Source organism: Chionomys nivalis, chromosome 7 (genome assembly GCF_950005125.1).
Source record: "Chionomys nivalis chromosome 7, mChiNiv1.1, whole genome shotgun sequence".
Lineage (NCBI taxonomy): Eukaryota > Metazoa > Chordata > Mammalia > Rodentia > Cricetidae > Chionomys > Chionomys nivalis.
In genome coordinates this window covers 92,640,643-92,712,731 of record NC_080092.1, presented here as the reverse complement: position 1 = coordinate 92,712,731, position 72,089 = coordinate 92,640,643, and positions in this window count along the sequence as shown.

The window sequence follows — 72,089 nt, the reverse complement described above, 5'->3', positions numbered from 1 at the left end:
TGGCAGTGTGCCTCCACACCAACTTTTTCTGGCAGAGGTGGAGAGCACACAGCTCATTTTTCAAAAACTTCAGAGTCTGTTTTCTACCTTGACCTGTTCCAAGAGTTACCTCTCTCCTGCAGCCTCTCAAGATTTTCATAATTGTCTGTTCCCCAATTTTCATAATTTGTAAACACTGTGAAATGGCTGCCAGACATGCACCATAGGAAAAGTGGAGAAAGGGCGGGGGTGGGGAGCACCAGCTTCCTTAAACCATTTTTACATTTGACTTGGGAAGAAAGCTGGGCCAGTGCCCACAGCAGTTAAAGGTTCAGGCGCGGGACTCAAAGTGATTTCTCTTAAGGTGTCACCGCCACACACAGCCACCACGTGTTCTTTCTTGGCTCTAGCTCCGCTAAGCTGCCTAACTTTGGAAGGTTGTATCTTTCCATGGTTGGCATCCATCTTTCTCTGCCAAGATGAGGGCAGCACAAGCTGCACGTTTTCCTGTCTTCCTCTCTCCAAGCTAATCACCTTGGATGAGACCTCTAACATCTCAGCGAGTCTAGGGATGTTGCCTGAAGTAGGGCCAGGATGGCTACGGCACTCAGAGCCACGCACAGTGGAAAACAAGCCTTCATGCTAACAGGAGTTGAAACTGCCAGGAGCGGGTACCTCTCTGCTCATGTCCCTAGGCCAAGCTGCTTGTGGTCCGACTGACAAGTGGAGCCAGCATAAGAAAGGTGAAAAAAATTACTAAGGTTCGTTAATATTCTTTGGGCCAAGTAGAGTGAAAAAAAAAGCGGGGAGATAGAAATTCTGTAGCTAGGTAGCAGAGAAAATATAGAATTTCAGAGTATTTTGTTGTTTGTTGAATACACTTAGTTTTCTTTGGTTTGGTTTGGGTTTGGTTTTATGATAGCATCTAATCTAGCCCAGGTTAGTTTTTTTTTTTTGTTTGTTTGTTTTTTGTTTTTTTGAGACAGGGTTTCTCTGTGGTTTTGGAGCCTGTCCTGGAACTAGCTCTGTAGACCAGGCTGGTCTCGAACTCACAGAGATCCGCCTGCCTCTGCCTCCCGAGTGCTGGGATTACAGGCGTGCGCCACCACCACCCAGCCCCAGGTTAGTTTTTTGATAGCGTCTAATCTAGCCCAGGTTGGCCACTAGGCCTGTGCCACCAGGCCCAGGCTCTTTCACTTATTTTTAATGGTTAATATGGCTGTCTACTTGGCTGAAACTGCAAAGAAAATATCTTATAAGGTAGGTAATTGTTTCAAAACTTCAGTCAACTAACTGTATGTTAAAGCATCAGGATTAGTTTAGTTAAGAGACACCTCTGATTTTTCTCAGATCTGTGGCCATCTGCTTTGTCCTCTGCCTCCTCACTGTCTGGGTCTGCCGTTTGAAAGCAGAGCTGCCTAGATTGAACTGTGACATTAGGCAGAGGACAGCAGCCACTACTTTCCCAGTTTCCTTTTCTGCTGTCCTTCTAGATGTGGCTAGTGTCTCGTAGAGACTAACTACCATGCAAACCTGAGGACTAAAAAGCCTGTGAAGTAGCCGTCCTGCATCCCAGGCTGCTGAGGACACGAGGAGGAGGGGAGAGAGGGTTCAGGACTCATGCTGACCATGACTGGCACAGAAGTCAGGCCCTTCTTCCCCGGTGAGACATGTGTTCCCATGTAAATTCCATGCTGTCTGAGCTCAGTAGTACTTAGCTACTTACCTATTTGGCCTTGCTTTTTAATGCTATATGCATTTCACACATACTCCTTATTTTTTCCTTTGTTTCTTTGGATGACACAGAGTACATTTCTCTATTATTTGTTTTGATAGTTTTTAACATGTACACATAACCATTTTTCCCCTTAAAATTATTGGCAACCGATTTTTAGCTGGTATCTCAAATATGTCCCCAGCCTCAGCAGAGTTTAGCAGGACTTTTGACACTGACTCAAGAGGGCAGCCCGAGGACATCTTGTCTTTCAGTGTTAACCTGTTTCCCATCTCACTGTAATTGCCTTCTAATTGGTTTGCCTGAAATATATTTGAATGATAACGTTTTGCTCATGTAATTTTCCTTGGGAGTTTTTAGAAGCTCAAGGTGTACTTTGAATTAACAGCAATGATACCCACGTTCCACTGTATACCTTTAAACCTTGCTTATTTTGTTTCTGGGATTGTTAACTTCTGGACAAAATTCTGGCTGACTTTACTGGTCTATTGAAACATCAGGCCCCTATCTCCAATATCCTTGACAGTTTTCCACAGCGTAATTGCAGCCTGCCTAACAAGCACCCACACGTCCACATATAAATAATAGCTTAATGATTATTTATATTTTATCACACATTGAATGTTGTTAGTTTTTGTTTCTTATCTTGACTCATTCCTTGAATTTTATTTTAATTTTGATCAAAAGCATAATGTGGTAACTCAGAGAAACCTTTAGGGCATGGTCCTCTGATGGCACCCTTGGTTTTAAATTCCATTCTTGACAATACCTTGGCCCACAGCTCCTTTGGGAGGAATCTGCTGTTTTTTTTTTTTTTTTTTCCTCTTTTCTGCTGTCTTGATCCTCTTTCTCCCCGTCTCACTGTTGGTATGATATGTCTAACACAGGCATTTGTTTGTCTTCATCTGAAACTAGTGTTTGCATTTAGTCTGGAGCGTTCTTCTATTTATTTTTCTGATTCTGGAGAATTCTTTCTATTGTTTCTATAGGAACATTATCTCCAGGAGCTTCTCTACGTTTTGTTTCAGGTCATCTCCTTTAACTTTCCTTGCGGATTAGCTTCTTTCATACATTTTAAACACATAAATGTGACACCCAATGTTTATTTCTGCTCATATCAGTTTTATATTAATTATTATACAAAGTGATAGGTTTAATTATAGCATTTTTATACAGAGGTGCCAATTTATTTTGCTCTTGTTTGCCCCCTCCCCCACTGCCTTCTTCTTACCCTTCCCCCACTGCCTTCTCCTTACCCCTCCCCCACTGTCCTTCTCCATCTCCCTTCCCCATTGTCATTCTCCATCTCTTTACCCCCTACGACCCTTTCTCTCATCTCTTTTTGCCTCCCTTCCTCCTGCTGAATAGCCCCTTTCTGCTTTCACATCCAATGTACTCTAGTTACCTCTACAAAAATTAAGTACCACTCCCTACCGATCATTCTAGTCAATAAACTGGCTAATTAGGTGATTAGAAAGTTCTCAAAGGAAGAAATACAAATAGCCCACAAATCTTTGAAAAAAAATGTTCCCTATCCATAGCTATCATAGAAACGTTGATTTAAACTGCTTTGAGCTTCTATCTCATCCCATATGGAAGGCCTAGAGTCAGGAAAGCAAACTGTAATGAGTGCTGGCTGGAGTTTGGGGAAACGGGAGCCCTCATAGGCTGCGGGTGGGAACGTGGACTGGAACAGCCACTGTGGAATTCAGTGTAGGGGTTCCTAAAAAGTCAACGGCAGATGATATGCTTACTATCATAGCCATCACAGACCAGCTCCATAAACCTTGCACTTCTAGCTCCGCGCACAATTACATACTATACTCTAAGTGCTATAGAGCTATGTAATAATTATAATGTCAAAAATATATTAATATAATGTCAGTTACAAACTTCTGGCAAGAGTTCCCAGTGATTCAGGTAATATTCTAAGTGTCTGGCATTATTTTTAATGCTCATTTAATCTTTAAAACAAATAGTGTTTATCCTCATAGAACCACTGAAATCCTGCTGACTGTGTGCGCTGAAACACATCTATATTCCCAACACTTGGGAGGTAGAGGCAGAACCATCAACTACTCAGTGCTAGACTTTGCCATGTAACGAATTTGAGGCAATTCTGGGCTACATGAGATTCTGTCTTTAAAAAACAAAGAACCCTCGTACCCAACAGTCTAGTTCAGTGAAACCAAAGGTCAATTGGAATTACTAGAAGGACTCCTGAAAGCAGGGGGTGGAGGGACAGGGCCCACCTGCCATAGCTCATTTAGTAGATCAGGTGTGATCTGGTTAATTTGCATTTTTATCCTACCTTCAAGGTGCTGGCAGCACTGCTTCTGTGGAGACTCAACTTTGAATACCAGATCAATGGACTTGAAGTGGTGGAAATTAAGATGTGGCCATTGCTACCCATCCCACATGCTTCATAATGTTGTATGTTACTCTTTTTTCTTCTTCATTAGCTCAGTTCCTTTTCTATGCAAACCCAGACTCTTGATCTTACTCAGTGTTCTCCTCTGTATCTGTTGCTTTCTGGGTACTATATGACTCCTGACATCTATAGACCAATGTGGCTGCAATTACTCCCACTATGTCTTGCAGGAGGCCCAGATTTCACTGTGTATGAAAGGAATTAAAAAAAAAAATGGGTATTGCATTTCCCAAGCTTTGATGCTCTAAAGTTCAGTCTTTCTGAGTAAAGTCATACACAGCCCTAAAACCTTGCTTTCATGCAGTTGAGCCAACTAGTCAATTGGGGATATGGATATTTCTTTTTAAAAAGGAGTTACTGGCTTTACTGCATGTGTGTGGTTTTTGGCCTACTCATCTGTGTCTACACTATGTGTGTTCAGGACCCTCAGAGGACAGGAGAGAGAACTGGATTCCCTTGGAACTGTTGTTATGAACAGTGGTGAGTCACTGCATGGGTGCCTGTAAAGGCTGGGTTTTTTTTCTTTTTCCTTTTCGTCAGCTTGACAAAAGTTAGAGTCATCTGAGAAGAGGGAGCCTCCACTGAAAGAATGCCTCCATAAGACCCCGCTAAAGGAAACTCTGTAGGATGTTTTCTTAGTTTGTGACTTATGGAGGAGGACTCAACCCATTGTGGGCAGTGCCATCCCTAGGCTGGTGGTTCTCCTAGGTTCTATAAGAAAGCACACTGAGTGAGCTTTGGAGAACAGGCCAGTAAGCAGCACTCCTCCAAGGTCTCTGCCAACAGTGACTGACTCCAGGTTCCTGCCCCGCGTGAGTTCCTGTCCTGACTTCTTTTGATGACGTGAAAGCATACGATGAACAAACTCTTTCCTCCCCAAGTTTCTTGTGGTTCTAGTGTTTCATCACAGCAACAGAAACCCTAACTTAGGAACTGCTAGAAACAAAATCCAGGTCCTCTGCAAGAAAAAAACGACTGCTCTTAGTTGCTTAGCCATCTTTCTAACTTAGGAGAATGAAGTATTTCTGAAAAGAAAAAAAAAAAGAATTTCTGCATTCAGGCAGTAATGATAAATTATGGAATGCATTTCATTTGTGTAGTGTTTCCAGTCCTATAAATATGTATTTGCTATCTGTAAGCAAGTCACACGTGTAAGAGAGTACTTGTTCTCCATGAAGTTAGGCCTCCTTAGCTACCATGCTCTTACAGGTGACATTTCCATCCTCCTGCAGGTGACATACGTATGCTCATAGACCTTGCATGTAGAAGCCTCCTATTATCAAAATGTCAGAGCACCGTATGACAGCTACGTTTGCTTGGGCACTGTCAAAATGGCAGTTGTAGAAGGAGCTGCGGGCTGTGTTCCTACCACCCAGCTCCCGGCCACCTGGTTAGCTTATGCCCCAAAATAACAATACATAAACTGTATGCTTTTAAACACTACTTGGCCCATTATTTCTAGCCCCTTACTGGCTAATTTTCACATCTTGCTAACCCATTTCTAATAATCTGTGTAGCACCACGAGGTGGTGTCTTACCAGGAAGATTCTAGCGTATGTCCATCTTAGGCTGGAGCTTCTTCATGTCTGACCGGGAGAGGAGCGGCATGGCGATTGCCTCACTTCCTCCCAGCATTCTATTCTGTTTACTCCGCCTACCTAATTTTCTGTCCTATCAAGGGCCAAGGCAGTTTCTTTATTAACCAATGAAATAAACTCAAAACAGAAGACTCTTCCACTTCAGGCAGTGATTGTATACGTGTATATATGTATATGTTTATATATGTTCACATGTGCACCCATGTGCCGAGGTCAGAGGACAATCTTAGGTGTTTTCTTTGGGTATCTTCCATCTTTGCTTTGAAACATGTTTTTCTATGGCTTGGTACTTTCCAAGTAAGCTCTACTAGCTAGCCAGAGACCTTCCAGGGATGTGCCTGGTGCCTTCTTTTATCTCACCATCACTAGGCTTGCCAGTATGTGTCACCCATGCTGTTTGTTATTTATTAATATAAATTTTCAGGACACGAACTCATCCTTTCAAAGCTGTACACAGCATCTCTCCATCTCCTGTAATAACATTCAAAATACCTGGATTCACCAGTTTCTAAACTGTGTTTTTAATGTTTCCTGCTTGATGCTTTAAAAAGATACATCTAAGAAGAAGAAGAGGAAGAAGAAAAAAAAAAAAAAAAAAAAAAACCACTGGCAACTGTCTGCCTAAGAGCATGTTACCAGACACTCCGTCTTGCTTCTTTACCCCTGATGGGAAATAAATGACGGGCTATGAGTCACCCATTGCCGTTCACCATCTTCAGCTCCACTATCAAACACTGGCTTGAAGGCTGGAGAGGCATGTGGTGTAGAAGGGTCTGTCAGAAAAGCCCTGAGATGAAGGGTACCTGCAGGTCAGTGCATTCCTTCCCCTTGGTCACTAAGCCGGGGCTTCCTCTTTGAGGGGGGCTGCGATTTCTGCCTCCTCCCTGAGCCGCTTAGTGGAAACAACAGGAACATTCCGTTTATTTCCCAGTCGGCGTTTGCTGTGGCAGGGATGGTTTTAATATACTGAGGCTTTTGGCTTTGGTTTTCTGCCTTCAAACTCCAGCATGTCTTGAACTGTTTGTTGCATCCCTGTTGAGAAACAACGCAGAGCTGAAGCTAACAACTGGCAAACATCCCAACCTTTGTGTCATGATGGTCATTAATTAGGCCAAAGGGAGTGTGGGGAAAGCTGCCTGATTGGAATCTCTAGTTTGCTGATCCCCCTCCACCCCTTGAGGGAGGTGCTACCACATGGAGTTCTGTTTTTCTGCAGGTAAAGATTGAGGGGAGGGAGAAGCGATGCATTCTGGGTACATATTTTGTTTCAACTGGCAAATTATCAAAGAAGAATAAATGTAGCTTTATCTCGATTAGGATTTCCACCTCCAAATTTCATTGTGCCAACCAGAAAAATGTCCAGTGTGAGGAAGCGTAAGTGAAATAAACCTGCTATATTTCAGACTCTCTGACGTAGCTGGAGGCTAATGCCGCCTCTCACCTGGCAGGAGAAATACTTTCTGACAGGCTTGACTGGTAGCAGGAGGATAGGACCCTGCTGCTCCTGCTGCTCCTGCTGTGAGTCTGGAGGCTATGTATGAATCTGGGACACTTGGGTTGAGATTGACATGTTTTTCTTATATTCTTTTATACTTTAAAATTGACAGACTGTTCAAAGGTCTCCCGTTTCAGTGTGGTAACACATACACACATACACACACACACACACTACACACACACACACACACACACGCACGCACGCACACTCGCACATGCGCATGAACACACAGCTGCCAAGTGAGAGGCTTGAAGATCTCCTTTATTTTGTTTGACAAGCTCCCGCTTCCACGTCTCTGGCCACACACTCACAACCTTGGTTAGTTCTCATAAGTCATGCTACTCTGTGTAACAGATCTGCATGGAAACCCCAGGATATTTCTTTTTAATTGAAAATACTAATACAGGCAGGGTGTGGTGGTGCTGTCTAACGTGTCCTCATGACAATGGTGTGTGTAGGAGTGATGTATGGCAGGATCCCACAGGGCATCTCTCCTCAGCTCCTTCAAGTGCCAGCTCAGCTCGCCACACCCGATCTTGGTTTGGAAAGTCTTCACAGAGCAAGATAATCTCAGGCCAAGGCCTGAGTAAGTCCCCTTCTCTAAATGAAAAAATATATATGTGAAACCCAATCCAATCCCACGTTGAGAATCTGGCCAGCTGGTTCGTAGACAGTTGGTTCAGACTCCAACACGAAGTTAGTTTTCTGTGTAGATGGGATTGGGTGGTCCAGAGTTAGCACAGGAAGGAAGATTGGAAGCCTTGTGTCTGGCAGGGCGTGCAGACACTCTGTTTTCCAGCAATAGCTTGGAAATTACTCCCTGACTTCTAGTGGTGTCACGGTGTTTTCCAGCTATATTTACAGTTATGATTAAAATTTACGGGTCATATTAACTTGTCAGCAATTCAGCTCTATCCACAGAAATTGTCAAGAACATTCTATGATAGTTCAATAAATGAATAAGCATGTGTATGTGTGTATGCACGAGAACATGCATATGTAGAGAAAGAACAATAAGAGACAGACATGCACACATACATGAGCTTGTGTGAATGCACACACACATGCACAGAGAATGATTATTTGATACATATAGAATCTTTAGGAAAAATAGTTAATTATCTAACAGAAGCAAAAATTATAAAACTGTTCTCTTTATTGTCCTTTTCTCTTCTCCAATTATTGCCTAAAGTCTGGTCTGTTACAGATGTTTCTATTAGTTTCATACATATAAGCCAAGTATATGCTTTTTAAAAAGGCATACTATTCAAAATCAGCTAAAAACAGAATTATTGAGTTTCCAGGATAATGACCTAGGATTGTCCCAGGCCTGTATTTTTTTTTTTTCTAAACCAGATTGGCCAATTTACTAATGGCATGATGGTAAGGCAATTAAGAAGATACTATGAGGGTGAATTTTCTGCTAGAGTTTTTGTGTTGCTGCTGAAGGCAGCTGCTTCCTCCCCTACACACACGGTCTCTCCAGAATTTATTTCTTTGTCAGATTCACTTCATATTTATTTACATCTCAAATTATTGTTAGGTAATATCATTCTTTCTTTGTTTCACCTTAAGAAATGCTTTTTCAGGTTCCATAGTTGAAGAGAGCAATTTGGCCATTCTTCCTTCTAAACTCTAGTCTATAAGAATTCTACCTTATTTGGTAATTGTTAATAGACCAATATTCACTTACATATAGTACTGTAGTCATGAAAATGATGGTCACATCAGACGCAAATAATATATTGTCGTTACTTTTTCCCTTATACTGTTTGTTTATAATTGTTTTTCTTTTATTAGTATTTATTGTTGATTCTTGGCAACTTTCGTGTAATATAATTTGATCGTAGCCAGCCCCCAACTCCTCTCAGATCCACCCCTACCTCCCAACCTATTCACCATCATGATCTCTGTGTCCCTGTCTCAACTCATCAAGTCCAGTTTGTGTTGGCCAACTACTCTTAGGTATTGGACCTGCCTTGGGGTGTGGTTGATATAACAAATGTCACACCATTAATCATCATCATCATCTTCATCATCATCATCATCTGACTCTCCCTCTCTCAACAGCTAACACTAGCCAATAACTCCTCAATTAGGGATGGAATTTCGTGCCAATCTCCTCTACCAATGCCGAGATACTGTTTTGTTTGAGCTTGTGAAGGTCTTAGGCATACTGTCATACTTACTGTGAGTTCATATATGTATCGGTTTTATTGTGTCTGGAAAATATGGTTTCCTTGGAGACATCCACCATCTCACATCAACATTAATCTTTGTCTCAGCTCCTTCCATATTTTGTCTTATTGGTGTCTTCCAGTATGTCTAGTGATATTTTGTTTCTACCATCACACTGAGTTGAGAATTTTATAAGAAATGCAATATTTACATTGTAATCACTTTTTTCCTAAATATTTTAAGAGCTTGACATACATCACTCTTCTTGTGGTTCTTACAGAATACCTGACAGTACCATCTTCATGGTCAGCTTTACTTCAGCTCCTGGTATCAGAGAACGCAGTCAATTACATAGAGAAATCATGGTACTGCTGTTTTATCCAAGGTGATGGGAGCTTGTGGTTGGTTGACGTCATAACTGATAATAAAGCAGAAATGACACCAGAAGCAGAGTCAGGCAATCACCCTCAAATCCCACCCTTACTGGCTACAACAGTTGTTTTCATTGCTCTGATAGATTACCATAACTGAAAGTGACTTAGGAAAGTATTTATTTCAGCTTATAGTTCGAGAGAGAGAGAGAGAGAGAGAGAGAGAGAGAGAGAGAGAGAAAGAGAGTTCATCAGAAAACCAAGAGATGACATCTTCAAAGCCTACTAGGGAGTAGAAAGAGTGGACAGGAATTGATGAGAGATTGTAAACCTCCACCCTCCATGATATATGTCCTTCATCAGACTCCACCTCCTACAGGTACCATAACCTCTTCAAACAGTGCCACCAACTGGGGACCAAGTATTCAAATACCTGAACCTATTCTTCCTTCAATCCTCCACAGTAGCCCACATCTACTAACAAGGTCCACATCCAGAAGATTCCTCATTCCCCACCCCCTATACCAACACCAACATCTAGAAAAGAAGTCTTTAAACATATGAACCTGCTGAACATGTTCTACATTCAAAAATCATGACAAAACTTCTTTAATCACTTATTCAGTGGAATGCCCTAACAAAAATATCTATATGCTAGAGTATAGGATATTTAGATAAACTCCCGTTTTTCTCAATACAAAACTGTGAAATTTTTTGTTACCTTGGAGGGTTAAAATTTCCCATGGTGCATCATTCTTCTCCTCAACCTTATTTTATTGCTCCTTACAGTCTAAAATGAAAACCTAAATAACTACCTTCTCAGAGTTTCAGTTCACAGCATGGCCATGCTCAGAGATGGCTACTGGCCATCCACTGACCCTAAGTCTAGGATTATGGTCAAACTTGATTTATAACATTCAAAATCATACAAAAGCAGCCATCTAAGTTGGTATAAGCACAGCAGAAACAGACTATTAAACACTCAATATAAGTGGATAACATCATCTTCCTAATCATAGCTGAGAAAAAAACAGGCTGCATTTGTGTAGCAAGAGAAAAAAATTAAAACCGCAATTGTGCAGGAACTCAGGTATTCAAGTATGTAACAGATACTTATGTAAAAACCGAGGAGATGTCTAATTCATTGCATACATTTTAAACTTTGAGCTAGATAAATGGTGAGGAAAAATATAGAGATGACTCGTTATCCTGGGAGAGGCTGTTGGCATTTGTCTTCCTGAGTCGTTAGGCCTTAGATTTGAGGATCAGTCCTTGCGGTGTGCATGTCAGTGCTGACAGTGTAGTTTCCGGTGTCCACAAGGGTTGGTATTTGTTACCAATGACACGATGACAAGCCTGTGGGCCAGTGAACACACTCTGCTGATGGCCCTTGTGTAAACACACTCTGCTGATGGCCCTGGTGTAAAAACCCCCCTTGTGACCCATTTCAAGATAGCAGTTCTTTTGTGATAAAGCGGCAAACTTCTGGATTTGTCAAATGCAAACACCCTAACTGGTAAGGCAAGATAGCATAAACCCTTCAGCTGTCCCTTCAGGAACTTTGTTGGGGCAACAAAGAGAGTAACCAATTCATTCTGGAAAGTAACGTGATAAAAAAGAATAGCATTTCTCTCTTCGATGATGGCTTAATTCCCCTTTCTGTTGCTGTGATGTACTGCCCTGATACAGATGGTTTCGTGGAGCAAGGATATATGCTAGCTCACACATCCACGTTATGGTCCATTGTGAGGAAGTGACATCTAGTCAAGGGCGCAGAGGAATGGCTGCATGCCTCTTATTAGTAACCAGCTTACTCTCTTCTTTTCATTCAGTGCTGGGGGTCAATTGTGAAAATGGCTCAGCCCATGGAGGGAGGGTGGGTATTCCCATCCCAATTAACACAGTCAGGAGAATCCATCCACAGACATGCCCACAGCCCAATCTGGTCCAGCCAGTTCTTCAGTGGAAGCCTGAGTGATTCTCCGTTGTGTCAAGCTGACAATCAAGATTAACCATCACTTGGGCCCAGAGAGATGGCTCAGTGGTTAAGAGCACTGGCTGCTCTTGCAGAGGACCCAGGTTCAGTTCCCAGCATCCACATCGAAATTCACAGCCATCTATAACTCCAGTCCCAGGCGATCCACCACCCTTTCCCGGCCTCTGCAGTGGCTATATGTATGTGGTGTAGGCAAACACTCATACACATAAAAATAACTCAATCTTCAAAACAACCAAAGCAAACCTTCACTAATAAATTGATCAGAGTAGCAGCAAAGGGGCTAGGATGTGTGGGTGTAAATCCATTGAGAATCTAAGAATATGAGAATATAATACCCTACTTTTTAAAAGCCCCTCATTTTAGTGCTTGGCTCTTATTAAATGTGGGAGAAAATGCTTGTGAGAGAAAAGAATTAATCTGATAATTGTTCCCAGAAGACTTGTGTTTTAATTCCTCAGCAAATTCCTTTCCTAGAATTTGAGTCATTTTTTATTAGGGGGAGAGTAACAACATAGATTAGTTACTTTAAAGAGGTACAATTCAGCGGCATTTAGTGCCTTCATATCATTGTACAATCCCTGCCTCTCTGTGAGGACTTTTTCTTAGAATTTAACTCAGCATACATGTTGAATTCTGTAAACTGTTTTGATGTCTATAAACGCAAGACAAAATCATGAATCCAACTGGAAATATTCTGGAGTTTTTCTGCAGCCCTCAGGTCAGCTGCATCGAACTGCATTAGCCGATTGAGTGTATCTGGGTACTGCCAGGATGCTTTGCTCCTGGAAAATGAAAAAAAAACATTCAGGAGTCAAGGCAATCTTGTTGAAGATTGGAAGCTCCCTGGTTTTGCAAACTATATCACTCCTATTAGCCCAGTTACTATTTAACACTTCCCCAGCTTGTCATTCTGCTTTGTCCACTCAGGGTGTTTGCTGATGGCCTGGGAGGCCAGGAAGAAGGTTTCACTCATCTATCTTCAGCATGGCCAGGAGCTAACCACAGCACTTCAATTTCACCTCACTCTCCGTCCTTGAGCTGAGACAGGGAAACTCATCGAGAGGTGGTTGTGAGCTTTCAGGTGGACATTGGAAATTGTAGACACCTGGACTGTTATAGTACTCATGGGCTCGTTTTATGGCATGATTGATGTCAGACGAAGGTTGCTTGGGCAGGCTGGAGCACTTACTCATGGGAGCATTTATAGCAGCGTTCTGATAAGAGGAGTGCCATCGGGTAACTTGCAGCTGGGCTCAGAAAGTTCATCCACCAGAGATGGCTATGGGCAGCAGACATCTGTTTGCTTCCTTGACCTCAGGATGGCTCATCATTCCCAGATGTGTGCACACTGAGGCTGGGGAAAGAAAATTGGGCTATGGGTCTTCTTGTTTTATAACTAGTCTGTGCCTTTTGGTGTCTTTATAATCAATGTTTACTTTTCTGGGGCCAGGCACGTCTATATTATCAGACTGTTTAATAATGGTATGTCCAATAATGTTTTGAGGAAAGAAAAGCAAAAGGAGTAAAGAGGAGGTCTTTTATATAAGCTTCCTCCCAGGCCTTGCACCTGTTCCCTTTAAAATTCTTTCTACAGCAATGAGGAAAATGGTTTTATTATATTGTGACCTTCAAGCTGAATCTCCCTTTATGGAGTGATGGCATTGAACAGTGTGACTCCAAATATTATAGATACCATTCGTACAACTAAAACACATCTCAAGGAACAATGGCCGTTTTATAGGAGGAGAATATATCCCTAGTTAAATAATACCCTGAAAACATAGATATTACAATCAGCAAAATGTTAAAGTTAATCAGAAAGTCACCGACACGATGACTCTGCATCAGAAGAGCAAATTCTAACCTGGTATTTGCTAAGTTCTGTCACTTTTTATTTTCCCGTATCAGACTTCAAAAATCAGGATATCCAATTCAAACAAGCCCCAGAAGCAGAGAGGCCCAATGTCATGTTTACAGTGTGACTCAGCAGCTGCAGCCCATTTAAGGCAGATGGACCATTCTAATAACTCACTCTAATTAACTCCCTTCTCTGATAATGGCTCCTCCTGGGGTTATCCACTGAAGAGAGCTTTGAAGGGAGCTCAAGTTACCAAGAAGAATGCAGATAACACATTTCGATGCTTCTCAGAAGTCTCTGTCCCCAGATACCCATCTTTCTGAGATTCCTATGGTTATTGTCTCCTTTTGACATTTTCTTGGAAAGCTTCTCATCAGATACCAACGCCAAAATGCTTATAAGCCACGAAGCTGCCCACACAGACAAGTACTGCAAGCTCATCTCTCCTGCTATTCTAGTAATATCTACAGGACTGCCTTTAACCTGGACAAATAATCAACCATGATACCCACCCACTGGTGAAGAGAAGTATTGACCTGTTCTTGTCTACTGCTAAAACAGTCTAAACAGAAATGAGTCAAGAAATGCTTATCAGAAAAAGAGAAGGGAGTCCCAGAAGGTCAACATGCTCTTCAGATGGCTTTGCATTCTAACTGGACTTGACTTCAAGCATCCCCATGCAAAGGTCACATGGTTCCGCAAGCCTTTGCTGTTTCATCGTGAACTCTGCAGTAATACCACCCAGCATGAGTTCTGAAAGCTTTCATGCTAACCATGGAAACAGCGAGCTCTGAGGCTATTTAATTGTTATCCTTCTGTGTTGTAACTCGTCACCAGTGGAGGCGGGAGGCAGGGTGGGGAGGAACAGTGGCTGTTATCATTAAGTATAGCATTTCAAACCTCCCTGGGCCAGTAGAAACAGTCCCCTTCAAAAGTGCATGGAAATGCTTTGATGTCACAGCATTTTAGTCCTCTGGAAGTCACTCATCACTGGGGAGACAGTTAATGTCTCTCCCTAGTTCTGTGTTTCTTCCTGTTTGTGCCATTCTTCAAATACCTACCTTTCGTCACCAGTTTTGGGAGACCATATTCTACAGGTTTGAAGAGCTATAATGGAAAGCTCTGGAGGGAATAGAATCATATCTATCTGAAAATCACATCTATCAGGCTGACCATCCTGGGAGGACATGTGAAAGTCCTGCATTCAAAGCATTTTCTTGAACAGTTTAGTTGCTTAGAAAGAAGAACTTATCTCTAAAAAGAAAGTGCTAGAGTACACAGGTCGGGCTTAAGGTCAAAGATTTAATTTTAAAAAAATGATGCAAAATCGGAGGTGTTTATAGACTTTTGTAGCAGGCAGGCATCAAGGTTAATATATGAGGGGGCTGGAGAGATGGCTCAGCAGTCGAGAGGACACTGTTTTGGTGCCCAGCACCTGCCTGGTGATTCACAACAGCCTGTAATTCCAACCTCAACCTCAAGGGCTTCTATGCCCTCTTGTGGCTTTGGGCAGTACCAAGCATGCATGTAGTAAATATATACATATGTGTGCACACACACACACACACACATATATACATATATGTATATATATATATATATATGTAGGCAAACACTCATGCATATATCTTTTTTAATCTTTATACTAGCATATGAAATAAGCCAATGGGCAGAAAGACTGGACAATCCCACCAACAGGGCAGCATGTCAGGGACAGAGCAAGTCCAAGAAATGTTTGTGAAATATAAATGTAGGAAAAGCTGCACCCTTTCTTAATGACTCCTAAAGGCTCATATTTGATGTGGAATATCCTTCTGTATATATATTACTTTTATTGGTTGATGAATAAAGCTGTTTCAGTCAATGGCTTAGCAGAGCAAAGCCAGGTGAGAAGCCCAAACAGAGACATACAGAGAGAGTAGGCAGAGTCAAAGAGATGCCATGATGCCATGTAGTTGCCGAAGAAGAAAGATGCTAAAACATAACCAGTAAGCTGCAGCCTAGTGACGAGACATAGATAACTAGAAATTGGTTAATTTTAGATGTAAGAGCTATCTAGGAATACACCTGAGCCATTGATCAAGAACTGTTGTAATCAATACAGTGTCTGTGTGATTATTTGGGTCTGGGCAGCCAGAAAACAAAAGCAGAGTCTCTGCGTGTGTGTGTGTGTGTGTGTGTGTGTGTGTGCGCGCGCGCGCGCGCAGGAACTTTTTCTACCATGTAGATACCAGGGATCCAACTCAGGTTTTCAGGCTTGATGACAAACTCTGCTTACCACTCAGCTGTCTCTGGGTCTTAGTCTTTATTCATATGGGGAACTAATCTCATTCATGAAGACTCCATTCTTATGTAGTGGTCATCTCCCAAAAACCTCACCTCCTTAACACCAACATGCTGAGTGCCTTCATGGGTGAGAGGACAGTACTATCTACATCCACACATACAGGCTTCATGTAAAGCTCTGCTACCCACTCAGCCATGACTTACTTTTGTCTTAGGTGTTGCAGGTCAGGATTTTGACCTGTGAAATTTTTTTTCAGTTCACATCAGGGAATAATAAATAATTTCATGCTTGTTTGCTTTTTTTTGTTTTTAAAACAATGGTGAACAAGCTGTTGAGATTAATCTCTACCTACAACTGAACCCTGGGACTCCTGAAAAATGGAAGCTATTGCAGCAATAACAGAAGTGAAGCTGCAGAGATCTCTGCATTGTTTCCAGTGCCCCAGGGTAGAGCGCAAATTGGCATTGAGATCATTTTGCCTTCTTTATCTTTGGTATGGGGACCTGAAGAATCTGTGCAATGTAGGCAGGCAGAGGAGGTTTCAGTAGCCAGACCAGCTTTTATATGTGTGGCAACCTAGGGGTAGGAACCCAGGAGATGACTAGCTTTAGAAGCAAAACAAAATAGCAACAGTAAAAGCTTGCTCTCCAGTAGCCTAGATGAAGGCACAATAGCCAATAAGAAGACAGCAACTTGGGTCCCAGGAAAACTTATAGCAATACTGAGAATAGAAGAACTCTCCTTATGATCCAAAGGCACAGAGGAAGCGCAGAAATGTGTCTTGCAACCTTAGGTGGGTCCATGGGACTGGCATTCAGGAGTACAGCAAAGATGGCCATGAGGATGACATGTGTAGCATACATGACACATTGTCTAGACTGTTCTGGGTTAGAGGGACTATTTGGGAAAGGGAAATAAAATACTTCTATCCCAGCTATTCTGCATAGGATGTCTCAAACACAAAAGAGTCATGGATACATCTGTATTGGCTATTTTTCCTCATTCTGTGCTAAAGCATGTTAAAAGTCACCTAGGGGAGAAAGGGTTCACCTTGTCCCATGGTTTGAAGGGGTAAAGTTCATTCTGACAGAGAAGACTTGACGACAGGAGAGAGAAACACCTGCTTATGTTCTGTCTTCACCTGGGAAGCAAGGAAAGATAATCGTTGGTGCTTAGCTGGCTTTTTGCTTTTTAATTTTATTCCTGCGATCTCAGCCCATGGGATGGTGCCACCACCTTCAAAGGAAATCTTCTCTTGCCAGTAAACCTCTTTGGAAACATCATTACAGGCATGTACAAATGTGAATCTCCTAGGTGATTCCAAATTTGGTTAAGTTGATAATGCAGATTAACCATTATATGCATCTTAGGTCTTCAAGTTATACATCTTAAAAGCATATAGACTATGTCCCCCCAAAATGGAGAGAATATATGTGCTATGATATTATCTCCAGATATTTTGTAGAGAGGTCCAAATAGGTAGCTGAATTCTACATGCATGAATATATGGTGGTTAAGTTACTATTGCTTTGAGATAACTATGCCCAAAGCAATATGGGAAGGAAAGGGTTCATTCTGATCACAGTTCCATATAACAGTTCATCATCAAAAATAATGAGAGCAGGAACTCTTGAAGGATGGGAATCTACAGGCAGGAACTGATGCAGAGGCCATGGAGGAGTGCTCCTAACTGGCTTGCTCCCCATGGCTTGCTCATCCCACATTTTACAAAACCCAGGACCATCAGTTTAGGGATGGCCCCACCCACAATGGCCTGGGCCCTCTCACATCAATCACTAATTAAGAAAATGTGTTACGGGTCTGGTCTAGGACCCAATCTATTGTTTCTCAATTGAGCTTCCCTCCTCTCAGGTGACTTTAGCTTGTGCCAAGTTGGCATAAAACTATCCAGCACAGCTACCAAGCCTGATATTCTGAGTTCCAGAATTGCATAGTGGGAGAAACCCACCTCACTTGGTGTCTTGGCACACATACCCTCCATACTATCAATAAGAAAAAGCAATATAAAAAAATGAAAAAATGATCCTCATATATTAGTGTCCACCTGCTGCTGAACTAAGTACCGTAACAATCTTTAGCAATTTAAAACAATGGGAATAACATATCTTAGACTTCTGAGAACCCAACATTCTACATTCAAGATGTCCCCAAGCTCTATTCTTCCAGGAAGTTCTAGGGAGAAGCCACTTCCTTCCATAAACTTCCCCAAGCCACTAGTTCTATGGGTTTGTGGCTTTTCCCTATCCCTTCAACTTTTTCTTTACTCTTAATGCTCCTCCCCTCACTCGGACCCTTGGGCCAACTCTCTATATGCCATAGAGCATCCCTAGTTTAATACATATGTAAGTACTTCTGCTAGTGTGTAAGGTGTTTTGACCATGTACCAGGACAGGATTCTGTACGGAAATAGTGTTCTACTCCGGTTTAGAGCCTCAAGATTCCAACAGCCACACGTGCTATGCTTTTTCAGTTTCTAAAATCTCAGCATGTGAAACATGGGACAGGGGACGTGGAGGCTCAGAAACTTAACCAAGGTCGTTCTCAGTTGCATAGTGAGCTGGGGATCAGCCTGGGCTACATAAAACCCAACTCAACAAACCAAGACCAACCCGAACCCTGTTACTGTCCCAATGTAATCTTTGAAATTGGACGGATAGTATGGACTAACACTATTCACAAAAACATAGTTCTGTCCTTGGATATCTAAAAAGGAAAATTTTACCCTGTCTCTGCTGTCTATCAGTTCCTGAAAGAGTCCATGGTTGTAGAGTGAAGAAAAAAATAATCAATTTATATTTTCCTATATTTTTGGCCTAGATCATGGGGCGTGTTAGGCACCTGGTTTTAATGATTATTTTAATGGCATTATAAGCCATGGCTTAGATTGCTCTCCACTCGTGCCAACTCTTATATGTATTCTAGGTCTTAGGAGCCTCATTTTACAAAGCCCACTGGCCAGCACATGCTTCTTTCCCTTGTGAGCTGAACAGTGCCAAGCATACTATTGACCTCAGCAGATAGTGACAGTGTCAGGGCGATGACAAGAAACGAAAACCAAGTTATCAGGCCCTTGCTTCCCTGGTGGATTTGAGGCCCACACCTGTGTCTAGGTCCTTTGGAAACTTGATGCTCTCTGAAGGATACATCCTTCATTTTTCTAACAATGAAAGAAGCAGCTGTTTGTTAATGGGACATACATTGAAGATGCTCTGAGTGGTGACACACACTCAGGAGACAGAGGCAGGCAGATCTCTGTGAGTTCAAGGCTAACTTGAGACTACATAATATGTTCTAAACCCTCCAGAGGAACTTGGGAAGACCCTATGTCAAAATATCATCATCATACCCATTATTATTATTATAGAAATCACTGCAATAAAAGACTACACCATATACAGTTCTGACACTTTGGTCTCAGGGTGCTCAAGAAAGTGATGCATGATTCGTTTGAATGTCTGTATCCAGGCATGCATATATACCTAAGTGTGTACCTCTGTGTCTAAGTGAATGCAGTTGCCACAGGCCTATGCCATATTTAGAGGGTAAGTGCAATGTGTGCTTATGGTAACTTTTCAAATAAAGGGAATAATTTAAGTTTTGATAATATTTTAAATTTAGTCTTTGAAATTTCCTAATACATACAGCATATCTTAGTGGTATCTTCCTCTACACCCTCCAACTCCAGCCCCCTCCATTGGAGGATTATTGTAGAACTAAATTTAATTTCAGCTTGAGAGTTTTTCTTTTTAGCATTTGTGACACTTCTTGAGATCATCAAGTTTCTTAGTGGACACAAGGGATTCTTCAGGTCACTTACTTTCAAACATGTTTCCTCCCTTAAGCACCTAATGACAAATGTTCTTTCTGTTCTAGAATCATTGCTTATTCTTGCAATTTTCATCACATATTAGGGGAAGATGAGAAAAGAGGAGAAACTCCCACTTACTGTGTGTATCTGTGAGTGTGTTGTGTGAGTGCACTGTGTGTGTGCTTGTTTGTGTGCATGCATGTGTGTGTCCTGTGTGTGTATACATATGTATTTTTGTATGTATACGTGTGTCTATGTACATGTGTGTGTGCATGTGTGTTTATGTATATATGCATCTTGTGTTTGAGTGTGTTTGTATATGTCTGTGTACCTGCACGTTTATGTATGTCTATGTGCATGCACATGTATTTGTGTTATGGTAGATACAGTTATGCAAGTGGTTTCCAAAGGCATTTTATGGCAATCTATTCACCTTAGGTTTACCTGCTGAGCAACACAAGGAGGTGGAAATCTAAGAAAATAGCTCGTGTCACGTACTCTGGGGACTGCTAGGCCACATGTGACTCTGCGGGGAAAGATGATATGAAAGAGAATCCTCTCTCTGTTCATTCTTCCCCAGAGCGTGGGCTCTGGACCACACTCCCACCCCATAATAATCCAGCTGAAGGTTGCTTGCTGACACCTCACTGGTTTTCGGTTGCTTTGATGTAGGTATAGCTATTGATTTGGAACTTGTTTAGTTAACATAATCGTACTCCCTGGAAAACCCCACTTCTCTCTTTCTCCTTGAAGCAAGCCCAGAATGGTTGCAACAATTCACTCTGACAATTAAAATAAATAACTACCCCCTAACAAACCATGTCAAACCCCTGTCACTGGTAACAATGTCTTAGCGATATTACTTTGATGCAGTCCCCTTACTGTAGGCTTCTTGCTCAATGAATGAAATCTTTCAAGAGTACTGTGTGTGTGTGTGTGTGTGTGTGTGTAGTGTTGTGGAATAAGAAGTAAACAAATAAGCGTATTAGTAATTCATAGTGCATGTGGATATATAGCACAGATACACAGTACACTTTCACGTTGACAAATATAAAATAAAGATTCACGAGGAAGCAATGTCTACCTGTACCTTGAAGGACAAACTCAGAATTATCAAGGGTTCCGATATTTCTATACATTTCTGTTCCATAAGCAAAACAAAAATGCTAGGCATGATGAAAGCTCAGTGACAAGGTCATGTCCAGGAGTGGACATGTCTCCATGGTGATGTATGAGGAAGAGAGAGTTACAAATAGGTGTCTTTCCTTTTAGGTGTAAAGACATAGTGGTGTCCCAGGAAACTAGGACATTGAAGAATGATGGCGAGATGCTAGAGGGAAGGGTTAGGGACAGGATGTGGAAATATATCTGTCTAGGGAGAAAAAGCAAGTCGAAAGGGAGGTCTAAGGTATAGCTCTGGATGGTCTCAAATCCCTTTAATTGTAGACCATACTGACTTTGAACTCACAGAGTTCAAAAGGCCTATCTATGCTTCTTAGAGCTGGAATTAAAGGCATGTATTACCATGCTTGAATCTTTTTTTTTTTTTTTGGAAGAACTGCGTCAGTGACATATTTTCAAGCCCAGCTTCATCCATCCATTTAATCAGCTAGCATTTATGATACAGCTATTATCAGCAGCTACATGGAAACACAAAAGAAGGTTAATTATAAACTTGAACAGGAGATCCAGGAGCTATGGTCTTCACTGGGGGAAAAGATCCATACAAAAAGACTAGGAAATAACATTGTAAGATGAGTCAACGTAAAATTTATGTACATGTGCTGTAGAGATACTGGCAATGGAAAGACAAGAGGCAGGAAAGGAAGAAAGAAGAAAGCCCACACTGTGCTATTAGCTTCCATTCTGCTGAATCCCTCCAGTAACAAAACTAAACCTACGGCAATTGATTCGGAGAGAAATATCTGTACTGTGGTCAAGGAAACTCTTTAGTTGGAGAGTGTATCTCTATTTTGTGGTAAATAGGAGCTCAATTCCCAATTCCATCACCCCTTGAGCATCCTGGATAGAACTGACCCAATGCTTTCTTTTTCGAGATGATCAAATCCCCCTTTTAAAGTATCAGAAAAGATTTATAGCATACCTTCTTAGTGCTCATACAACACTGAGAGGCCAAGAGGGGTCCCATAAATGATGCAGAGGGAGATAGGGAGCTGTCAGGCTGAGTCTGTGACTCCAGACTGGTGTGCTTCATTCGAAAAAGCCTCATAAATGTCCTACTGGCTCAGGCCATAAAGTCCCTGATTGTGATTTTTTTCCCTGTTTACTGTAATATTGAATATCTGTGTCTAAAGCCCAGGATACTGATTTCGGTAGAAATTACCCAATCTTACTGCTAAATTATAGGATGCTACACGGCCCCAAAGTGCTTCAATAAACTTAACAGCAAAGTTACTCCCGGGCCAGGGAGGCTTTGATCTTGAGGTATCACAAAGCCAAGGTCAGTGAGATGATTTCTGAGAGTTTTCTGAATAAGGATTAGGGAAACCTGTAAGGACACGGGAAAAAAGCAACATAAAGATTTCCTGTTTACCTTTCTGTTCATGAATGCTTATTTATGTTACAAAGGGCAGTTCTATCAGACATAGTTATAGGAATATGAACCTTTTCTCTTTGTCTCTTTTTCTCTCAGTAGAAGAAAAAATAAGCATTTTATTAGGCCATATTTAGTGTACCAAGTGTTAGGTTGCGTAAAAATTTGATTTTTCTTCAAGTATGTCTTGTACTTTGATCGTATTTACTCCATTACCCCTCCTGTCTCCTTACCCCTCCACTTCCTCTTTAAAAGTAGCTCCTTTTCTATTCCCATGTCTGTGTCTCCTAGGTTCTACACATAAGATAATGAGATAGGTAACTTTTCTTGGTCTGGCTTATTTAGCTTAACACGATGAACTTTGTTCATCACTCGTGCTCTTTGATGTCAGACTAAATGCAGGCTCTATGCTCTGTGATCACCATGGCTCTTTCCAGCCAGTCTGGGAGCCCAATGCTTACCCTTACAACCAGAAACTTTTTTTAACTTCAATAAGTGTATTTTTAGAAGTAATGATGATTGTGAAGATATTACCTACATGGAGCAGAATGGACTGAACCAGCAGGATTTAGAAAGCAAATGTCTCAAAAGATTGAGTTTTCATAGATTCATAATGAAATGAATTGCTTTCTAATTTTGACAGAACACAGGCACGCTTAAATGACATATCTAGGTTGCATTTTTGAATCCCGGTAGAAGTGCTTTTTAGTTAAGTTTCCTTGCAGAGCTGTATTAATTTCTCCAACTGTGAGGGACCATAATGGCACATCCCTCTGAACTACAGGGACTCTGATTGTCTGCCGTCTAACTACCACTTTGAAAACACTTAGCAGGTTAACAGATGAATCAAATGGGTCTTGAACCTGAAGACCAGGATGAGTCGCTTTCTTGTGAAAAGCCTAGGACCTGGGTAATATAGTGTCTGGTTTCTCTTTCTGTGGAAACATAGGCAAGAAAACTGATTGAATTCCTTAGATATTGAATACAATGATAACTACCTGCCAGTACATTTCAAAAAGGCTGTCTTTACCCAGTGCTTCTGCAACTCTGTAGGACCAAAGTTTCAGGGATTTTCCAGATACTAAAAAGTGCTAGTGGGACATTTGTGATCCATCTTACAGTCCCATCAGTTACCCAGACTCATGCCCATGTCAGGAGAAAATAGAGAAAAGCAAAACAAAAGTCCACGGATATTGTACAGAATTTATTTTATGGAAATAAGCCAATCACATGCTCCATTAAGCTTATAGCAGTGTAATTATGACAGACCAGAAGACTGCTGGTCACTGCAAAGAACCCTAGGGGTAAAAATACTACACACACACATGCACACATATGCACGCTCACATATACATGTATGTGCCCATGCACACACATACAGATACACACACTCACACAATTTTAAAACATGATTCGGGGAAGAAACAAAGGTATGATCTTGTCATAGATACAGAATACCAAGACCTAAACTCAGATTTCTGCAATGTACATGAGAAGGAGAGGTGTAGTTCTGATTAAATTGTGCTGTTTGAGTCCTTCATTTCAATAATGATCTGTGATAACTTGGCAAAAGTCAAGCAAGTGAGCAAATATCTTAGCTAGTTCTTGCTTCCACCTGGGTCATTTGAAAAGCTGTCTGTCCTGTGCCTTTGAGCACTCACCGTTTCCTATACAATTCTCGGCATGCTGGATTTGCTACACTCTCCATCTTTGTCAGTGGAACATAGACAAGAAACTTTTCAAATGCTTAATAGGTCCCCCCTTCTCCTACTGTTTTTGCCTTTCTATGACTCTGTGTTGGGCCTCCCCCTCACTGTTTGTACTTGCGGCACTGTATATCTTTTATGCTGTTTCTCTGACATCAGTTATGATTCTTCCAAAGCAAGAGGCAAACCTTGATTTCCTTTCTTTTAATGCAGGGCTCAAACCAGGTGAGACCCGAAATAAATATGAGTGAAAAAAAATAAGTTAATGACATTACAGAGTTTAAAGCTTTAGAAATACCACCAGGGAATTTACTGAATATATTACTTTCTTCCAAGGAATTCACAGTGTAACAGTAGGAGATTGAAAGGGAAATATTTTTAAAATACAAGAAAGAAAACGTAAGGCATATAGACCAGGAAGAGGTTTGTTGATTGATTTGAGAGGAAGGAAGGAGACAAGCCCAAGCCAAAGATGAAATAAAATACAACTGGATACAATTCAGGTTTCGTCCCAAAGTGCTCGAAGAGATGATTTGAATGTATACAATAGTCATGCTCACCATCTTTTGTTTAAAACCATTTCTATATATAGTAAGATTTTATACTTTAGCGAAGATAACAGGGAAGGATATGACATAGGCTAGTTTCTAAAGAATTTTTAAGAGATTCATTTTGTTATTTTTGTTATTTATGTGTTTTAGTTATATCTGTGCACTATGTGTGTGGGTGCAAATGGAGTCCGGAAGAGAATATCATATCCGGTATTAGTGTTGGAGTTGCAAATGGTTGTGAACTCCCCAACCTGGAGGCTGGGATTTGAACCCAGGTCCTCTGCAAGCCTAGTACAGGCTCTTAACCACAGAACCATCTCCCCATCCTGGGAAGACAGACTTCTTACAATGGGATGAAGTCTTTACTGTGCACATGGTTTTTAGTAGTCTCTTCCCAGACTATGAGTGGATTCTATTCTTGTTCGTGTGGAATTGCATTTACTCTGCAGAGTGTGTGCAGAGACTGCACTTCTGCATGACAGCTTTGACTTAGATACAGTCTCCTGCATGGGTAATGCTGGAAGCCCATGGTGTACAGCTTCCTGGAACCCGCAGCCCATGAAATGAGGATCCCAATAAGTCATGTCTCCATGCAGCATGGAAGAGGAGAAGAAAAGACCCTTTTGTGTGTGTGTGTGTGGGGGGGGTTTACCCACTCAGTGCTGGAATTATTAATTTTTGGAAAATAACCTTAGGGTTAGTTCTTCGAGACCTTCATGTGATGTATTTTGGCCATATTGACTCCCTCCCCAATCCCTTTCAAATGCCTCCTCCTTTTTTACCCTCTCAACTTCATGTTCCTTTCTTTATTCTTGACTAATATAGGGCACTATTCATATGATTTGAAAGATTTCTGCCCTCTGACATGTGACGGTTGATGAATTTACTCATGACTGAATTTCAAATGGATTTGATTCTACTGAAAATAAAAATACACCTTTTATGATATATATTTTAAATATTTATGTCAATATTGCATTGGTTATATTATTTTATCTTTTGTGAATTTGTTTACTATATTAATATAATTTAAATATATATGATAATATAAAAATTTAAATCCTTTGCTTTTATAATTTCTGAGTGAGAAGTTGAGGAGAAAAAGCAGGAATGTTTTTGTGAGTGAATAAGAAACAACATCAGAAACTCTCTCAAGCAGCTGGGTGGGTTCACTCAGCTACTGCCTTTGTCTCTTTCATCCTCTTCCTAGAGTTGGGCTGCGGGCCACAGATGTTCTTTTGGATTACACCTGGACTACAGAGGCAGTGACTGGACTTGGAGAAGCTCAATTATAATCATTGTCTTTGACCTGAGATCCCAACATGTGCGTTTCTAATATTGAGTAACTAGGGCCAGGAACAACTGTCTCTGTAGCCCATACTTGTAATACATTACTCAGGATTCTCTAAAGAAACAGAACTAATAGAATGATATATATACATACATATACACACACACACACACACATACACACATACACACACACACATATATATATATACATATGCACTGTGTGTATGTATATGTATACATATGGTCTTTATCAGACTAGATTATAGACTGTGGTCTGGGTAGTCTAAAATTGGCTGCCTGATGATAAAGGACAAGAATCTGATAGTAGTTCAGTTTCTGAGGCTGGATGTCTCTCAGCAGTCCCAATCAGGTTGTAGAGTCCTAGAGGATTCTGGGAAACTGTTGGTCTTCAGTCTATGTTAGAATCTTGAAAAATTTTGCTTTAAGACTACAAAAGGATAGAGGAACTTGCCAGTGATAGTGAGGACAAGCAGTCAAAAAGGAAAAAAAAAGCCTTTCTACTTCTCTGTCTTTCTATGTGAGCTGAACATAGAAGGTGTGGTATAGCAACCTTCACTGATCTGATCAAGAATATCTCTCAAAGGCATGCCCAGAAATTTAGGTTTTAGTTTTTTCCAGATGAAGTCAGGTTGACAACTAAGGTTAGCCGCCACAGGTGGATTATGGGATGCTGTTTTCTTTATTCAACAACCAAAAGATTAAGAACATCTCCAATAGCTTAAACTGGAGCCCAGGTGTGAGAGATTTCCACTCTTTCTGGGTTTTGCCCATAATCAGATCCTTTCTGTTTCATTAGTTGACTTTTCTGCGTGGCTCCTGATTGAAGAGCTGACTATGGTATAGGAACGACTTGGGATGGAAGTGGGGGAAAACAAAACACAGAGCCATTTCTAAGTGATGTCATGTTGCCCATGGTCATAATGGCACTCGGCTTTAATCCCACATAATTGACCATGGAAAATGATTAATATTGTAATATTACGAGTGGGTGGAAAATAGTGGAAAGCACACTGTGTAAATCATGGAACCAATTAAATGTGTGCATGTGTGTGTGCTTGATGGTTTGTTCACAAGGGAAGGTGTTTATATTATTTTTTTCCTTTTATCTCATATTAAACAGTAGAAGTGGACAATATTGAATCTTTTTTTTAAAACATCTTATTAAAATGACAATAAACTGAAGTTTCCTGTGTGTTAATGTTATAATAAGTTTTAGACCTATTTTTTCCACTAATACACTGATGGAGGAGTTAATTTCATTGGTTAATATAGAAACTGCCTTGGCCCATTTGATAGGCCAGTCCTTAGGTGGGTGGAGTAGACAGAGCAGAATGCTGGGAGAAAGAAGCTGAGTCAGTGAGTTGCCATGATTCTCCCACTCCAGACAGACGCAGGTTAAGATCTTTCCTGGTAAGCCAGCTCATGGTGCTACACAGAATATTAGAAATGGGTTAGATCAATATGTAAGAGCTAGCCAATAAGAGGTTAAAACTAATGGGCCAAGCAGTGTTTAAAAGAATACAGTTTCTGTGTAATTATTTCGGGGCATAAGCTAGCCAGGAGGCTGGGAGCTGGGGTGGCAGGAATGCAGCCCGCCCGCTGCTCCTATTCCAACAATACACAAATGAAGCGCCTTGTTAGGAGGTGCATAACTTTTTTATGAGACAAAGGATCTACCATCGTTCTGAAATCAGCAAGATGGCTCAGTAGGCAAAGTGTCTTGTCTTTGATTGACAACCTCAGAGTCATCCCTGGAGCCAAAGTAAAGGTGGAAAGAGAGAACTGACTCTACAAATATGCTTTTAGCTCCCTTTAAGATTTGTGGTGTGACACCTATATACCATAGTATGAGTTTACATTCCCCTATAACAATAAAAAATAAATTCATAAAAATACATCATTTCTAAATTTCTGTAACTAACAATAAAACAGCTCAGCATTTTTGTGAATGTACTTTACCAAAATATATATCATGGAAAATTCCAGAAATCAATAATTCATACATTTTAAATTATTTTACTCTAAGACATTGCTATTAATTATTCTGGTTTTCTATAATATATCACTATGCCTAATTTGTATATTAAACTTTATTATAGGTAAGTGTGTATAGGAAAAAATGTATTATAGGTGATTTGAGTTATTATCTGGAGTGTTGTAGTAGATTCCTCTTGCAACAATAAAGGATACTTACTATGGAATGACGGGGAATTCTAAGTGTTTTGTGCAAAGAACAAGTGCAATATTGAATCATTTATCATTTGCATGGTTGTTGCATCAATAGAGAGAGTCAGGATGCTGAGGCCAGACCCTTGCTGGTCAGTAAGGAAGCAGTGGTAGAGCTGGGATGGTTCTGTGATAGAAGGAGCATGGCTTTAAACCCGTGGAGAAATATAGAAAACTCAAAATACCCACAATGAATATGCTAGAGAAGAAAGGTGGAACTGTCACACGAATCCACCAGGAAAGACTGTTAAATCCTAGGACACAATGTCAGTTAGAACATCATATAAGAGCTGTGACTGGGGAAAGCTGAATGACAGATCATCAGGGGCCATCAAGGACAGGTCAAGCTGGAATGCCATGCCGGCGGTAAATACAGCCAGAGGTCTCTCGAGTTTTCCCAGCCGTCTTTGCCAGCACACATCTTTGCCTTGTGGACTTCTGCATGAAAGAAGTAGAAGGGGTCTGGATTTCAGGGGGGCCAGAGAGTGCAGTGAATGGTAGAATGTGGGCTTCAGGCAAGTCAGGAGATGTGGCAACAAAACAAGTAAACACTAAACCTTAGAAAAGCAGAAATAGGTGGTCCAGGATTCGAAGTTACAGTAGGAACAGAATACAGGCAAGGTTGTCTGGTCTGAGATAGTGAGCTGACTCAGAAGGTAGAGTCAGATGATATCAGCTTAGCAGGTAGAACACACATAGTGAAATTAAATGTCAGAACTGACTCCTGCAAGCCACTCTCTGACCTCTTCACATGCAGCGTGTGTGTTCAGCTCTGGGATACACTAAATTCACGTTAAAAATTAAAGTAATACTCTTATTCTTTGAGATTGTCATACAACGTATTTTGATCGTATTAACAACTCCTCTCAAAACCTATTCCCACCTTGCTGTACGTTAAACTCTCTCTCTCAAACCCATCAACTTCAGTTCATGTTCCTCAGATTCTCTTGGGTGTGAGATCCAAGGATCACACCTTCAAGAAAAAAAAAAAAAAAAAAAACTGACTTCATCTTCCCCGAGCAGCCCTTAATTACAAATAGCTGCCTGGCTAGGGCTGGGACTTTGTGCTGTTTATTGCAAAGGTCTTGTGCATGCTGTCACGACCACTGTGAGATGAAACGTGCAACTGCCTTAGTGTGCTGGAAAACACGGTTTCATTTTCAGCACCCATTGCCTCTGACTCTTTGCAACTCCTCTTCTACAATGAGCACCGAACCTTAGTGGAAAGGGTGTGATACAGGTGCTCCATTTAAGGCTCCGCAGTCTCCTAGTCTCTTCTTAATGGGTTGTGGGTCTCCTGTGTTAACCACCATCTATTGCAAAAGGAAATGATACTGATGAGGACTGAGGGATACACTCTTCATTATGCATACCAATAAAAACTTAGGAGTTGGTTTAAGGCTATGGTCCTGACCTTGAAGCTTTATCCCACTGGCTAGCTTTCATAGTGATGGTGGGTGCTCCACATGCTGCAGAGAAGAAAACGATCATTAGTCTTACCAAACTTTGAACCCTGTAAGCTGCAACAACAATTGACCTGGCAAATCAGGCCCACTGGTGCAATAAAGGCACAAATGCTATGGGAGTAACCAACTACTCTCTGATTGGACTTAAGGCCCACATCATAAGATAGAAACCATACATGATACTGTTACCAGGCCAAGAATTTATAGCTAGATAGGTTAAGGATCCTAAGAGAAAACCTACTGAAAACAAGAAAAAGACTGGTTGTTTGTTTTATTTTTCTTTGGTTTGGGGAAATAGAATAAATAACTGAAGGTAATGACATCGTACGAGGGACATCTTTGAATTTGTGACACAGCATAAACACAACACAACTTCTGAGGATGTAACCCTTAAAGCTGGCAGAAAGATATTGTCAGCCTTTCGCAAAGCAGTGTGGGACGCTTCAAACACTTCTCATTTCTTAAATACTTCACAAGAAATAGTCAGTGAGGTCTTATCCATTCCTCAAACCAATTTTTTTTTTCTTGTGGCCTTGTGACTTTCCTCTTGCCCTTAGGAATGTTCATTTGGTGATATATTTTTAGTTGCTGTCGGTGATGGTTTCTCTTTATTTATTTGTTTTTGATTCAAGATATCTAGTTCAGACTGGTCTTGAATTCTTAACCAGTCTTCTTCAGCCTGCTGAACACTGGGCCTACAGTTGTGGGCAGCTGCAGCTATGATACACTTGGTATTCTAAGAGGCACAATATTTTGCAAGCGGAAAGGTATAGAAAACATGTTCAGAATTTATATCGCATCTCTTAGAATTTCAGCTGTCAATTTGAAATGATGTGAATCCTATCACACCTGGGCAAATGAAAGAGAATTCATCAGCCCGCTGGGATGATTCTGCATTGTATCCGCTCAGTGGGACGGAGAGGAAAAACCAGTTTTACTTTTTATCTGTTTATTTATTTTTAAGACTATTTCTACACAGGGACAGCCAAGGAAGGTACATTTCCTGTTGGTCCTAGAGGGTATTATGGGTGGGAATGACACCATTAACTGGTGGTTTATGGCTTTGGGGAAATAGTGGGATATCCTGTTTGCTTGATCAGCAGTTAAACCTAGGTTGCTGTTTTGACCTTGCTTCACCCAGAAGATTATTTCTATAAACTTGAAAACTGAAACCAAATAAGATCACATACACAAGAGAAGTCCAGCGGAAGCAAGTCAAATCTTTTGTTTATCTCCAGGGTGTGAACGGCAGCCAAAGACTATTCTACTGTTCCCTCTCTGGAAACAAGGTGATTTGCATACCTCTTGGGCTTATGCTCCTGATTAGCTATGTAAATAACTTTATTCAACAAAGCCTCCTCTTCCCTCTTGGGTTCTGACCTTTGGAACCCCTTCCTAATGTTTGTTGGAATTAAATAATGAACATTCAATATTAGCAGTTTGGAAAATGTGAAGGTCTGGTGGAAAATGTTGTATTAAAATACAAGTAGCCTAAAATAAGCATGGTTTTATTAACAATTATACTTCCCAATGGCTAGCAGTAATTATCTTCCTACTTGATGAATAATATTATGAAGAACTTTGGAGTCTGGCTCCCCGCAGCTCCCAGCACATAAATATGAATGATAAGCATCATTAGCAATACATTGCTTTGGATTCAGGGACAGCGGCGATTTTGTTGGTCTACAGACCTCCTGCTGGAGGACCTCCAGGACACCATTCGCTTGGTAAAGAACTTTAGAGTTCCTAAAGCCCTGGGATCCGTTAGGTTTTGATTGGTTTCCATGCTTTGTTTCTTCAAACACTAATATTAGCCTTTATGTTACTCTGACAAAGAAAACAAGACTTAGGAATTTAGCTCCATTCATTCAGATCAGATCTGTTCTTAAGTTCAAGCATTGAACTCTGTACTTACTGCTTTAGCTCAGTAACCTAATGTAGCAGTCCGCTCAGGAAGTTAAGAGTAATTTTAGTCTCTGTAATCTCTGTGTGTGTGTGTCCTGCAATGGGGCCAGAAGATAACCTCTGCTGTCATTCCTTAGTTGCCATTCACCTTGTTGACTTTTTCAACTTGGCTTGTTAACCAGAAGGCTCCCTTGGAGGTACCTGTCTCCATTTTCTCAACACAGGGATTACAATTGCACACTACCATGCTCTGCTTTTTACATGGGTTCTGGGAATTATACTCAGGCTCTCACTCCTGCACAACCAACACTACCCTCTGATCTATTTTTCAACCCTCTGCAGCATCTCTTCATGGTCAACCACAGCTGTATCTTCCATGCACCTCCTGAACCACACTCCATATATGAAATAGTATGTGGATATAATACCCACTAGCAAGTGTTAATGCACGACATTCTCATTTTCGAGGATAATGATAGGAGGGTCCTTGATATATAAAAAAATGCTAGGTTCGTATTTAGCCACTCAACACGAAGCCAGAAAGAGAAGAAGAGTATATATATATATATATATATATATATATATATATATATATATTAGAATTATAATAATGCTGATTAATGTATGCCCAAAATTTCTCAGGGTTTCAAATAAGAAACAAATATACAATAGGCATTATATATACATATATAATGTATAAATTACTATATAATATAGTGTATGAAGTATTTATATGTTTAGTATTATATTTAATAAAATAGTATTATAAGTAATATAGATAGTACTAAATATATACATAAATGTTTATAAAATGAAATAAACAAAGCAAAGAATACAAGCATGTCAGAATCAGCCCACCGAAAAATAAGCCAGAAACATAGCAAAGAGACCACTGAACTTTAGGGTCCCCAGGTTTCTTTTTACTCCAGTAAGGTTTGGCTAAAATAACACAAGCCTTATAGCTTACTAATTTTTCAGGCCAATATTTGGACATAATTTGTGTGCTTTATAAGCCCGAAAAACCCACAAGAGGCCCCAGATTGCTGACGTAACTGTCTTTGAATTCAACAAAGCCCATTACCACGTCAGTGAGGAGGATGGGTGGAAAGCCCACAAGGCAGGGTTTCTAGGCACCCAGAGGGGTTTCCACGGCAGCTACTGAAATAATAAACTCCCCTGATTTTTGGCACCAACTGGAGTCATTTTCACAGTTCACTTCTAATCACAGATAATTCTTTTTTTATTATGTCATTTTAAATGTTGTTATTGCACACATAGAAAATGTTGCTATGTGACGGAGAACCATAAACTGTACATATGATAGTGTTCCTAACAAAAGGGGAACTGTCTGCAGTCTGGGGCTTAGAAGAAAGAGTGTGCACGTGTATGCGTGTGTGTGTGTGTGTGTGTGTGTGTGTGTATGTGTGCGTGTGTGTGGTTTCAGCCTGATCCCCTTTTCGTTTTTAGAATAAATTTTATGATGACTGAAACTTGAGCTAGACTATCTGTTATCTGTTTCAACTAAAAGAAGTTAAGAATTCACTCATGGTTTTACCAATGAGTTTTTGCGTAAATTCAGGAGACAGGAGAGTCGGGCAAACAGAGTTTGTATAGTTCCCAGCAATAGAGATTAAGGCTGAACCCTGAGTGCAAACATGTTTTGTGTTAGGTGCAGCAACTTCTGCAGAAAAGAAAAAGAGAGGAGAAGGAGAGAATGAGAAGAGCTAGGTTTAGTGACTTCTACGGGATTGTAATACCATTGTCACATGCTTAAAAAAATTTCAAGGGGTAAAATCATACCATTAGGGAGAATATTCTCTTTTTCCTTTTTTGTTTGACTTTATTAGAATGCTGACTTGTAATTTTTCATTTTTACGTTGAAATAGTTTGAACCCATAAAGCTTCACGAGGGCAGTGGGGTGGGGTGAGATCAAATAAGTGTAATAATGTATGTTTACAACATGTCACAAACAGAGCACCTTTTTTTGTATGTTAGCTAAGAAATTAATTTACTAATACTCTTTCAACAAATGCAACTGTTACTGAATATACTTTTTTACTATCTCTCTTTCTCTCTAATTTAAAAAATACATTTATTTTTTTCTTTTGTGTATAGGGGGCACATGTGCCATGGTGAACTTGTAATCAGTGGACAACTAGGAGAGATCTCAGCTCTCAGCTTGGGGACAAATGTCCTTACCTGCTGAGATATCTCAAGGGCCCTGGCTTTTTAATTTTAATTCTTTTGATCACTTGAGACTCAGTATGAAAATCTCCATTTGCCTCAAAATCTATATATGTACATTTCCTAAGAATAAAGACCATTGCTTCTGTGCTTAGAGGAAAATTGCTCAAATCAACTTTTGCCTTCAGAATGAAGAGGGCTGTCTGTAAAGTTCGGGCACATCTCATCAATTTCCTTACTAAAATCCGTACAGTAATTGCTGCTAGTCTGGGATCTGGCCCAGAATCATACTTTGCAGTTAGTTTTTATCAGACTAGGATATTCTCATGGGTACACACTTTAGTCACTGCTACTAGGTGGTTGTTCCACAAATAGTTAATAACTACGATTGCATCGTCCTCATCTCCCTTCATCCTTGGGATAAAAATGAAGCAATCACAGTCCACAGAGTACACAGACAACAAAAGGGCTTGGGAAATGTATGTAATGATGCTTTTTTTAAAAATTACCTTTATCAGGTGTGGTGGTGCATGCTTTTAGTCCCAGCACATGGGAGTCAGAGGTTGGAGTGCCTCTGTGAGTTCAAGGCCAGCTTGGCCAACATAGAGTTCCCTGGCAGCCCAAGCTGCCCAGAGAGACTTGGTCTAAAACAAAGACATGAGAAGAGGGCAAGGCAGTGAACACTAGGGAAAGATACCAGGTGTTCTTTCTCAGCCTCAGCATGGGCACAGGGGCATGCAAACACACGTATGAATGCATATGCATCTACCGCACACATGCTTGTACAAGGTGACCCTCGATGCAAAGGATATTTCATGTGTCATATTAGAACACCTCTTTGGGTTGACGGGACACCCACAGGCTGTAGAACAACTCACCCTTCCCTTGCAGGTTTGGAACAGAGGGAAAGAGCAGGGCATAGCTCAAGGGAATCTATGAGGTCAGCAGTCAAAAGGATTGACTGAGCATAAACCAAACCACCGGAACTAGACAATCAAATCAGAGACAAGCATGAGTTCTGACATGCAGCCTGGGTCACCAGAGCATGGTTCATTTAAGCACAGAAAAAAGAGCAAAGGGGGTGCATGTTTTTGTATTATTTTTCTAACGTTAACATTGCAATACAAATAATTATCTATGCTGGAAAAATTATGATTATTATTTTATCATTTATTTTAGCTTCATCCATTGGGATTGTTGCTGTCTGGCAGTTTTTGAGACTAGGTCTCCATCCTCTTGACTTCTGGAGTTGTTGAGTGAGCAACCATGCCTGGCTCTACGTTCTTGAAGTTTTATAATAAATAATGTATTATTTTTGCTATTAAAATTATTTCACATATAGAGAGGCAAACAGATGGATATAATGTAGTTCTTGTACAAACAACAACTAAAATCATAGCTACCAACAGTGATGAAAACTGAGATTGGGGTGGAGCATCCTAGAAGCTCAGAAGAATACAGTAGTTCTGATTGGTTCTTGGTGAGATTCCCAGAAGGCTCTGGTATCTGTACTTCCCAACAGACTTTGAGGAATAAATAGAGAAGACTAATTTGTTGCGTGGGGTTCAGGTAACAATCGAGGTTGCTAGGGTGATAGATGGAAGCAGAATGATAGATAAACCCAAACTGTTATGTGTCATTGGATTTAGGGGAGTGGTTGATAAAAGTGGGACCCCAAAGTGTTTACTAGTGATACTGACAACATGAAACCACAGGATATCTTAGTTCTGCTTCTGTTCCTGTGATGAACCAACTTACAGAAGACAGGTTTTAAGCCACGTCCGTGGGAAGTAGAGACAATTGGTCAGATGGATCCATAGTCAAGACACAGAGCAGAGAGAATTAATATCTGCATACTTCTGCTTGGATGGCTTTTTAGACTTGTGCCGTTCCAGATCCAGTGACTGAGAAATGGTGCCACCCATAGTGGGTGGGTCTTCCCACGTTAATAAATGCAATCAAGATAATCACCAGCAGACTTGATCACAGGCCAATCTAGGCAGTCCCTTAATGAGATTCCATTACCAGTGATTGCAGATTCTATCAAGTAAATGATTAAAAGTCATAATAGCAGTGTGCTAGATTTGTAAATCTCAAAATCTGCAAAATTTTTCTGGGTGTAGATACTACCTCATAAGTAGAATGTCTTCTATCATGAAACTTGCTTCATGTACACTACCTAAAACATTGCTGAGGCCAAGAGATGTAGCCCAGCAACTACCTAATATTCCGTCACCTAACTTGATCTCAAATACTGCATAAAGAAGCGACAAGAACAAAGCATGTCTATACACAGATAAAACTTACCTTCAGAGAATTTTACATATGCATAAGGTATTTGTGGACCACGAATTAATTTCTCCCTCTTGTACCCCATCTCCCATAATGCACGTGCAAATATTACAAAATTCTAATAGTTTATGTAAAAAACATTCCAACACTTTTAAGATTTTATGATAAACAATGTTCAAGCTGTAGTCATATGTGAATGTTCAACTATAAAGGAATTCCTTTGAAGCAAATCCTGAGAGTTCCCTGTGGCTCTCATAAAGGATCCAGACGAATGCAAATTAAGACAGTGCGGGTTTATTTTGTCTCATATTTTGAGGTTGCAGTCTATTGGAGTGGGAGGGTCCCAGCAGCAGGGGCCTGAGGAAACTGGTCCTTTGCCTTCACAGACAAGAAGCAGAGAAGCATGGAAGCTCATGTTCAGATGCCTTTCTCCTGTTTTATGCACTCAAGGATCCCAGTATAGGGAATAAGAGCAGCCAGAGTAGACAGGCTTTCTCAGCTAATTAACCTATTAAATAATCTTCCATAGACATGCCCAGTGGCCCATCTCCCAGATGACTATCGTTCTCATCAAGTTGACAATTGAAATTAACCATCACATGAGGACAAACCCCTCACATAGATTAGATTATTAAATTTGGCTTCCAGACCATTTTTCTCTGTTGAGTGAAATGTAACTATTATGTTTCATCTTTTACCAAATGATTTTTTAAATGGCAAAATAACAGCACTAGAAGATAAATACAGACTTTTAAAAAATTTGCTACTTATTTTCACTGTTCTTAGAGTCAGTTAGGCTGCGTTCTTAGCCACATTCTTAAAACTGTACCTGTCAGACCAGCATGACACCACACATATTCCCCTGTGCGAGCTTTGTACCATTGGGAAGTGAGAATACATACCCGAATAACTCTTTCATCAAGCTGTGTCCCTCAGGGCAACATCATCACCATGCTTCAGTTTGAATTTCAGGTTTCCAAATGGCAACAGGTTTACTCAACTTGTTTTATGGGTGATAGAATGCTCCGGTAAATTATCAGTTATCAAATTAGAGCAAGTATCAGGGTAAAAGTTGATGAGCAAATCAACTTGGAAATATCTATAAAGAAGCCATCAAATTCTTGTGAGATTCCCATAGTGTTTATGTTCTCACTACACCAAGTACCTTGCTATGCAAAAGAAATACGGCATCGTGGGTGAGAGAGAGGAAATGAAATGAAGGATAGTATCCTGAATTCTATTCTCAAAATCCATCAGACTCTGTGGTCTGCAGATGCAGCTGCTGTCTCTTTCTAAAGGCCCTGTTTGGGTCCTTGCTGGCTAACAGGGGAAGTCTAGGCATAGACTTAGGGTATGAGTAGGTGGTTAGAAGTTTCGTCCCTAGATGACCTTAGTCTGGCTAGATCTGAAAACTGACACTTATAGGTCACAGTTCATCTTTGACAGAAGTGAGGCAAGAACTTAAGACAGGAGCCTGGAAGCAGGAGGCATGGAGGATGGCTTGTTCCCAGGCTCACATTCAAACACCTTTCAACTAAGAGTCACTTGCTTAGGAATGGTACTGCCCACAGTACAGATAGGCCCACTTCCATCAATTATTAAGTAAGAAATGTCCCCATAGGTACGACACAAGCCAATCTGAGGGAGGCAATTCTTCACTTGTGTTTTCTTCTTCCTGGTGTTAGGTTTATAACTAAGATTAGCCAGAATATAGGAATGTAAACCTTACGTATTATGTTCACTACGCAATATACACAAAATTTGTGTATCACTGAATGTTTTGATAGAGATACAGAAGTTCACTCATGATTTTAAAGTGGGTATCTGGACCCTGATGGCAGATTGTGGACATATTATAGATAAGATTGACAGTTCTGTGTCTTTATTTGTAATTCACGTTGAGTATCTTTTATTTTAAATTTTTAGAAAAATCTTTGAGATTTTCGACTATTTGCAACTACATGGTATGATATTTTGAAAACAGGAGTCAAGTATAAATAGAGATTTCATTTATGTTTTATGAACACCGTAGGCACATAATCTAAAGACATCTTTGCAATCTCATACATGGAATAATCACACCCCGAAATTTTCAGCTTGTGGTATCCCTTCTAGACTTAAAAGGCTCAAGAATTTGGACAATTTTGAATTTCAGACATTCAGATCAGAGATGCTCCATGTTAGGCACCTGATGGCGCTGCCTCTTTCCTAAACATGTAGATTCGACTGGTACCTTGTTTAGTCCCCAACTGACATACACATTCTGTGGCTGAATTCACTCTTGATAGAAACATTACTGCTTTCCAGTTAGTTGACTCCTTCCAGAGCGCATAACAGATTACCCCCAGAGAACCAACTTCTCTTTCCCAAGGTAGAGAGATTCCATTCATAAAATAAGAGATTTGGAGAGAGGATCTCCAAGAGCCCTTCCTAGTATATAATCGCTTGAAAATCGCATTTTTTTGTGAGACAAACTGAATCGGCATGTGTTTGATGAATTTCAAGTTAGTTCATCATACTTTTTATAAGAATGTAGTTGATACGGCTAGAATCTTAGCCATAGTCTCCCAAACCCATTTTTTTTTTGTTATTCTTCATAGGAAATAGTATTCTACCAAATTTCAAAGGAATCTGAGCCTCCAGTAGGTCTGAGAGTGGGGCATCGCAAAGCCTAGATGAATATGAGCTTGGCCAACTGTGTTGCTTCTCTTTTCTCTGATTACCTTGCTAGGTGGTATGGTTCGGCTTCTCGGCTTAAAATTTCCTTTTGGGCTAATGAATATTTCGAAAATATTGTATTGCTTAAGAGCTCAAACTGTAGCGATGTAAATCAATTCCCACCTCTATTATATAAGTATGCAATTTTTTTTTTAGTCCTACAAAAATTCCAATGAGATATTGCTGGTCTTATATAGGCTAATAATAGGCTATGGTGGTGGTCTGGTGGAAACCTCTGTGGGTGGGATTTGGGAGAGAGAAATTGTCATCACTTGAGCTGTGGAATTCATGGCAGACACAGAAGCTGCTGTTCAACATTCTGAGGCTGAGATAAACCATTTTACTCTAATTATCCTCCAGCCCCAGAAGGCAAAGTCTCGATTCCTTCACTTTCTCTTGGAGGACAAGTCACATGTGATGGCTGCTCTTTAGAGGACGGAATGCCACACAAATTGAGAAAGACCAGAAGCTCATCCACACAAGAGGCCTCAGAAGTTGTTGGGACAAAGCTGGAAAATGAAGGAGTCGTGGTCTTTAAGTTCTATGATAATTAAGAATCATTGCCCTCACTTGCATGCCATAGACCCTAATAAATGACGAAAAGAATGTGGCTGTCTGCGGTAACAGTTTCTGTGTATTAAAGCAGCCTGGAGAAATTGGGACTTGGTTTTAAGTGTTACATTTCATTTGTAAGCGTACGGTTTAATTGTGGCAGTAAAACATTGATTAGCTAAACTTTGCCGCTGTTTTGTGACTTGGGAGCCAGTCTGGTTTAAATATAAGATGGGATGGCATAAAAGGTGGGCTGTTTTAAGGCAGAGAAGTGAGCAGAAAGCCATCACCTGCGGGAATGACTGTGTGCACATCGGGATCCATACTGTGTTAGCTGACCATGTGACTTCTTGGTGTGGCTTGGTCGTCTGTTGTCTACTGTTCTGATCTGCTTACTGAGTGGGTTTCTTGTCCTTCAGGGAAGCAGCAAGGTACTGATGGGATCTTGACATTACTAGAAGGGTGCAGTGCAACGAGTTGTGCTCTGGCATCCAAACTCCCATGTTGGAATCCTTGTTCCCATGTGATTGTATTTGGGAATAAGGTTAAATGAGAATGTGTTCTAATTTCATAGGATTGCAGCTTTATAATAAACGGAAGAACTTTCTGTATCTCCGTCTCTTGACTCTCTCTGTCTTTCTCCCCTTATTCTCTCCTTTCTCCCATTTTGTTGCTCTCTCTCTTCATATTTCTTTTCTCCTTTCCTGTTCTCATTCCCCCTGCATTCTTCCCAGGTAAAGATACTAAAATATGGTTACTATATACAACCCTGGGAGAAATCCTTCACCAGACACCAGCTCTGCTAGCAACCTTTTTATTCTTGCTTCTAAATAAGGCCCCATCATTTAAGCTACTGAAAGCTTATGACATCATATTTTGGCAGCTAAGGCTGGGGAAGACAAAGGGGCTCATGGAGGATGAGCGGAAGATAATCAGAGAAAAACCACAGCTGTCAATTTGTAGCAAAATGTCTTCTTGGAGCAAAAAGTCCATGACTGACAGGGTTGGCTGGGAGAGACATGGAGGAGGGAGACACTAAGGCAGGGATTGGTAGATGCTTCAGATAGCACAAAGCAAGAAACTGAAGGGAAGTTAGCTAAGCAAAAGAGTTAAGACTTCTTTCTCGAGAGACAGGATAATCAAAGTAGAAAAGAGGAGTATATCTGTACAAAATAGCATTCAGGATGAAGACTGATGAGTTAGAATCTCTGCTTCAGCTGTTCATCCCGCCGATGTGGGTGGACAAAGACCTTAGGAACTCCATATGCTCAGAGTTACTGGGTTCTAAAAGATGTTGCCTCTGAAGGCTGCAGACATAGAGAAGCTGGTTTGGGAAAGGATATCCAAAAATTGAGAACTGACTAAGTACATGACTGTAGGAAGTAGCATATTATTTATGTCACCAAGAACCAGAGGATGGCTGCTTATTGGGTGCAATCAACCCACCTCTTAATTGGTTTGAGGCCCAATCCACAGGAGGGAAATTCTTGCCCAATATTGATAAAGATGGCCAAAAAATGTGACTAGAAAGGTCCCAGGGCCCCAGAATCTACTGTTGTCATTTTGTCACACTGCCTTCTAAATATTTGCTGTCATTCATAGACTTGTGTCGCTCTAAGTCCTGTTCAGAGAAGTCCCTACTGCTTCAGGTAATGGTTAAGACAGAGACTGTCAACTGCTCAAAGTGTTGTGAATAAATGACTGAGATTGCTAACTATGGATGGACCAGCTATATCAATGCCCCCTTCCAAGGCTCAGGAAACATGGAAAAGTAGGTAGAAACAATGCAAGGGTTGGGAGATCAGGAGGGGTGCTGTGCCATGCTGTCTTCTGGACAGGACATGGCTATTACATAAACTCACAGGAGCTGTGGTTTTCTGCCCAAAATCTGCATAAGAACCAACCCAGTGCTCCATGTTCCAACATGGGCAGGGGAAGGTTGCTAAGACTCCACCTCTAGCTGAAGAGCTTTTGGCAGTTGATGGTTGCTGTAGGAAGGATAGTCACTTTTCTGTGGAAGACTGGCCACTGGTAGGTTGCTCATGCCCTAATGGCTGAACAAATGCCCCGTAGCTATGAACAAATAGCGGCACTATCTCAACTCAGTGGGTGAAATAATAACATTATAACATGGAATTGGGAGAGAAATGTGTTGGGCGGAGGGTTAAATCTCAGGAGGAATTGAAAAGAAGACAAATAATGGGTGTATATGAATATGGACAAAGTACATTGTACACAGCCTTGCCACCAAACCTGACTTTTAAAAATTCTTGGGGTCAGACTCAGGTCCTTATGACATAACTGAGCCATCTCCCCAGCCAAGCTTGCCTCAATGGTTTTTGTTAATTCAGTTTATTATTTGACTATTATGAAGCATATCTAATGATTGTGAATGTTTTTACTTCACTTTTCTTAACTCCCTCCCCTATCCACCTCCTCTTCCCTACTTAATCTATTTTTCCACTTCTGGTTTGTTTTGTTTTGCTTGTGTCCCTCTGGGTTTGACCAGGGTTCTCTGTGTGGCCTTTGGATTAGAACTCTTCATTGGTGCCCAGCGTAGTCACTAGTGAATATATAGCTAAAGGTGATGGCGCCCCCTCTCTTGATCAGTAGCGTATAGTGCAGCAGTAAAGGCTAAGTTCCCAAGAGCTCCCCATCCATCTATGACTTAAGGGGGGGTCTGTCTTGTGGAGGTCTAGTGCAAATGGCCTAAACTACTCTGTGTTCATGATTACATTGACTGTGTCCTGCCTAAAGAAGGGCATTTTCATTCTACCACCCTCTCTTTTGGTTCTTACATTCTTTCTACCCCTCTTCGATAACATTTCGGGAGCCTTAGAGATGTAATAGAAATGCCTCGTTAGAGATGAGCTCTCATCCTTCACTAATTCTCTGTTCCTTGAGCAGCAATGAATCTCTGCATTTGCTGCCATTTCCTGGAAAGAGGAGCTTTGAAGATTAGGGTTGAGAGTAGCAATTGTTTAAAGATATAAATATGATTATCTAAAAGGCAGTTGACATTATGCCTATTTAGCCATCAGTAGTAATTTCCCTCATAGGGACTATGACCTTAAGACATGGGTTGACAAGGCTTACAGTCACCATAACAGGCATGGGTTTCCTTCTGTGGACTATGTCTCAGATCCAGGCAGAGAATAGTTGATTGCCTTCAAAACATCTATGCAATGATTGCACTTGTGGGTACATCTTACCAGATAGGTTGGTGCTACAGTTTGTAGAGTTTATGTCTGGGCACCTTATATAGCACTTTCTAGCATTCTGCATTCTGAAAACAAGGCAAGATGTGTGGTTGGTCATCCCATCTATTTCTGCTGAAGAAGGAAGTAAGAAGGCATCACTTTCAAGGTACCCTTGCTAGATAGCTTTGACAGACAGCAGCTCTAGGCTGATGGGATGTAGAAAAGTGGTGTTCATGTGTAACAGAAGCTGACGTTATCATCAGGATTACCATGTCAGGAAGCCATGGAACTCTGGAGATGACAGTTTTCAGTTCTCTCAGACATGAAATTGAGCCTGGTAAGGTGTGAATCAGAAAGGCTACTTTTCTGGCATACAGTAGAGACTCATGTTGATCGACTATGGTACAAAATGATGTCCAGCTCTCTTTTTGGACAATATGAGATGCCTAAAGGGAAGGTGTCATGGTTTTGTCTGTATTTCCCAGTAGCCCCAATTTGAGAGGAAGAGAGTGAAATATAATGAAATTCCAGAAATCCTTTGGAGATTCTGGATGATGTCTCAGAAACAAAGTAGGGTTGTTCTGAAACCACCATGGTGCGATCTAGGATTTTGTCAGTTTCTCTTCATAGGGATTAATTGACCTTATTCAAATAAGACATAAACTGCTTGAACCTTTAAGTACCTTGAGAAAAATTCAGTCCAGGATTCTGTTATAGAAACAATGAGAGTAAAAGGTTGCAAGGAAAGTATGATGTTACGAAAGATCAAAGAGCTTTCGACTTCTTCCCCAAACTCATGATACATGATATTAAATTTAACCTTCAAATCTTTGTTACTCTGGAAAATAAGCAAAATTTTCTATTACTTTGTCTAAGAGTTTCCTTTGGGAATTCAAAGCCTTACATTCTAATTTAGTTGCCTTGTTTTCTTCCCTCCCCTCTCCCCTCCTCTTCTCTTCTTTCCCTTCTCTGCCTTTTCTTTTCTTTCATTTTTCTCCATAACATTTCTCTTTTGGGTGATGAGACAGGGTCTTGGGTATTCCAGGCCATCCTAAAACTCGACATCCTCTCATGTTAGCCCCCTAAGTGCTTGAGGGTTTACTTTACCACACTCAATCTTTTCCAAGCCTTCCAAGGATTAGTGATTGGGGCTTCTCTTACTGTGCAGGAGCTGACTTTCTGCAATGGAGTAACTCATGGGCTCCAGTTTGTGTTCTCAAAGCACATAGAAAATTGAATTGAAAACTCAATTTCTGTGATTTTGTATTTGTAGCTATATCACCTATTGAAATGTGAGGACATGTTGAATTATAACTTAAAATGTATAGACACAGAGTTAGTATACATGGATACCTAGTGCTGACACGTGTGTACATGTAGTGAAGCAGACAACGCCTCTGCTATTGCTAGGCATTTAGTGTTTATGATATATGATACAGAAACCAGAATAAGTTTCTAAAGAAAATGGGCTCCACTCACAGACTGAGCTCAGATATGAACAGATTTCTTTTACCAGGTTTGTGATTCAACTAACTGTCTTATGTAACTTGTACTCTGGTGGCTCGTTGAATTATGTAATAAAGACGTCATACAAAGAGTGGAAAAAAACACTTCATTCTCTTCAGTAGGGAGGAGAAACAGCTGGTCTTTTGCATGTTTTTAATCCTATAGGCAGATATTGCTGTTCTACCATTCCATTCTACTCTACATTGTACTAATTTCTCCTAATGTACTTCGTTATTCAGCTTGTTAGAACATAAGGGTTAGGAAGCTGGAGTATCCAGAATAAAGAGATGGTAGCATCTCTTGCTTGTGTGAACTCTGTGTCTGCTTTCCTTTTTTTCCCATCATCATTCCACTTCATAAAACAGACTACCTGCAACATCAGATTCATAGGACAGGGTACTCCATTAGATGAGAGTCACTATCTCCCCAGAAGAAGACGTCTGGCACAGAAACTGTAGACTGTTAGACTAACTCATGACGGACCAAAGCTTGTGTTCAGACTTCCTCCAGCATCTCTCAAGTTCTCTTGTTTCTAGTTTGACAGGCTTTTTCTTTCTCTCACTGCAGCACTGGCTTTTGAGTCACGTCTGAGGGCATTTAACATTTCCATTTGGTCATCAGTGGCTTCTCAGACTGCGCCATATTTAGAAACTTCCATTCTGTCTTCACTACTTGCTATTTTGTGTTGATCCCCTGCCTAGACTCCTACATGTTTCTATAGGATTTATATATGACAGGATCCAAGCTCATGTACAACAAAAATTACATCACAGGTGACTCATAGTCCCTCAGCCAAGAACAGTCCAGAGGAAAGCAATGTAGGGAGCCATGACAGCAAAGACAGCAGGACATTTAGGACTCAGCTCTGTAATTCCTTGGTGGCTCTTCATGCCACTCCTGGAGCTTGTTAACACCAAAAGGTTGAATATAAAAAGAATGGAGTGACAATGAGGATACTGGTAAGATTTTCCAGAGATGGTTCCAGGGCCACTGTTGGGAACAGGACCAAGATGGTGGGGAGCTTGGGAGTAAAGGGAAAGGAGGAAGTGCTGTCTGTGAAAGGAGAGAATTAGTTCTGAAAAAAACACACAGAGAGGGATGGGAGCCAGGTGGGGAACTTGGGAGATAATGTTTTGCTTTGCTTTTTACAACCACTGGCAGATTATGTGTTCATAAACTGAGTTGTCAAAGGGGAAGGAAAGAGAAAGGCAAGGTCAAAAATGAGGAGAAACAACTGAAGAGTGTGTGACTGAATGAGAGCGCAGGAGAAGAAGGCCGCAAGGGTCAGAGTCCATGGTGGGGGGTGCGAAGCGGCATCAGTGGAAGGGAGGCACTTTGGTCCTAGAAGAAAAGCACTAGTCAGGTCCCTTCTGCCTCCTCTTCTTCTTCCAGGAGTCAAGGTGAACTAGCTCATCCTTCAGGAAGAAGTGTGATAAGGGTGGAGAAAAACCATATGAGGTTTCTCTAGACTGGAAACGTTTGAAATGATTACTGTGGGACAGGGGGAAGAATGATTTTCCCGGAATACAGTCCCATAAATTTAATTACTGAGTTAAATATAAGATATTTTATGGTTTTAAATAAGCATTGCCAATTTTTCCTTTCTGAAAACCTTTGCCATTTGTCCATCATCCAACACCAGAGGAAGGCGGCATCCCACGAGCCAGCCCGTAGGGTTTGAACTCTGACGTTCTCATCAGCTTCTTTTGGTACTTCCTTCTACTTTCAGTTCCTCAAGCCTTTACCACCCTCACACTCCCAGGGCCTGGCAAGATACCCCGAAGCCATCCCTTTGGGACACCATTGTTAAAGGAATCACAATTATTACGTTTTTAGAGACTTATATCCAGAGTATGGGTTAATGAGATCACATGCCCTCCGGTCTTCTATTGGGACAACATGGAGTTTGTGGAAATTGATATTTGATCAATTTGTGATTTATTATATTAACAACTTTCATAATAATCAACAATATTTTCTGTTCCTGTAATGGTTATTTTAGGCCATAAACAAACACAGATGCTAAGAGATCGGAGCACAAAAAAATGTTGATTCCTTTAGTGTTCAAAGCTGGACTGGCATTCCAAAACAAAGGCAACTTGCTGGTAAACTTGCTTGGATCAACTCTGAAAAATCACCTCAGCCTTTGAACCCAATCCTTAACATCCTACACTTTATTTTAAGAATTTATTTATATATTATATGGATGTGGCCTTCTGTATGTGCGTCTGTACACCAGAAGAGGGCATCAGATTCCATGGGACTACTGTTATAGAGAGTTGTGAGCTGCCATGTGGGTGTTAGGAATTGAACTCAGAACCTCTGGAAGAGCAGCCAGTGTGCTTAACCATCGCGCTATCTCTCCAGCTCCAATATCAAGTACTTTAAAAAGCATGTGTTAGCCTACATTCTTGAGCAAATTAATCTCTTCTTGTGAAGATGACATTTTGGGTTGACATTTAAAAAGCAGCTCAAAGATACTAGAGAGATGGTTCAGTGGTTAAGAGCACTGCCTGCCCTTCCAAAGGTCCTGAGTTCAATTCCCAGCAACCCACATGGTGGCTCACAATCATCTGTAATGAGATCTGGTGCCCTCAGGAAGAGACCTGGTCAGTCATCCTCATCAATTTAGACCACAAAACCCAATATGGACAATTTCAACAGAACTACCATATATGGATTGCTCATGCATGCTTCAGCACGGCTAGGGCACAAATTTCATAAATTCCATTTCATCCAAAGATACTAGTGATGCTTGTTTGATGTAGGATTTCCCTGTGTATTCTGTGATTACCATTAATAAATAAAGAAACTACTTTGGACCTATAGCAGGACAGAACATAGCTAGGTGGGGAAAACTAAGCTGAATGCTGGGAGGAAGAAGGACAGAGTCAGAGAGATGCCATGGAGCTCCCGGAAACAGGAACTTTAGCTAGTAAGCCACAGCCATATGGTCATACACAGATTAATAGGAATGGGTTAAATTAAAATGTAAGAGTTAGCCAATAAGAAGCTAGAGCTAATGGGCCAAGCAGTGTTTTAATTAATACAGTTTCTGTGTGGTTATTTTGGGTCTAAGCTGCCGGGAACAAATGAGCAGCCTCCTCCTACACTTGTCCACTAGAATTAAGATATGACATTATTTGAAAGAAGCGAAGTTTTTAGTTTCATCATATTACATAAAGAATAATCAATGAAAATGAGCCATTGTTTCAGAATTTGAGATAGTGAAAAAAATTTATTAAATAGTTTCTTCTCAGTTCCCTCATGAACAGACACACAGAATACACACACACAATCACACAGCCAAGCTGACACACACACACATGCACACACACTCACTCAGACACACACACAGAAGGGGAGAGAGAGAGAGAGAGAGAGAGAGAGAGAGAGAGAGAGAGAGAGAGAGAGAGAGAGAGAGAGAGAGAGAATGATAATATATTCAGTAAATTCTTGCCTGGCTAGACTATGAGTCTTTGGTTCATTTTTCCAACTGTCTTATTTTGGAACCATTTTGAAACAGGTTTAAAAACACAATCTTTCTGGAGCCATGTGTTAGCACTGCTGTATTTATGCAGAATGACCATTTTCTTTCTCTGTGAACAGTTTGATTGAAGAGGCAGGTAAAAAAGAGTTTGAAAATGGAGATGAAACCTCACAGCTTTAAAAATAAGATTTCTAAAGTTTAACAGTGAGATTTTTGGACACTTAAAAATGCTACCAATATGCATAATAAGCACATAAGTTTAATGTGGAACTTCATGGTTGGTTCTGAGTGATAATTTTAACTGTATATAAGGTTATTAAACTATATAGTTTTGGGATCTGGATAATTTTGATGTGTGATGGCTTTTATTTGTTTTCCACGCAATAAAGTTTTAAAAATTTAAATGTTTCCAATTAGACATTTTCAAAGGTTCGCTATCAGTAATACAAAATTGAGTATGATTTTTTAAGTTTTACTTAATTAATTTATTTATTTGGTAATAAGCTCACTTTATGCATATGAGTATTAAAAGTAGAAATATAAGAAATATAACAATCAAAGGAACAAGGAAAGCTGCTGATAGTGGGTTTTCTGAAAAAACAAAAACAAAAACAAAAAAAGGATGGGACTGAATAAGCATGGGTTGAAACTGGACTCTCTGAACATGGCGGACAATGAAGGCTGATGAGAAGCCAAGGACAATGGCACTAGGTTTCGATCCTAATACATGAACTGGCTTTGTGGGAGCTTAACCTGTTTGGATGCTCACCTTCCTGGACCTAGATAGAAGTGGGAGGACCTTGGTCTTCCGGCAGGGCAGGGAATTTGGACTGCTCTTCAGTATCGAGAGGGAGGGGAAATGGAGTGGGGGGAGGAGAAGAGGAGTGGGGATGGGGGAGGGGCGTGGGGGAGGGGACAATATGTGGGAGGAGGGGGAGGGAAATGGGAAACGGGGAGGAGGCGGAAATTTTAATTAAAAAAGAATAAAATAAAATAAAATAAAATAAAATAAAATAAAAAAAGGATGGTGAGTGATTGCTCAGCGGAAGGAAGTGCAGAGGTCATTAAAGGCTGACTCTGAATCCTGGGTCTACTGAAGTCAGCCTTAAGACCAAAGATGAAACAAAGACACAGCACTGCAAACAGAGAATGAGGGGGCATTCCAACTGCAGATCTGCAATAATAAAGTTCTCTGCCATGACAGAAAAAGCAGGATATATCAGCTTATGTCTGTAAACACTACAAAGGAAATATAAGATACTGTTGATAATTTTAAGGTCAAATAATTTGAAATTTTACAACTAAAAATATAATCTCTAAGAAAATACAGCTTAGAAGTGCTGACACAAGCAGAATTCAAGCCAAGATATGAATACATAATATACACAGTATAATTATATATAGTGTATACAGTTAATTACTTATTTGCACCAACACCACACACACACAGTGTCTATGTATTTGTGGGTGTAGGTGTGAAATTAAATTGAAAAATGTAAAAGTCACGCATAGAAAATGCCAGGTGAATATGAAGTAAAAATTCTACCAAATATTTAGATTAAACAAAAGTAATGGGAAGTAAAATCAAACAGGAAAATGTGACAATTTCCTAATGTTTCTTATGAGACCGTTGTAACTTTCATGTCAAACTTGACAAGAAAATTATGAGAAGGAAAATTACAGGTCACCCTCCCTCATAGACTGATATGTGAAACATTCTAGGAAAAACACAAGCCACAGCAATTTGCCATCCTAAAATGGGAAGCATGTCATAATTAGGATAAATTTACTTCAGAAGCAAAATATCAATTTCATATTTGAAAAGCACCAACTAATCTCCCCACTAAGCAAAGCCGGAGAATCACAGAGTGATTTCACTGAGGATATCTAACATACCACACACAATTATGTAGTCACTTACACTAATAATTCAAAAGCACTTTTAACAACTTTGTGTGTGTTTATGAGTGTGTGTCCTATGGCTGTGTCATGTGTGCCTATGTGTTTTTGCACATACATGTATGCCCCTACGTTCATGTGGAGGTCAGAGGGAGGAGACAGTGGGTGTCTTGTCTATCACTCACTCTTCACTTTATTCTCCTAAGACAAATTCACAGTGCCTGGAGTTAGGCTAGCAACCAGTATTTTCCAGTGATCCTTGTGATCTGCCATCTCTGCTCCACATAAATACACAACCACAACCGGCTTTTGTAAGTGGGTTATGGAGATTTGAAGTCAGTTTCTCAGGTTTGTGCAGCAAGCAGTCGTACCCACTGAATCATCTTCACAGCCGAAGCGATGGTGGCGCACGCCTTTAATCCCAGCACTCGGGAGGCAGAGGCAGGTGGATCTCTGTGAGTTTGAGACCAGCCTGGTCTACAGAGCTAGTTCCAGTACAGGCTCCAAAGCCACAGAGAAACCCTGTCTCGAAAAACCAAAAAAAAAATAAAAATAAAAAATAAAAAAATAAAATAAAATTAATTTTATTGTTATTATTTTAGTTGCACGTATGCATGGGAATGCAGGTGCTCTCAGAAGCTGAAGATGCTGCATTGGAGCTAGAGCTGCAGGCAGTTGTGAGGATAAATTAAATATAGGTCCTGGGAATTGAACTCGGGTCCTCTGGAAAAGCAGTTCACACTCCGTAACATCACTTCAGCCCCCATGGGCTTAACTGCCGAGCCATCTCTTTAGCCTCCTGGGAATGCTTTTATCTACAAAATATTATCCGAACTATATATGCCTCTAATTTATTATTCTTGGCATGAAACGTTGAGATTTTGCATGAGATAACTGCTCCGCTGCTATCTGCAGGAAGCTGAGGGTTTCTGCCAATATCATCGCACAGGAACAACAAAAATGTATTTGAATTGTAAAGGAAGAAATGAAACTGACAAATTTGAGAGATGGTATAATATTAATACAGTAAAATGTTTAATTTAACAAAGCCATTAGCTGTATGTTAATATAAACAATCTGACTGTTTTTGCACATACCAACAAACAAAACATTTCACAAATATATCAAATAAAATTAGATAAAGTGAAAATATATAAAACATTCCTGTAGAAACAAAGACAGTGTATCCATCACGAAGCGATGTCAGCTCTTCTGAAAGTGACTACCAGGTTTAGTAGAATCTCAATTTTATTTTTTAAAAAAGTACATTTTCATTATGGGAACTGACAAGAAGATTCTAAGATGTATAGGTAAATGAAATGTTCAAACCTAAGTGGAAGGATCTAGAAAATGTGTACAGTCAGAGACCATATATTCCTGGGCATCAAATATGAACTCCAGTTACAAGATGTAAAAAAACAAGGAGTTGAGGAAAAGGTCAGGTGACTAAGCAGACTACACATGCAGGCAGTTGAGCTTTGCAGAAATATTTGGTCAGTGGATCAGGCATATGAGAAAGAAAAATATTCGCTGCACTCTACTTGTTACTAGTTGACTATAGAAACCTGTTATGACTGTGTTGTTGACAGAGTGTTTATATAGAAAATAAAACATTGGCTATAAATAATAAAAGATCTGTACATTGATGACATTAAATCTGGAAATTTAATTTACAAAAGACATCATTAAGACATAGATTGAAAGTATTTAAAACACATAAAATGTACAGTGTTTGCTTGTTTTGGTATGCAAAGAACACATACATGGTAACAGGAAAAACACTTCACTATTTAAATTGAGCAAGAGACTTAAACACAAACTTTACATTCAGTACTCAAGTACTCAGAGAACACAAGGAAAAAATGTTTAATCTCCTTGTTCATCAAGGAGATACAGTCTCTTTGGAGAATGGTCAGTAGCTACTGAGGCTGAGCATATGCACACCATGTGAGTCAATTCCAGACTTTGGTTTCTTCACAGTTTAAAAAAGAAAAAAACTTACTGTGTAAAGCAAACACACAGAGAAATGTTGATAGCCATTCATAATGGCCTCAAATTGAAAACAGTCCAGATTTTGTCCATCAGCAGATGAAGAAATAAATACTGGGTGGTATAATATACGGTGGAATGCTAAATACTACACAAACATTAACAAACTAGTCCTATGTCAAGTCTGGTAGGTTTCACAAACATATTGTTGAATGAAAGAAACAAGGTATGCTGAGCGCAGACTGCATGATTTAAACACACAAAATCCAATAGTCCATTGTGTAAATTATGATTTCACTGAATATTTATTAAAAATATGGAGTGTGTGTGTGTGTGTGTGTGTGTGTGTGTGTGTGTAGGTCAGAGGGTAGCCTCAGGTATCATTCCCCAGGTGCTGTCCTCATTGATTTTAGGGACGGCATCTTTCGCGGATCTGGAACTCACAAGGCAGGTTAGGCTAGCTGTCTTCGCACACCCTAACGATCCACCTGCCTCTTCCTTCTAGGTTTAGGATTTTCAACTGGTACCATTAGGCCGCCATCCATGCCTGACATCATTTTTAGGTTGATTCAAGAGATCAAACCAGTTTTCCTGCTTGCAATACAAATACTTTACTGACTGAGCCATCTCCCCATGTTTGTTTCTAATTAGCGTATAATGACAATACGTGTCTTTGTAATCACAAGAAAACGTTAATTTTGTCCCATTGTTTGTTGGAAGGAGTCTGCTTATTTGTTCTGGCTGCCCCAAATCAAAATAATCACACAGAAACTATATTAATTAAATCACTGCTTGGCCCTTTAGTTCTAGCTTCTTATTGGCTAACTCTTACATATGAATTTAACCCATTTCTATTAATCTATGTATTGCCACATGGCTGCGTCTTACCAGCTAAAGTTCTGGCATCTGTCTCTGGAGGGCAACATGGCGTCTTTTTAACTCTGCCCTTCTTTCTCCCAGGATACAGCTTAGCTTTCCCTGCCTAGTTCTGTTCTTCCCTGCCATAGGCTCAAAGCAGTTCTTTATTCATTAACCAATAAAAGCAACGCATAGACAGAAGGACCTACCACACCAATTGTCAAGACTCATCTTGCTGCCTTGGGAAGCTCTACATCAATATAGTATCATCTTTCTTGTTTATGAATCAAATTATCTACAAGAATGACTGTTGAAAGGAGCTGCGGGCTGTGTTCCTGCCGCCCCAGCTCCTTTTCGCCTGGCTAGCTTATGCCCCGGAATAACACACAAATTGTATTCTTTTAAACACTGCTTGGCCCATTATATCTAGCCTCTTCTTGGCTAATTCTCACGTATTAATTTAGCCCATTTCTAATAATCTATGTAGCACCCCAAGGTGTGCTTACCGGGAAGATTCTAGCCTACATCCATCCTGGGTTGGAGCTTCATCGCGTCTGCCCCAGAGAGGAGAGCTATCGAGTCTAAGCTCACTTCCTCTTCCTCCCAGCATTCTCTTCTGTTTACTCCACCCACCTATTTTCTAACCTATGAGGGCCAAGCAGTTTCTTTATTTTTTAACCAATGACCTTCCTCCATCAAATGACACACACATATTCCAGAAATTCATGACATTTAGAGACTAGAAACTTTTAATTTCTGTCATCACAATCTTCCTCAAAGGACAGACCTTTCAAATAATATATTTGTGGAACTTTCATAAAATGTGGAGTGTTTCCTTGGGAAGCAAGTCTTTGTGGAGGCAGTAATTATGGAAAACTGTCATTTGGAGAATATAGGATTAATTCTTATTATAAGGAGTTGTTTTTCAAGCGAGGTGCACTTCAGAACTTCTGAAGTAACGTTAACAGGTGACCTAAATTATGGCAAATGATGATCTCTGGGGTTTAAGATGGTTGCTGTGTTTGGGATGGTGCATGGAACCAATAATTTATATTCTGGGAGTACGTAGAAGCCCAAAATACATTTCCAGGTCTCCCTTTCCCAGATTTCTTTGGTCTTGAGAATAGCATGAGAGGCAGAACTTCAGCTTTCAGTTGATCCTAATCATGGTATCGAAACCACTGTACAAATGCAGTTGGATAATGGCTGTCCACTAATGAGGGACCTACAAGAACTACCAGAAAGGAGCCAGATGAACAGAACAAGATGCTAAGAAGTGGGAACTCTTCAAGTCTCATCAGCAAGACCTTGCCACTTGCAGCATCTGCTTAGCCATTGATGCTGGCTTCTCTTAGTGAATCTGAGGAAGAATAAATGGAGTTTTTAGGTTTTCCTGTCCTTTGTAATGGTCCTAGTTATGTCTCTCTCATGTCACTCTGCAGATTTCCCCTCAGGAACAATGTCACAATAATGCTTCTGGTCAAAGGGGTTGTAAATCCAATGGTAGATCTTGCAGAAAAGCACCAGGACCGTTAGCTCAGTTATGTGGAGTGGAAATTACAAGCAATGATGGCAGAGATTCAGAAAGCAGAAAGCTGACCTGAGTCCTTTATTGCTGGGTTGCAGTGTCTCTGTAAGAAGTACTCTATGATGCTTGTAAGCAATCACTTGTCCCCTTCTCATTAGAAAAAAGTAAAGTCTACATGGAGATAAACAATGAGGTTCTAGGAAGCCAGAGATCCGATTAAGAGTCCAGGCTCTGAAGTCCCAGTACTACAAAAAGCTCTTCCCAACCCTGTTGGGATCTTAAGGTGGGGTGAGTTGTCATGGTTTGCCAAATAGATCTAGTGTAAAATCCTCCACATATTTAATTTTGCTTTTCAGAAATCTGAGATTTAGTGTTAAGCAAAGGACAATTGGTGTGTCCAATTCCATGGATAACAAAACCAAATTTCCCTAGGAAGCCTGGAGAATGATCTGGGGCTTTAAGACTATAAATCTGACTTTAATTAACTCAGAGGACCTTATTGTCAGCCTTTATTCAACCCAATGGGTCACTGCTTTTTTTTTTTAAATCCTCTAATTTTCTACAGTTAAAGTCAAATACTTTGTATGGGAACATGTATAATTAAGCATCTAGCAAATAGTTTTCAAAAAAAAGGGCATTCATATATTCTGTTTTTTTCTTAAGCAACAGGCACGGCCTCAGATGGTGTTTATGGATGTTTCAGTCACCTGTTTCTTCAGTTGCTTTCAAACCTTGCTTTCTTCTTCTATCCCCATTATACTTATGCCAAGACCACTCAAAGTAATGTGCCTGCAGAAGTAACTCCTCAGGAGGCTTGATTAGCTTGAGGAAGCACCAACATCCACAACAGATGCTCAAAGAAGGGAATGCTTAGGTCCTTCATCTGGGTCTGGTTCTCATTTGCATTAAGCCTATCCTCATTTTATTTTAGTAGTTGATTTTATGACATGCCTTATATGCTTTGCTTATATAACAAAAAGCAGTTACCAAAACGATACAATTCATTGCCCTTATATCATTGAATAATCTAGTGTTTAGAAGAGTTAAAATTTAAAACAGAAATGGGTAGAATTTTTTTTTTCAAGTTTAGAAACAGCAGAGAGGATATTACACACAGACATGCACGCAGACACTTCAGTGGCTATTCTTGGTTGTCGTCTTGACTACATCTGGAATTAACTAAAACCCAAGTGGTTGGGCAATACCTGGGAGGGATTTTTTTCCTAATTCAATCATTAGGCATGGGAATATACAGCTCTAATCCACATATTTTGAGGTGGGAAGATCCACCTTCAATCTGGAGCACACCTTCTGTTGGCAGTTTGTATAAAGGACATGGAAAAAGGAAGCTTGCTATCTTTGCTTGTTTGCTCTTACTCTCAGTGACCAAGTCTATTCCTTCTCTTATAGTAAGGCATTTTTCTTTCTGGCATATGTGGAAGACCAGCTGAGATATTCATTCTTATGAACCTAACAACTATGTTGTTCATTTCCTGGTGGCCTGGCAGCTCAGACCCAAAATAATCACACAGAAACTATATTACTTAAATTACTGCTTGGCCCATTAGGTCTAGTTTCTTATTTGCTAACTCTTACATCTTAATTTAACCCATTTCTATTAATCTGCATATCACCACACGGCTGTGGCTTACCGGCCAAAGTTCCCAGCATCTGTCTCTGGCGGGACTACATGGCTTCCCTGACTCTGCCCTTCTTTCTCCCAGCAATCTGTTTAGATTATCCCACCTAGCTCTGTTCTTTTGCCCCATCACAGGCCAAGACAGTTTCTTTACTAACCAATGGTATTCACAGCATACAGAGGGGAACCCCACATCACAACTAATTGATTTTTAGATCTTCTATTGGTAGACAGCAATTGTTGAACTAGCTAGACTACAGTTTGTAAGCCATTCTAATAAATCACCTTTCTCTGATGTAGATATAGATTTATTCTATACAATCTGTTTCTCTAGAGAACCCTAATACAGATACTTTGATTTTTCTGTAAGATGCATGGGGAATAGTGATGGTAAAAAGTGCTAAACTCATTTAAAACTAGATTTAAAACTCATACACCTTTACTAAAATTATTCATTTTTATCTTATGCATATTAGTATTTTGTCTGCATATATGCATGTGTATTACATGTGTGCAATATCCATGGAGACCAAAAGTTGGTGTTGGAGCTCCAAGACTTGGAGTTAGAAATGACTGTGAGTAGCCACATGAGTACTAGGCTCCAATGCCAGGCCTTCCACAAGAGCAGCATGCAATCTTAACCACAAGGTTTTATCTTTAGCCCTCAAACTCATGCATCTTGACTAGGAGTTATACTGCCTAAAAGGAAGTCCACTAAAACCAAGTGTGAGATGATGGGGCCTCATCTCTCTGAATGTGGCTTTTCTTTGTTCAGCTTAGGTCATGACACCTACATTAGAGGATGCGTAAGTCATTTCTGTTTCACACTCTCTAGGCAACTTCTACTAAGCATCACTATTGGTAGGCATTGGTCTCTAGGCTATATATCAACCTAACCAGTAGTTCTCAAAGAACTGCATGGGAGGTTAGTCTAAATTCATACATGTTGATAAGGAAATTAGGGTGCAGAGAAGTTAACTGAAATTAAACACCTTGACCTTTAACAATAGAGCTTGAGTTTGCTCTACCTTCCTGGCTATGAGGGCTATACTTACCCTTGTCTACATCATTAGACATTGATGTTAATATACACTAAAATTTGTGTATTCATTCTTGTTTACCTCAAGACTTTGAAAATATGCTGGAAAAATTACCAACAGTTAAAAGTACTTGTGCTCTTCCAGAAGACCTGGGTTGATTCCCAGCATCCATAAGATGATTTGCAACTGTTACAGAACTCCAGCTTCAGGATATCCAACACCATCTTCTGGCTTCTTAGGGCACCAGGAACACACATAGTACACAAACATGTATTCAGGCAAAATACCTGTATACATAAAATAAAAATAATTTACAAAGTCCTCAGTAACTATTTTCCCCTTTGTTAGGCACTTGAATACACACACATAAATACACATACACAGAGAGAAAGAGGGGGAAGGTGGAGAGAGGGAGGGATGAGGGAGAGAGAGAGAGAGAGACTTAAGAAATATTGGCTTCAAGATATATTTGCTTTAAGGGAGATAAATAAGAAAATTATTTCCTGGCAACTAACCATTTCTTTTATATTGCCAGTTTTTTTTTTTTTTCAAAGTGGCAGGAATCTAACTGCACCTTCCAGTCTTCTGCTTTCTCCCCATCAACAGGTCCTGACTGGTCCAGAATCTTGCTGAATGACTGGTTCCCATTCATGGTGGCTGGGTGGCACACAGAGGAATCTCATCTCAGAGACTTTTTGGTTGATGGGTTGGTGAGATGGCAACCACACCGTTCTGAACAGTTGCAGGTGAACTTTTGCACCCAATTCTTGGGATGAACACACAGAGATGCTGACAAAATCCACCCCTTTCCTTTTGCTATACTCTTTTTGACTCCACTTTATTGTTTGTCTGGTTTGAAGTGGAGCCCCAGTTTCTAGAGTTACTTTTAACACAGATGGACAAGTAGAACTAGATCAATGGGATTGTATTGTTGTATTGTGTTGTGTTTCCGGAGTATTGCAGATATAAGCTATATCTTTGCTTCTGCTAGGTATGCCCCCCCATCACTAAGTTACACTTCATTCAACAGCAGCAGCTTTTAGTCAGTTGATATTCCTTTTGCCCTGAAGACAATGGGTAGTGTTTGCTGAGAGCTGGGGTTGTCATAACTGTAGGCTGTGATACTTAACAACACATAGGAAACCCAGTAAAGATTATCCAGCTCCATATTTCCAACACATAGGAAACCCACCATAGCTAAATATTATCCAGCCCCATATGTCAATAGTGCCTCTAGTAAGAAAGCTGGACTGAGAAATACATAAAAGTTTTGCTTCCATTGGAACAGGAGGCTGAATCACTGTGATGAGCCTTGCAAGATCTCCTTCAATGCATATTCAACTGAGACATGAAAGCAAAATCCACAATGAGGTGCACTGTATGCCAAACAAAAGTGACAACATGAATAGAAAATAAAGCCCTATGCCACAGCAAATTATATAAGCACAGATCTTCCATAGAACATACCAAAAAAATAAAATAAATAAATAAATAAAAAAGAGTTGACAAAAGCACTTGGGAAAAAGTTTTTCTGCAATATCTTGAAAAGCTAACCACAAGCATTCCCTAAGACCCAGAAATTCTACTCCTAAACTTAAAAATATTGTGTAGTAGGAGACTGTTAGTTCATTCCCAGCTGCTCCACCCAGAAATAATCACACAGAACCTATATTACTTAAATCACTGCTTGGCCAATCACTTAAGTGCCTTTCTGGCTAACTCTTATATCCTAAATTAACCCATCTTCATTAATCTGTGTATTGACATGTGGCTGTGGTTTACCCAGGCAAAGTTCCACCCAGCTTTCTGCATGGCTTATCAGGCAGGGCTACATGGCTTCTCCTGACTTCTTCTTTCTGCCAGCATTCAGGTTAGTTTTCCCCTGCCTAGCTCTATTCTGCCCTATCACAGGCCAAATCAGCTTCTTTATTCATTAACCAATAAAAGCAACACACATACAGAATGATTTCCCACATTATTTCCCCTTTTCTGTCTAAATAAAAAGAAATGTTTTAACTTTAACAGGGTTGTAGGAGGAGGCCGCTTGTTTGTCGTGGCTTAGCCCTGAAATAACCACACAGAAACTGTATTAATTAAATCACTGCTTGGCCCTTTAGCTCTAGCTTCTTATTGACTAGCTCTTACATCTTAATTTAATCCATTTTCATTAATCTGTGCATCACCACAAGGTCATGCCCTACCAGCAAAGTTTCAGCATGTTTGTCTCCAGTGGCAGCTCGATGGCTTCTCTCCTCTCTGCTTCCTATCTCCCAGCATTCAGCTTTTTTCCCCACCTAGCTCTGTTCTGCTATAGCTCTGCTATAGGCCCAAAGCAGTTCCTTTATTTATCAATGGTAATCACAGCATACAGAGGGAAATCCCACATCACAGGCTAAAATTACATGCAACAAAACAGGTATTAAGCAAGAATTATAGTTATAATATTTATATCTATTTTATCTTTTATCATAAATAAAGGAAAACTATAATTATAACTATCTATTCTTCAACTCCATCAAAGACTCCAGAAGGATATAATATTACCTAAGTTAACAAGAAGTGCCTTCCAAAACTCTAGAATTAACAGAGACATTTCACTGTCTAGCCAGTCACCAAAGTTCTTCTGTAAAGTTGGGGTACCTATCTTCAGCCTACAGGATCATTGTGTCTGGCAGACTTTCCCATGAGGCAGGAAATTTCAAAGACAGTCACACCTATACTGGCAGTTTGTCAGTCACCTTTTTCTGTATCCAGGAGAATGTCTTGCAGACTCTCTCATGAAGCAGGAACCCTGAAAGACTGTCTTACCTTTAAACAAGTTCAACTGTCATTTTTTCATGGGTCTTGCATGTCCAGTTCATCGCACAGTCTAGGCAAGAGTAATTTCTTGCCCAAATGGCTAGTAAACTCCATAAGTAATCTCTTTGATGCCCATCATCCTCTTGAAATAGATTGGTGCTGTCAGGAGCAGATGGGTCTCCTTTGTCATGAAAAGTCCTAAGTTATTAAAATATTTTAAATGCCATATTCTGTAGTCTTTGGAAGATCTGAAGAATATCTATCCATTTAAAATACATCTCTGTACATCTAAAAAATCTAACTAACATGACTGCAAGCTTGACTATTATAGATGACTTTATATTAAACTATATTTCTTAATTATGCATTACATTTTTAAATAAGCTGCACAAACACAATACCTTAATCAAGAGTAGAAATAAATATAATAAGATTAAACTAAAATTTGTATAAATAGATCAAGATTCATACCAATGAAAATCATTCATATCTATAGCATATCCCCTTTCAAATGTAAATAAACATTTATAAACAATATTTAGGAATTTGGGCATAGTTCTCTCCCAACTGCTTCCTGGTTTTTTGTTGGGTGAAGTATTTTCTTTGGGGGATTTTCATGGACACATTTTGGAAGATCTTGGTACATAAAACCACATTAGTCTGGAAGGATTCCACTGGCTCTCATCCTCTGCAACAAAGCAACAAATCCTTAGACTCAAATTTTGAAGTCAAGAAACCTTTAAAACACATGTGTTGATTTAGCTTAGCAACGCACACAATAAAATGTCTCTCTTTACCTAGTTCCTTCACGGTCAAAAAATTCAAAGAAAACACAATAATATACATAATTCAGACTCTCTGGGTATATTTCATCTTTATGTGACTTATTTTTCTTTACTCCTTTTAATCTATGACTGTCTTACTCTGTCTCTTTAAAGACTTTGTTTCATATTTTTTAAATGATTTAAAACATTTTTAAAATTCTCTATGTTCTTTTTCTTCTCTCTCCCAAGCCTATGTACATTTATCTAACACTGTGACCCATTTAGGGGACTTTTTTTTTTTTTAGCCGAATCTGTCTTTATTGTGTATCTATAATTATTTTCTGACCAGAAGCACCCTTTTCTTTTTTGTAAAATGCTAAGCAGGCATTACTAGGGCCAACATAGCCCTGCCTGCTGGCTCTACCCTGTCCAACATGGCTGCCTCTGAGACTCTCAGATAGGAGGTGTCCTCATCACCTCAACTCTGGGAAGCATTGTGCAGCATATAAACCTTTTTTATCTGATAAAAGTTACCAAGCCATGTGGCTAACACAGACAAGTATTATGGGTTAATGTATGATGTAAGAATGAGTGAATAAGAATGCCTAGGCTAAGAGGTCAGCCAGTGTAGCGCGCCAAGGCGCTCTGCGCACCACGGCGCTGTCAGCTGTCATGTTCACAGGGTCTGGCACTAAGCCCGTTGCCGCCATTTGCTAGTGTCCCTAGTAGTAAACAACTTCTGCGCACGCTCACTACCGGCCCAAGAGTGGTTTGAATCCACCTATCAATTGCTCACACGTCTTGCTCACGCAATTGCATCAGTGTGGGCCGAGCCAATCAAGCAATGACACATCATAGGCGGACCAGGCACTGTATATATCCCCCGCGCGGTGGGGCTCGGGGTCTTTTCGCCTCCGTCTTATCTTCAGTCTTCTGCGCTCCAATAAAGTACGTTCCAAGAAGAATCCTGTTGTGGTCATCTTCTCTGCTGGCAGAGTTGTGCGCCGCAAGCCAGTTTATAATTAATGTAGGCCTCTGTGTCTTTCTTTGGGACTGAAAGATTGAGGGACCAGGCAGGACAGAAACCTCTGTCAACAATATTGATTATTTTACATGTGTTGTTGACATTGCTCGACACTGTACATGTATAGAGATCAGAAGACAACTTGTGGGAGTCATTCTTTCCTTCCAACATGTAGGTTTCAGAGCTAAATTCAGATCAACAATTTTGGCAACAAGCATCTTTACTTACTGGGTTATTTTGCCCTTGTTGTCCCATCCACTACCAAATTTCTACTCACCAGACACATGCATGTATAGTTACTGAAAGCATACACTAGAGTGCCTAGAACAATAACATTTGAAGTTGTCAAGAACTGGAAACAGCTCAAATGTTCTTCATTTGCACAGTGGGTAAATAGCCTGATATGTGTGTGTGTGTTACATACATGTATACACACATATGCATACATATACACATGCATGTGCATATACATAAATATACATATATGTACAATTAAATATACTGAAACAAGAGAAAATCTTCTAATCAATATAATGTGTATGAAACTCATGAAAATAACACTGAATGAAAGAAAGTATTTCAAAAGTAAATACAATAGGATTCTATTTTATATACAGTGCAAATAGACTAAAGTAACCTATGATATTTGATATCAAGATATTGGTGCTGGAGAAATAACTCAGTCAATAAAGGGTTTGGTGTATAAACATTAGGCTTTAACTTCAGATGATCCCAAACAGTCACATAAAAAGTGGATGTGTTGGCACATACCTATAATCCTAGCCCTGAGGAAGTGGAGACCCATACATGTGAACACACATAAACATGTATCTATGCATACATGGCACACATATACACATACAAACAGACAAATAATCATGTTGGATGATAGAGTGATGGGCTAGGGTTGTACCTCAGTCAGCAGATTCCTTGCCCAGCATGCACAAAGCTATGTGTTTAATCCCTAGCCTTCCATAAACTGCTCATGAGGGTACATGCCTGTCATCCCAGAACTGTAGTGGCATTTCATTTGTATTTTAATAAATAAAGTTTGCCTGAAGATCAGAGAGTAAAACAGCCCTACTGGTCAGCCTTTCAGACCAGCCAGTGGTAAGAGACACCTTTAATCCTGGTAGCCACACTAGTTGCCATAGAAACTGGGCTATGCATGCCTTTAATCCCAATGGTGCATGCCTTTAATCCCAGCACTAGAGAGGAATATAAAACAGGAAGAGACAGTTCTTGGTCTCAGTCTCATTCTGAGAGTCTTGGAGGCAGGATCTCCATTTCAGATGAGGTTGAGGTAAGAACCAGTGACTGACTGTTTTGTTTTTGGGTTCTTTAGGTTGAATTACAATTTCTCTCTCTGAGTTTTTATTAATTGTGCATCACAGAACATGTGAGGAGTTACAGGTCATCCTATCTTGTACTATCAGAAGTCAGGATGCCAGACAGATCATCCTTTGTTGAGAGAAAGTGACTGGAAGTAAGCCTGACGAGACCTTGAAGGTGGGAGAATTTTCTGTTTCTTAGTCTAGCGGCTGCTACACAGGTGTGCTAACTGAAATTTCATAGCACCGCATGTGTTTGCCGCGTTCACTTTTTTTCTGTATGTGTGTTATTTTTCCCAATAAAAGTTTTAAAGTGTGCAGCTGGCGTGGTAGAGACAAGGACTGTGTATTTCTGCTGGTGTTTTCACTTACGTTTTGGTGTAGATTGGTCCAGTGACACCTTAACAGGTTCAACATTAAGAGAGTAGAGGAGTTGGAAGTGGACACTTAGTCCACCCCTGCCAGCTGGGGTGCCAGGGAAACAATTTTCCTGAGATGATGCTTCTGAGCTGAAGAGCTGCCACACATCAGATTCAGGATACTGGCTAAAGAAACCTGAACCTGGGGGTCAGCATGGACTCAAGGACCCCAGAGAGGCTGGTGCCTACAATAACCCCAGGGGTAGTGAGGAGAAATATAGAGGCAGAAAGTGAGTAAACAAGTCCCCAAAGTCCCCTTTAAATTGTCACTTTCACTCATGCCACAAATTTTTGCTCTCAAGGTTCATGAATATTTCTATATTTATGGTCTTACTGTTTTTATTTCTTTATTCCAGGGTCAGGGTGATCATAGGATTTTGAATGAGTAATAAGTTCCTAAATTTTAAAGCACATTTACTATCTATCTATCTATCTATCTATCTATCTATCTATCTATCTATCATCTATCTATCTATCTATCTATCATCTATCTATCTATCTATCTATCTATCTATCTATCTATCATCTATCTATCATCTATCTATCTGTCTGTCTGTCTATATATCTATCTATCATCTATCTCTCTATCATCTATCCATCCATCTATCTATCTGTCATCTATCTATCTATCTATCTATCTATCTATCTATCTATCTATCATCTATCTATCATCCATCCATCCATCTGTCATCTATCATCTATCTATCTGTCTGTCTGTCTATCTATCTATCTATCTATCTATCTATCTATCTATCTATCTATCTATCTATCATCTATCTATCTATCAATCTATCTATTTACATGGATATATGCTTTTTGCCTTCCTGTATGTCTGTGTACCACATACATGCAGTGTCCACAGAGTCCAGGTAAAGGCATTGGATCCTCTGAGACTGCAGTTCCAAGTGTTTCTAAGTCATCATAGTGAGTGCTGAGAGTTGAAGCTTGGTCTTCTGTAACGAGCAGCCAGCACTCTCAACTGCTGAGCTTTTTCTCCAGCCTCCCCATTTATGTTTTTAATCCCTAGAAGGCATGTTGACCTCGTGTGCTATTTGGTTTCTCTGTGATTGGCTATGTGATGTGGAGAAATTCCTTTATCTTGAAGTTCCTTATTGATCAGAGAGTGCAATGTGGCCAACGGATGACACTGCTGTGCCTTCTAGGTCTACTAGGAGTGCCTCTAGGAAACTAATTTAATATGAAATCATGGAATCCCTCTCACAGCTCTCTACCAACACATTTCTTTTCTTTCGGTTCTTAATATTCACCACCCCTTTTGGATCCCTCCTGGGGGAGGGCTTTGTGTGGGTTCTTCTGCTATGGGTAGTTCTGGAGGGAGGCACCTTGCCTGGAAACCAAGAGAGCACACAGGGAACAGTGTAACCTAGTGTTAGTCCTGGCGGCCAGATAGAGCTTGTCATTTGTGTCCCAGAGAAAGGTCCCGCTGTTGAAGACTCTAGTGTAGGCAAATAACATATTTTAAATGTTGTACAGCATACGGAAATTTCTATTACTGCAAACATTTGGTTTGGTCCTGTGCCTGCTCCGCATATTGCACATTTCTAAATTAAGTCTCTTTTAAACAGGGTAGTTATGATTCAGGTTCCCGTCTCCCTGTGGGTGGAGAGCTCACAGTACGTGTCAGGCACCGAGTTTGCTGCAGCTACTTGTGCAGATCCAAATCACAAGCTGGAGTTTCTTCTGTAGAGTCAGAGGTGGGCTGCTCATCAGCGTTGGGACTCAGTGTACTCATTCAGAATCCTGAGTTCCTGAAACGCTAGTGCGTATGGGGCTGTGGAAGAGCAGAGGGCAGTAGTTCACAGGTCTCTCTCTCCCCTGCACAGCCTCATTTCCTAAATTAATAGCTCCATTCTTGGTGGAAGGGATCAGGAACAGCCCCTTCATGTGACTTGTGCATCCAGGTCTTTGTATTAAGCACAGTCTTCTAATTCTAAACCACAGCGTTAATGATATTCTGCTTCTTGGAACCTTCTTGGAGTTTCCATTTTTCCAGTTATTGAACAAGTCCTGCTTCTTATCCAGAAAGTAAAATATTACCCATAGTATGATGGATATATAGCAGGGGTTCTTATGACGTTTTACCTTCTTTGGGGAAGTGGTGATGATTTTTCTGCTTGAAAAAAACACATATTATTCAGACTCGATCACTGCCAACATTTTTGTGTGATATCACTAACTTTTGCCACACTGGCATTTAACTTATTAAAATAATAGTATCTATGGAGCCAGAGAGATGGCTCAGCAGGAAAGGTGCTTGCCGCCTAGATTGAATGGAACTCATACAGTAGAAGGATAGAATTGACTCCTGCAAGCTGTATAGGCAAGTAGTGGCGTGTATATACACACACACACACATATATACACACACATACATATGCAAACATGTATATACATATGTGTGTATGTATGTAGTGTAAATACACACACATACCAAATAAATATACTTTAAAATTTTCAAAGTGTGGGACTGGAGAGATGGCTCAATGGTTAAAAGCACCAGTTGTTCTTCCAAAAGATCTGGGTTCAATTTCTAGAATCCATGTGGTGGGTCACAGCTGTGTTTAACTTCAGTTTCAGGGCATTCAATGCCCTCTTCTGACCTCTGTAGGCACTGCACACTTGTGATGCAGAGGCACACATGTAGACAAAACACTCATGCATATAACAAAAAAGCATATAAATATGTATAAATATTAAAAGTACTAAAAAGTAAAAATTAAAGTCTGTACTTCTCTTGACTTCTTGTTCTACTGTCCTGGTATAATGTATCATCGTTTGACCTTCATCAACTACTCCTTATAAACGAGGACATGTTCTCAATTTGCATCAGAAATTAGCTTCCAGTCAAAAAACTTACATACGGAATGCCTAGGCTAACACAGTGTACCTGCGTTGTCACTGTTAGCAAGCACCCAGCCCAGGGTCTGTTACTTCACTGTTACTAAGATACGTAGAAACTTATAGAGTTGAGACAAGTTTTGCTCTAAGAAGGTCCTTGGATTTTGACTGTTTGGAGTTTCAGAATGAATATCATCTGTCTGTCTGTCTCAAGATATACATTTACAACTCTAACTGAGTAGATTTTTCTTCGCTTTTAAAGACATGTTTGGTCTTAATTGCTATAAAGTTAATAACTTTATCACTATGGTAATGCATAAGAAAAGATTCAGAAAATGAAAGATAGAAGAGAACTTAAAAATTAAATCACATGTGTGCATACAACTGCCTTTTTTGGTTAACTTCAAAGAATGTTCAATGAGAGGAAGAACAGGATCTTCAACAAACAGTTCTGGGAAAAAAATGGCTATGGAGTAAGGCAAACGGGAATAGTATGTGTGTGTGTGTGTGTGTGTGTGTGCGCGTGTGCGCGCGCACATGCATCTAATTGTGTATAGGTATGGGTTGTGCAATTATCATATTGCTGTGTGATGCCGAGATATTAGTTTCTTTAGCTTAATTTTCTTATCAGTCGAAAGAAACTTAGTGTCAGGGGCCCCACAATGGAGTTTTCTGCTTGTGGCACTGTTATCCTGACTATATCTGCTGCTCAGAGTAACTCCAGGAGGTCAATTTCATATGTGCTGGTAGAGTCCTTCTCAAAATTCTCTCCTGAAGTGTTGGGTTTTCCTTTTCAGTTTTTCATATATTTATAAATCTCCATGATTCCCGCTAGTGGAGGCCACACACAAGACTGCTATCCGCACTACAACACTTACATGGAAGTCGAATGAAGTTATCCATTCATGAACTGGAGCAATGAAGCAATGAGTGGAAAACATGGGGATTTTTTAGGACATTGGTTTATGAAAGCGGCTTCTTTTAATAAAACACATAAAACAAAAGTCAAAATTGGCAAGTGAGACAATGCATAACTATAGAGATTTGTTCTCAGTGAAGGAGATAATAAACAGGGTTGTGAGGCAGCCTGCAGAGACGAGAGAGGCTTCTCCAAACCACGGGCCTTGGGCAGTCTTGAGCCTCAGGCTTACACTATTGGTGTTGGCTGTTGAGTCTACCACTGATTTACCATGAACGGGAGGCTGGAAATTGCTTGGCAGAGCCCAGGTCCTTCTGAGGGTTCATAATAGGCAAACAATTCATTTAGGCCCAGCATCTGAATCATGGTAGGGGGAACACACTGAAAAAGAATGGACATGAATTAGGCTTATTGTTTGACTGCTAAAGACTTCCAATACCAAAGTCTGCATTTCTGTTAATTGCAAGATATATTAGCTTTATCAGAACCTTCATTCAGGAACAGTGCAATAACTAATCCCTTGGAGTAAATTCTTGGGTCAGTGGCTGCCATCTTCGGAGGTCTGCGGCAATGATATTCTTGTTTGATGACATTCAACAGCAATGATGGCATATCTTCTGTCCCAGTACTGACACACTTGGAGCTCAGACAGTTCTGTAGAGTAGGATTATCACATGGCTTACTTCCTTCATGGTCCATTCATTCAAGAAGAACTTGTTTATCTTGACACTAAGGCGATGCCAGCTAAAAGAATGAAGTCTTTGGTTGCTGAAAGGAACATTAGGGACAGTGTGAAAACAACAAATTTCATCTTTCTGATGTGCTAGTGGTGGTTCTAGGGATCAAATCCAGGGTCTTCTGCATGTTAGGAAACTACTCTACCAATGAACTACACTCCCAAAACTGTATTCCATTGAGGAAACTTCTTCCAAAGAACTGAGCTGGGATATCCTGGTATTTCCCTTATGTCACATCAGTCTCCTTCTCACTGGAAAGCTGTCATTCACTACAACTTTGTCACCTAGGCAACCCTCGCTGTCATGGATAGATGGAAGGAGGATGGAGTACATTTCCAGACACCTCTTATTTTCCTTCTCAAGTGGCCTGAATAAAACTCCTGGTTCTACCGATTACCAGGTGAGCTCGGGTGTGCTTTTCTCATCTGTAAGATGGAGGTAATAATACCAACATTATATCATGAATGCAAAGAATAAATAAGTCAATACATATCTAATCCTCAGAAAGGCATCTACACCCAGAAATCAACCAGTGCAGGTTACTCTTATCCAGTTTCACACTTCTTAGGAACCTAACACATTTCTGAAATGCAAGATGAGCATTGATTGGCAGTATCCTACATTTGCTTTATTGTGCAAATGTACATCCCATCCGGATAGTCGAATTTGTTGGTCTTGAACTAGATAAAATATCATAAAATAAGAATATGTATATATATATATAATTAGTATGTATATAGTTAATATGAATAAACTCATCCATTATCTTATTATAATTATTATTATTCATGTGTGACTGTGTAGGTGTGTACATGTATGCACATGTGCATGTATGTGTGTGTGTGTGCACGCACGTGTGTGCGTGTGCACGTGTGCCTGTGGACTAAGGAGATAGTTTCCACCTCAGTTCTCTCCTGCCACTAAAGGTTCCAGTGTTTGAATTCAGATCATCAGACTTACACGGCAAGCACTTTTGCCCACGGAGCCATCTCCTAGGCTCTAACATCTATAATTTTCACAATTCTTTTCGAACTTTTTTCTTTAGCCTTTTTTTCCCCTCTTTACCTATCAAATATCTTATGTATTCTGAAACACCAAAGCAAGCCATTGGTCAAGATCATTGAAACAGCCATTTTAACAATAAAAAAAAATTATTTGAGGACTATTCAAAGCATACACATAGGCAAAATTCTTTTTATTTCTGTGTTTTTTGAAGAAAACAACAGAAACTCAATATAGAAGTGAATTTGACTCCACTTTCAGCCTTCCAAGATCACAAGATCACAAGATCATAAGTCCAGGTTCTATACAGGTAGTAAAGCCTGGGATGGTAACTTTGTCGGGGATAAGGGATGCTGCGTAGCCCGGGACAGTGATGGTGTTGGGGATGCTGTAAAGCTGGCGTGTTTGGAATCCTGGATGCTGATGGTTTTGGGGATGTGAAACCCTGGACACTGATAGCATCCAGGATGCTGCAAAGCCATGGACGCTGATGGTGATGGGGATTAAAAAAAATGATGTTGAATGTTATTCAAATAACAAAATACCCCAACACTGCAATACACATATATACACACAGCACACACACATACACACAACACACATCATACACATGCACACATCACACCTGAACACATATCACACACACATACACGCACACCACACACAAACACACATCATACACATACCCACACAGCACACACACATACACACATCACACACATACACACTCACACACATCACACACATATACACATGCACACATCACACACAAACACATCACACACATACACACACAGCACACACATACACACACAGCACACACATGCACACAGCACACAGCACACACATACACACGTACACACACCACACTTATACACAATACACATATACACAAAACACACACACACACAAAACATGTGGTTGTCACTTTAAATAATTTCTTTCCTAGAAGACACCTTCTTTTGCTTGTGTCCTCATAGCTCCAACCCAAGTTTCTCTCCTCGAAAGATCCTTGATTGACAGTTTGGAGAAAACTGTATGAAGTTCCCAATTCTCCATTGAGAAGACCATCCATGGGACAGAAGAGGAAAAACGAAAACTATTTCCCTGATGTAAAAATCTGTGCTGAACCCACCATCCAATCCTTTTCCTTTCCAGGAAAGTCCCAGCGAAATGTGCAAGATTCAGCACATTAGCACTGCAGAAAAGATTTGCCAACGAGCAATGTGTTGATCAAAGTTCTGAGGGGCAGAGATGCTCAAATATTTACTCTGAGCACTTCGCCGAAAGGTACCCAAGGGTACTCCAAGGTGGCCACCGACTGACTCTTGGCAGAGATATCATTTCCTCTGCTCTAAGGGACCATTCATTCCCACCTGGCGCTTCCTCACACCCGCTCCCGCCTTCTCTTGCGCCTCTTAGGAAGATGTTTTATGAACTGTGTGCCTGAATATTTTTGTACTCACAGCAAAGAATGTTGTTTTCCTAAATTGAGGACGAGAACAGAAACCTGGAGAATCTGGCCTCTCAGCCTCAGGAATGCGGCTGCTTAGACACTGTGTGTGTGTCGGGGGGTAGGCCTCAAATGGTACAACTCCACACCTGGAGACAGACACCCCACTGTGATGCCCTGCCCGATCTCTGGCCTCTGAACCTCTACTTGCTGCCTTTTGAGATCTCCTTTTCTCATCCGTGAATGCTAGTGCATTTGTAAGCCCTGACAATCTGCTTTTGGGTTTGTTATGTGCTTGGTCCAGTAACCACTGCCTTTGTTCCAAAGCTACTCAAAAGCCAAAGGGAATACTTCATCAAAACGAGTAGACTGGTGGTAGGGTACTTGTTTAAATGCATATCAACCCCTGTGCTTTGTATAGGAAAGCATATGTTTTTGAAAGATGTAATTATTGATGGTGTGTTGACCTAGCAGATGAGGCTCAATGGAAAATGCCACTTAGAGCCCACTGAAAATTATAGTATTCTGAGTTTGATAAAACATACATTGCTTTTATTTTCCGAGAATTATAAATACATTTTCCTTTGAAAAAAGTTTAGATTTATATATTTTATGTGCATAATTATTTTTCCTGGTGCTCCCAGAGGCTAAAAGGGCACCTTATCTTTTGCTACTGGAGTTATGAATGGTTGTGAACCACCATGTGGGTGCTGGAAACTGAACCCAGGTCCTCTGGAAGAACAATTGTTGTCTGAGGCTGCTTGTTCATTTCCCAGCTGCCCAGATCCGAAATAATCACACAGAAACTATATTATTACAACACTGCTTGGCCTATTAGCTCATGCTTCTTATTGGCTATCTCTTATATCCTAAATTAGCCCATTTTTATTATTTTATATTTTACCATGAGGCTTGTAGTTTACCAGTACTGGGGAGCAGGTGTCTTTCTCCTCTGGAGGCTACATGGCATCTCCCTGACTCCTCTATCTGCTTGAATTCCTGCTTTACTCAATTCTGCCAATTCACTGGCTGAAACAGCTTTATTCATTAACCAATAAAAGCAACATGTATACAGAAGAACTTCCTACAACAAACATCTAGTGCTCTTAACCACCGAACTATCTCTGGGATCCACAAAAACATTTTTGAACAAGGTTTCATTGGCCTATGCGATGTTAATTTTTAGTAGGTGAAGGCATGCAGCTTTGCTTTTGAACTGTAGGTAATTTACGGACCATTGAGATTTCTCTGTGGATAAATGCGCTTACTGTCAAATTTAATACCCTGAGTTCAGTCTCTGGTATCCACATGGTAGGAAGAGAGATCTGGCTTCCAAAAGCTGTTCTCTGACCTCTACACATGTGCTTTGTGGCATGTATGCTCCCACACAATTAACAAACAAGATGATAACTTAAAAAATAGACAATTTAGTCTTTATTGAATTGATAATTCTAGCGATTATGAAATTTTTAGTCATTAAAAAATATATTTGCCTTTGTGGATAGCCATACTTCTACATGAAGTTTGTGATGTATGCACATATTATTTAGGCTTATTTAGATATATCCAATATCTCATATATAGAGGATGTACAGTTAAATCCACAATGATATCTCTAAAATACACATGATATTCAATATCATATCATATCAAATGTGTATATACATTTCTTGCTTGATTCTGACAGGGGTCCTTTATAGTAGAGATTTATTCCTGCTTACAATTAAACATATAAATGTGTGAAATACATTCCTTCTGGTTGCAATTAAGTATTTTTCTCCTTCCAAACCTTCAGAAATTGAAGTAATTGCTTCAAAATTGTAAAATGTAGGTTTCATTCAGTACTCAACCAACTTAGATGTGTCCATTCTGTTCGAGATTTGCTTTTTACTTTAAATCTCTTATTATTTGGTAAAAAAAAACAGAAAAAAGACTTATGGAGTAAAAAAAAAAACCGCTTTTACAGCCTTGCTTCTTTTTTTAAATAAAAGTATTTATTGTTGCTGTTATTATTATTATTGTGTGTGATATGTATGTGTGATGTGTATAATTTAATGTATTCCACAGTATGCATATTGAAAGCAGAGGAAACTGGGGGATTTTGTTCCTCCCTTCTACCCTTACATGGGCTCCAAGATTTGAACTCATGTGGTCAAGCTTGTTTGGCCTAACTCCTCCTTTTTGGTTATAACAATGTATTTTATTTTTCTGCGCATGTGTGTGTGTGTGCATGCATGCACACATGCACTCATAACCTCAGAGGTCAGAGACAGGTGTTGGATCTCCTGAGGCTGGTACAAGCTCTTGGTGACGGGAACCAAAGACTTGTCCTCTGCAGGAGAGTACTAAGAGCTCTTAACAACTGAGTCTTCTCCCCAGCTTCTCAACTTTCCTGTTTTCC